Source organism: Neodiprion virginianus, chromosome 2, assembly GCF_021901495.1.
Source record: "Neodiprion virginianus isolate iyNeoVirg1 chromosome 2, iyNeoVirg1.1, whole genome shotgun sequence".
In the NCBI taxonomy this organism is placed as follows: domain Eukaryota; kingdom Metazoa; phylum Arthropoda; class Insecta; order Hymenoptera; family Diprionidae; genus Neodiprion; species Neodiprion virginianus.
The window spans coordinates 9,006,290-9,078,378 of record NC_060878.1 but is presented as its reverse complement, the minus strand read 5'-3'; the positions used below and the strand labels follow the sequence as shown (position 1 = coordinate 9,078,378).

The following is a 72,089-nucleotide window of genomic DNA, read 5'->3' as shown; positions in this document are numbered from 1 at the left end:
TGCGCTCACGCGCCCGCGTTCAACGTACATAGTGCAGTGAAACGGGAGAGCTTTAAAGCTCTGGTATCACCGATTTTCGCAGTCTGAACGACGCCGAGAGTCCGAAATGGCCATTCGGTTCTCCGCCCAGGCCGATCACCGAAATCGACGAAAAGGGACGCGCGGACGATTTGCACCAGATTCTGAGAACTGGCTCATGACCGTTCTCCAAAAAACCTTAATTTTAGTTCGTTTTTTCCTATTTTTTTTCATCTTAATTGCACCCAGCTATTCGTGCGGACAGAAATGACACGAGTATTTTTGGTACCGTGCCACTTTCAGCAACGGCAATAGCTTGAGCTGTGAGCTTCGAAACGATTAACCAAACGCTTCGAAAAATTACATCGTCAACGAATTTTTGGCGTCCGTTGTAACTGCTCAGTTTAGGAACTGACCGGCCTGAGTTAAACTCTTAAATTTGATCGAACGAAGAAGTCAATGCGGTGTTTGTTAACATAGGAAGAAATATGTGCTTCCATGTACGTTGTTTACATTTTTTATCCATCCGGTGTATTTTTTTAGATTGAAAATAGAAAGCACCCCTCAATAATCTTATGGGAATTCGGTTTCAGTGAAATCGTCTGGACTATTTATAATTTATATGTTGTATTTATGTTTACAACACCTCCGGAAATTTATTTCAAACACGGTGCCGTTTTTTATACTCTATAATCTGCATTTTCCCATCAGAAAACCAAAAACACCCATTTTCTCCAGGTATAAACGTCATCTGCAGGTAAGATCTTTGAGGTTAGAGAAGAGGATGAATCCATAGACTTACAATTAAAGTGACCATGTCCGGTTACATGGCTAAGTTAATTTTGTAACTTAAGCTAATCACTTATTAGAAATAATTCTTTTTTTCTTAGTGTTTGTTGCATAAAGGAATACTGTGTATAGGACGAACATTTTTCTAGAGCCCTAACTATTCATAGCGGAGGAAGACTTTTTACAGAATCCCACGATCTACACCATATAAAAAATCCAGACGACTTTACCGAAACCCAATTCTCGTAAGATTATTCCCGGGTTCTTCCCATTTCTCGCATGAATGATGTACAAGCTATGAATGGCCTTCATTCACCACGAATATGAGAGGTAACGATAGCGGTGTAAATCAGGTTCGTATCTCATGTGGTTTATTTTTGATACATTTAAACAAATCATACCCATTGCTTAACGACGAAATAAGTATATTCCAGATTTGTTCTTTAGCCTGAAGCATTGAATCGTTACCCCGAAAGCCAATCCGACATATCACGTGCATCAAAAGTGTTGCAATACATTGTTTGCAATTTATCTTACCTCGCGCCATCCCCGAACCCAATTTCATACATTTCTGGTATAAAGATTTCGCAATTCAGTTATGATAGACGTGGAAATGGGTACAACAGAGTCGAAGATTGCGACGCAGGCCTGCTTTCGCCGAGTACAAAGTGAATTTGCATTCGTCAACATGTAACTAACCCGTGGCATTACATTGGTGTATAATAATATATGTAGTGTATACGCGACTTGAACTAAGAGAGAGAGAGAGAGAGAGAGAAAGAGATGTCCTGCAACAAGGCGACGAGTCGATGCGAGGCGGTTATAAATATGTCCTCGTGACTGATGACACTGGAGCATCGTGATCGATGATTGACGAGGATAAGTCCGAGGACGTCCCACGGAGAGCGTCCTGGCCGGACATCGGGACTCAAAGAGTCGTGTGTAGTCGCGCTGCGGGACATGCTTGAGGTAACGAGGTCTCTGCACCGGTTCCCTCGCCCCCCTTTACCACCCCTAAGATCCTTCGAGCTGTCTCCTCTTTTTATGCTTATCCAATCACCCGCCTCTGTTCGCTAAATTTCTAGGACAAAGAAAAAGGAAGAACAAAAAAAAAAGAAAAAAAGAACATCCAACGTGTAGTAGAAATTACGAAAAGTAAAACAGAGAACAGACTTGAGATGTATGTATCATAACTCATAAGTCTAACCATCCACTTTGTTCAATTTTTCACTGTCTCATATTTCACTCTCGCCAAATTTTAGGTGGTAAAATTTTTTTAAACAGAACGCAAACCGCGAACATTATTAAGGTGAGAACTGTAACGATGTTTTTATTTTTATTTTTTTATTTTACTGATTTCAGTAACGGGGACTGTAAAAACGCCGCAATCTTGTGAATCCCATCTCTCCGCTACATCGTATCGTTAAGGGTTTTACAGGGTCTTATTTTGGCTTCGTTTTTTAATCAAGAATCACACGGGCCAGAAAACTTTTTGCGCAAGTTCCAAAACAGTGATTAAAAAAATAGTTGGAAGGGTAAAAAAAAAAAAGGGTAAGCTATTCACTTGCGGCGGGGTATTTAAATTCACGCGGGGTGTTTTTTCACACCCCGCTACCGTTCTACGGTTAATCCTTTCGAGTCATCGGTAAACAGTGTCAATTTGTACAATGAATTTTTGTAAAATATATTTCTTTCGAATCACGCAACGGTTTTGCTCGCTGTGTAATTTTTTCCACTCAACTCGACAATTGAGACATTGATTGAAAAAATAACTTTTCAGATATTCCTTTAAATTTGAACACCGTTTTTTTTTTTTTTTCTTCATTATCAAAGAACAAGAAAGACTAAGATATCTATCTCACTATTAAGAGTAGAAAGAAAAGAAAAACAATTGCCGAACCGGATGCTAAGACTGCTCAATCGTTAACCAAAAGCGTATCATCATCGCCTTATGAATCTTTTTTGAATAAAATAAGTAGCGACGACTAATTGGAATTTGGCGGCTGGAATACAAGAGGCTGTATAAGTGACGCGTGTACAGGCCTACAAGGGATAAGGTACCTACATACATAAGATACAGGGCGACTTCCGGCGGGACCGAGAGACACTCGGATTCGTCAACGTAACGATCTCGGTGACGCGCCGTTTCCTTTCCCGAAAGCAAGCTGAGAAAAGTACAAGACGCGGTTTTCGGTAATACCGACCAAGGCAGGGCGGCGGGGAGGGAAGGGAAGGGAAGGGAAGAAGCATCTTCGTCGGCGTCGGCGTCTGAACAGAGGGACCGAAGTACGTCCCGGTCGTTTGTCTGCCCGCGATCGTTACATCCCCTTGCGCCAAATAATCCCCCTGAAGGTTATATATTCTAACGAATCGCGGTTAATTATTTATAATTAATTACGTCCCTGGCTGCCGGGCGCGTTTTATCTTTTTCTTTTTGCAAGTTGTTTTTTGATTTTTTGGGTGAGTTGTTTTTTGTTTTTTTGTTTTTTTGTTTTTTCTCGTACCCCGCGGCGCATGATCGATTATCTAACATTCAGTTTCTCTGTAAATAAGCCACCGTTGCCGTGCAGTTATATCTACTTCTAGCAGTTGACAAAACGATACCGCGCAAGCTCGTCGGCTGATTGAACGTTCGCACGATCAAAAGAGCTCCGCCGATTTGTTTCCGCGAGTCCGAGGCGCGACGGGCGCGAGGAAAAACCGACGTCACTTCAAAGGCGGCCTGGGAGGAGGGCGCGAAAATACCATAAATCCACTTTGACGCTTCGCGCCTCGGCGCTGTTGTGACGTCTGGCCGTGGGGCCACTCGCCACCCCTCTCATAATAAACCTTATTTATTTATATCGCACCTCGTACGTACAAACTCACGAAATTCAACGCCCAACCTCTTTCCTCAAATTTACCGCTTCCCCTCCGCGCTTAAACGCCGCTAATAGATCGCCGTTTCTTTCGGGAAGTTTTCACGAGGCTTAAACCCTTCGATGGATGCTGGTGAGAAGATATTTCTGACGAGTGATTTTGACGCTCGGAAGTTATTGGTTGGGGTCAAAAGGGAGGATGATCAGTCGCAAGGAAAGGGTCGGAATAGCGAATTTTCAAAAACACGAGAATCCATTTCACACAATTTCGAAGTGAAGATTGTCCAAGTACGTATAGAAAGGTGAAACATGGAATTTTCAGAATTTGGAGCCGGTACTTTGACTTTTCTACATTCCGTCTTTGCTATGTTTTAACTTCCTAAATTTCAAAGATTGTAGCAATTTTACATTTTCGGTGCTGTGACCCTTCTTTATTTTAATATTTATACATTTTTATCCTAGCACAGAATAGGATATAAAGTAGAAATACGACTGAAATCTCTTACTGATAAATCGAACTTGAAACTTGTTGAAAAAAAAAAAAACACGGCTGGCGCAGGGTTAATGATTTCACCACACCGTTTCCTGGTCATCAATTATTCTTCATCAATTACCTACACTGAGAAAAATTTCAGTTGTTACAGTAACTAGAAAAATTGAGTAAAACAGGTTTCGTTAAAAAAAAACTATATTTTTCGATCGTGGTAAAAAATGAAAATGGTTAAAGACTGAGCGGTAAACGGAACTGAAAATTTCTCCAAGTGTACTGCATCCGGTCAAGTTTGTTAATCGAAAAGTTTCTACACCCCGGTCGATATTTAGCGAAAGCTTTTCTCAAAACCGACTGAACAACGTTGGCAAAGGTATTCGGTGAGTCTTCCGATTGGCCAACCGACATATTCCGGGTTTCGGGCCCCCCGTCGATTACACTCTCCGCTTTTTCCCGATGATCCAAAAGCGGGCGACTCCCCGCTGCCGTAATTAGCATTCGGCACGTTGGTTCGAATTCGGAGGAAGGGGGAAGCTTTTTACCCACGACGCCGATTGAGACGCGGCACGGCCGATTTTCTGGCGATTCGGGGTCACCGCGAGGGCCGATCTGGTATCCACGACACCGATCGCCCTGATTGACTTGTCATCCGACTTGCTTTTTGCCTCGCGAGGAGAAAAGCCGCAGCGCCGCGCCGATTCGCGGTGGTTAATTAAATGCACTTTTTCCCCCGACAGATGACCGGCCGCCGGAGTTCTCGTTCTACACGCCGATCGTCAGGATCGGTTAATAAATCAGCGATATAGGGAGAGAGAGTCCTGCGGCCAAGCCGCCTCGGCTTCCTGGAATCGAACCGATCATCGCCCTCTCGCTGATGTATAATTAGTGGACGCGTGTCGACGAATTACGGCGAAACTTGCTTCCCCTTCTTCGTTGCCGCGGAAATCATAAGCCGGCCATGATGTATGATTTTATCCATTTTATGGAACACGATGAGAGTGAGACAAAAAAAATAAAATAAATAAACAGCGAAAAACTTACGGATTGGCACGATTCTGTTGTTCAGATTTCTTGTCCGGAAATTAACGATTCGATCGAATAAGATCGAACTTTGGGTGAAGAAATTTTATCTACGATAAATTAAAAATTTAGTCACGTTGTCTGTACGTCATAATCGAAATGATTCAATAATTACGTTTCAACTGAATCGAAAATTGTTTTTCGTTATTACGAATAGACGTTGTTTCTTATCGGTTGAAAATCTATTTTTTGTTTTCGATAATTGTGACGAATCGATGATACTTTGGATGAATGCAGTTTCTAAATTTTCGGAATATAGAACGTATAGTTGAACTTTCGGTAAAAAAAAAATCTAGCAAAGTTGTAGGATCTTTGGTTGGAAAATCGTAAAATGTGAACAAATCTATGATTTCCCGAAGAGATACTTCTGTTAAAAAAAAATCCTATCGCTCTTTTTTGGGGGGGATTTATACGATACATATTACAGTAATTCAGTTTTTCTGATCTATCAGAGTGACTCGTTTGACCAAAAAAATTTGTTTATAATATTTCGATCATTGATTGAGTCAACTGAAGTATGAAACGAATTTCCGTCAAGATCAGTTCCAGTTGTAAACTTTCATTCGTGTCGTTGGTCTTTTTTGAATAGAGTTGAAAAAAGCGTGTTTTTCATAAAATGACAACGACAGAAGCGTGACTCCAAATTTCAACAATTTGTAAAAACTGAGACTTGAATTATTGGCTTCGTGTTAATACAGCTCGAAGCATTCGAAACTCGTGTTTCGTCTTCAAGATTTCGATAATCCCCGGTTCGCCTCGTGTCAACGGAGCGGGAGCGGAGAAATTGAATGAGTGTGTGAGCCTATTGAAAAAGGCTCGTGAGTTTGGCGCCCCGCATGGCAAGTTAGCCCCGTTCTCTCCCCTGAAGCGGTTGTCGCGCCGTTTGAAAATAGCTCCGAAAGCATGTCGCGTGCGGCTTTTGGAATTCCTGGCCTCTCGTTAATACCTAATCTATAAATAAAGTTTCTCGCTTCTACTTATTCCATACGACAGCGACACAGAGAACGACCAATCATAAGCCAGGCATTTCTGGCACGCGCTTTCCCGGCTCTCACACCGATCATCTTAAACTCGTTCTTGTTGCGAAGCCTATTAAAGTGGTTCGTTCGCCAATAATCGATACTTTTCATTCGTTTTATTACGAAATAATGGGGCACTGAGCATTTGTTGAATTATTACAGGCATTCGGGAGCTCCAAAGATTTGTTTGAAAATACAAAAATATATAATTTACGGGATTTATAATCAAAAGCGTTAATTTCAGATCGATGCTTTATTCAGAATCGCTTCGAAATCGTTGAAGAATTTAAAAATTATAAGTTCATTTTATTCAGAAGAATATTTTTTACGAAGTTATTAACTGAAACACAGGTATTTGTTTTTTCGTGGTTAATTCAACATTGCAAAGTTTAACAATCAACAACGCCAAGATTATGGAGAAAAAAAATCTGTCTCCGTTTCAACCGTGGATCGAAAACCATGTGTTGTGGATTTTTGAGCGGTCAGGAATCGGAGAATTTGCATCATAGTTTGTTGCAATATTTTACAAATTCGTCCTCTTTCAGTCGGCTTCGATCTGAAAAAAAGACAAATATAATATAAATTTCTGCACCTTGACATATTTACGACACACCGTCGAATGATTCAAAATTTACCACCGTCGTGATTCATCTCGATTTTTCGCGCACAGCGGCATATATTTTTCTCCACCGTGGCGAATTGTGTCACAAAGATTATCGTCACGGGGTAGCGACTTAATTAATACACGGCAGAATCTATTCTTAATCAACTTGACACACTGAGACGCTGGGTGTCGTAACAGTTTTGCCACAAGTATCAAAGTGCAGTTTTCCTGGCCGACAAAGTGTGAATTATGTATTCGTGGGTAGTTCTTGATTACAGAATGGTTTGATTCCAGCCACTAGAAGCAGCGAGGGGTTCGTTCGGTCAATTAAATAAGTCATATTGCGAGCGGGTATCATCGTTAGCCTTAACGAACCGAGGTGGCACTTGGCCGCGTCTGTCAGCATCCCTCAGCGCCGCGATGCCCGGCGGCACGACGACACAGAGACCCTCGAAAGTTCCTCCTTCTCCTCTTTTTTCCCTTCTTATTCTTCCTCTCTCTCTCTCTCTCTCTCTCTCTCATCTTTTTCTGCCCTCTAAAGCGTCGTATTTATAATCTCTCGTCGAGGAGAAGGCTCGAAAACGAGATCCAACCACCCTGCCGCAGCGAACGCGGCTCCGGCTTCTAAACTGTACGCGACGCTCTTGGCGTGAAAATGGTCGCCAATTAACCAGCTGTGAATTACGCGACGACCCGTCCTCGCTAATTTAGTGTAACTCCGGTGCATCCTACAACGCTCTCATCTCTTCGAGGCCTCTGCGTGCGTCGCGACGCCTGCGCCACGCGAAACGCGTTTCTGCACCACTGCAGAATCGGCTTCTTCTTCTTCTCCTTCTGCTTCTTCTTCCTCCTCTTCTTCTTCTTCTTCTTCTTCTTCTTCTTCCTCTTCTTCTTCGGCACGCATCGACCGGCCCATACTTCTGGTCGCAAGGACGTCACCAGCCGGACATCCGCCTCCTTTGAAGTCTTTGAGTCTGTTCCATCGCGCGCCGCTGTGTCGAATGAAATATTGCCCACGGATCGGACTTGCTCGGCGCAAACGCGTTTACTTTACTTTACTTAACTTTACTTTGGTACTCCAAGGTCGTATTTTCTCTTCGGTTCTCAGACCGTACTCTGATTCTTCTTCTATGGTACATTATACCCTCCGCACGGAAAAAATATATAATGTAGAATTTAGATCTGTGTAGTGAACATATGGACAGCACTTTTTTGGAGTCAAATCTACATCAATTGTGGTGGGTCTACCTGAGCATGTAAGCATGTAACTCTTGCTGGTGGTTTTCTGACTTTTATTATCGGATTTGTAAATCTTGCCTCAATTGCTGTAGATTTAATTCGAAAAAAGTGTTAGCCGTATATTCGCCACAGGAGATGTAAAATCTACAATATTTTTCTTTCCCTGCGTGCTTGTCCACCGTGAGCAATCCGTTACTTTTATCTTTCTTCGCTTATTTTTACGTATATAAATAAACTTTTCAATCATTTTATACCGAGATCGTATATCTCATGTTTCATTGTTTGAAATAACTGTGACGTTAAATTATAGCGGTTTGTAGATAATTAGATAATTATTAAACGATGCTGTGCTATAATGAACCATTTCCGTGTAAGATTTTTAACTCAGTTTATGAAAATATATTTTTCACAGGAGATACTAAAACATGAAGTGCAAATGTTTCATCGTGGTTTTGTGTCTTCAAAATAAATTTCGAAGAACCAAATTTTGCATTAAAAAAATATATTTTCATTGCAGCATTTAGACGATGAAATAGCTGACCTTTGTGCGCAGTGCACTAACTTCTTAAATTTCGTCAACATCAAAATCAATGAAGCTAAAAAATTTCAAATGTATGTATTAGAAGAACAAAACATAAAAAAAAAAAATATAGCGTTCCGCCAGAAGTTTTAAATAATTGAAAATTCGGAAGTTTATTTGTACGATGTTTTATTTTCTGTAAGTACTATTTTCACAAACTTATTTATTTGAAACACAGTTAAAATGGTGAAATCCGAACTCTCAAAACTTCGGGAAGTTGAAAAGGTTTCCGCGTATTGACGATGAATCGAACGTAATTTTAATTATACACGGGGAAAAATTCAATTACATACAGTCGAACCTTGTTTTCGACAAAGTACCCAGTTGTCCCGGGTCGAGTAAACTCGTCAACAGCAAGTGAGACGTGAGGATTGAACATTTTCATAAGACGCATCCCCCCGTCAGGATTGAGATACTCGAGTTTGGACTTGAGTCAAGTTTGGAAAGAATCAGGTCACCTCGGCCGAATCGCTGCTGCAGCGGACGTGCAGCGATCTATCATTCATACCTACAACCTTAAAACTCTTACAACTCGTCAAACTGTAAGCCTCGTTAATTTTTCATATCACGCCAACTGGTTTTCAAGAGTTCGAATACATTGGGCTTCATCCCTTGTTCCCTGCACCAACGATCCGAGTTATCCCGACGTCGTCGCGTTCATTATTCAACTCCGACAAAGCAGCGCGTGGTGCAAGATAAAACTTGGAAAAGCTGCCAGAAATCCGAAGTATAAGAGGGGGAATAAAAAAAACGAAGGGGAAATTATCGGGGTATTTAATTTCGGCAAAGGCGAGAATGAAAATATGAGATCTCGATTTTTCACCGAAATTAATATGCACCTTCTGGGTTACGAGCTCAATTAATTTTCTCGAGCTACAGGGTATAATGTAAACGAATAAGCGAATAAGGCCGAAACGGGATCTCCGGTATATTCGCGGATGGGTCCGACGAAAGTTGAATTTACGATGTTACGAACTTTGCTCTACGCGTCCGCAGGTGTTTCAACCTCTATACGCATGCATGTACACGCTATCCACACATATATCTCGACTGAAGTATGATTTTACTGCGGTGTTTAAATATGCCTACGTCGTAAAATTAACAGCATATCCATAAAGGAATCCGTTGTTACGTTAAAACTTGATAAAAGCCAATAAAGCACGGTGTTATGGCTGGTTTATGACTCCTTGGAAGTAGCCTGCAAGTGGCTGTGCGGCATAACTTTTCCTCGGACTTCAACCGCACAACGTTTCGCGATTTTTGGTCTGGAATTTGCACCCGGTTTAAAAAAAAAAAAGAAGCGATTCTAGATTCCAGAGTGGGATATTAAAGCACCGAAATCCAGTTGAGATAGTTTGAAATTCGAGACAATTTGGATCGAGATAAAAAGAAAAATAACCATTCAATTTTAAAACGAGCTGTTTTAGACTGGCCGTGATCTAGCCCTCGAACTTCCCGTTCTCACACTGCAGAACTGAAAAAGATTTCGAACTACCAATTCAGATTCGTGATTAACGGTTTTAAAGCCCTAGGGCACCATATTGCATGAAAATGTGACGATTTGTTTTATTTTGAACCACTGTAATGGATCCATCGTTACAAATTTTCAAAGTCTGAGCTAGGATTCGCTATCGATGACCCAAAAAACCTCCGCCTACCAATTTCTATTTTTTTCTCACCACCTATAAAACCTCACGGTACCAATTTTCATTCAAATCCATTAAATCATTCTCAAAAATGATCATTTTTATTTGAATTTTTGGAATTTGGTTACTTAAATAATTGAAAAAGTACCAAACTGATCGAAGCCAAAATCTAATCAATTCTAAGTTTGGAAAAGCAGCGTCGATTGAGACCAAAATCATTGAAATCCGGTAACTCGTTTTTCGAGATATCGCCGGACAAAAAAATTGATCACATACGTGAATACATACACACAACAAACAGACGTAGATCTAAAAATGATTGGCGGTGATTGTCTAAACTTCAAAACGTGTAGATTTAGTGAAAAGTCAATTTTTAATTTCCGACGTGATCACCATAACTTCCTTTTTCCTCTGAAAACAGAGAAACAGGAAGTTGAAAATATTTCTACGATCTTCGGCTCTAATGAGAAATTTTTTCTATGCAGCCTTCGTTGCTAACGTGTCCCGAACTTGTGTTCAAGGTACACTGCAACCTGTACCTTATATACAACCACGGCTGCATTTTATGCGCCCCGTGCCTGCAGCAGAGGAATCAATAAAACGGAAATAAAATGAAGCGACCCTAATGGGTTATGTTAATGCTCCGATGTCTCCTATACATTCCGACTGTCCTACCGATTCGAGTCGTTCCAACTAACCGGCTCTGCGATCGCGACCTGCCAGCATGGCTACAAGATCGACCGCGCTATACGGTCTTGGCTTCCGATAGCGATCTCCAATCTTTCGAGTTGATTCGATTCCACAGGCCGGATCGAGCCTACGGCGTTGATTATCGCGCCAAAGTTAAACGACGACGATTAACTCCGAGGGATCGGTAAATAACTCCCTTTCCGCCGATCGGAGGAATGAGAACTGTCGTTCTTTCGATTTATTTCTCGTTTCACTATTTTATCCGACTTCTTTTGAGCGATATAAAATGACGCTGATGAACGACGATTACTGCACTTAGATTCTTACTCATTTTTTCATACTGATATGAAAATGTTACTCTAATCCATGTTATAATATACGAAATAATTAACGCTCCAAATTTTGAATCTTTTCTTTTACAGCATGATGTTGAGCAAGATTTTTTACCTACCTCGTATGTAATGGTTTAGTAGATTTGAAAGTGTTTGATCAAAGGATACTCTGCGGAGATGAAGAGAATACTTGCCAATACCTTGTACGATCAATTGAAGTTACTTTACGAAGGTTTTAAATTACGAAAATCTGTTCCAATGATGAATAAGGAATTTATCTTTTCACGTCCAAAATTAAACTGCCGTAAGGTATTGTAAATCAAACTTGAATTTCGTAAAATTCAGCGAATTTCGGGGGCATCTTTTTTATACATTGGCGCATCGGAATAAACATGAATTTCTCAAATTTGATCGGTATTGGTATTTGATCAGGTATTCTAAATTTGCGAAGAATCATGTACACGGTGAGCTGAAAGTGGAGGACAAACTGAACACTTCGAAACTGAAATTTAAAACACGTGTATAAAAAACATACAAATATTGATTTAATATAACTGTATGATCTTAATAAAAATGTGAATAAACAAATATGAGAAATAAATCTATTCGATAAAATGTAATGCAAAAATTTTACACAAGAACACGAGAAACGGTTCTTGAGCGTTGATTTCTGATTTTTCAAACATATTTTTATTTTATTTTTTTTTTTGTTTTTTCCAGTTCGTTTTTCTGAAAACACGAAAACGGACCACCCTACTCACCACGGACGGCATCGCGGTTATTCGCTGCAGCGGAGAACAAACTCTAAGGAACAAAAGTCGCGGAGTCGGCCGCAGACTGCGGGAGCAGCTAGTTTCGCATTTCGTCGAAAGTTTATATCATGCGGCAATATTCAGGAACGAGGATCGGTTGATTCATGAAGACGTAGCGGACCCCCAGCCTCCGACGGAGCCGAGCGGCGGCCCCACGCCCCCGGTGGTCCGCGGGCTGATTTCTTGTTAAGTTAAATCCTCGCTGCTGAGGCCGATCCGTCGTCCTCCTCCTCGACTCCTCGACTCCTCGACTCCTCGACGACGACGTCGCTCGGCGTTCTCCGTCCCTCCGCTCTGCGGATCGCATTCCCCGAGCTACGTCGACGCATTCGGAGGCTGACGGGGCCCGGGGTGGACTCCGTACGCCGAGGATTGTCGATTTAAATGTTTACTAATAACCAGGCTTGTACGGCAACCACCCAGAAGCACTCGCTTTGCATTTTTATAAGTACATCTTCCCGGCCTCATCTCGGTTCCCAGAATCCTTCATATTCATCCCGCGATCTCGATGCCGATGCTTCGCTGCCTCGCCTATTCAGCCCCGTGCCGGATAGGCGACCCCCCATGGATGTTCTTCGATTGGATGCGATTGGACGCTTTGTCGTCTCGGGACGGGGTTCAGGTTCAGGTTCCGAATTTGAAAAGTTCCGGAAATGCCTGATTCGGAATTAGTTGGTGGCGAAAACGGATGCAATCAAACTTTTGAGAAACGACAAGTTTCGAATGGTCGGAAACCAGACGGTTCAAAGTTTTGAAATGCAAGATTCCGAACATTCGAGTTTCGCTAGAATGACATTCCGAAAATTAAAATATACTCACTCAGCGTAGTTTATTCAACGAGTAAATGTGAAATATCAGAAACACCGTAAATCAGAATGACCGGTATTCTGAACATAAAAATATCAAAAATCGAAAGCAAAGAAAGATCAAAGTGGTGAAATTTCACCACGCCAGAACTTTCGCACAACTGAAAATCTTCGATCATTGGCAATTTTAATTTTTCAGATCTTTAGATTTTCGCAATTTTGATGTAACATTGATGTATCGTCAAAGCTTGATATCTTTACTTTAAGTTTCGCCACCAAACATTCGGAATCTGGCACTTTCGGAACTTCGAATTTCACACGTTACACTTAGCGAAATAAGTTATCGTATTTTTCTACCCGAAAATTAATTGATAACGAATTCGTGACGAAAATGTAACCAAGTGATTCTGCGAATTGTGAAAAATATTTATGAATCTTTCACTTGAAGCGAATATTGTAATCGAGTGCTAACTCAACTGTCGTTGGAAATCGTACGTGCTTCGTAAATAATTCGACAGAATTATGCACCTCTGACCCAAAATAAAATCAATTCTCATCAAACAAAGTCCATTCCATTGACTTGTACATTGATCTGGCATAAAAAAACAAGCGAAAAAATCACCGGACGACGAACGAAATTCGGAGTGATTTCGGCGATCAGAGTAGCCGTAGAGATCGTTTTAGTTTCACATTTCGTTTAAATAGTATCAATAAATCAGCGAAAATTTCCCGTTGCTCAATCGTGAGCATCCTTACTTCAAACGTTCGTCCATGAATCGTCGCGAATAAACGTCATTCTACATCTGAAAGAGAATATTTACAAGTAATAGTAATAGGATGTGAAAAAGATCTTGGGATTTGTTGTATTATATTTAATCGTGCAGGCACGTATAGACGTAAGCAGTTTTATTTTTCGATAATGATTCGTTTATTGCGAAAAGACACAGGCTCACGCATTCAGGCGGCAATGTGACGCTGAACGCGAGTATGTAATTAACCTCAAATTTTTGACACGAATGACTAAAGGGGCGGGTGTATAAATGGCGTTTGATCAATTCTTGACGTGATGACGTATGTAAGTATAATGCAGTATATGTGTATATATATATATATGTATATATATATATATATATATAACGACGACGCGACATGATATGTGGTTGTTCTCTTCCTTCTTTCTTCCTCTTCAGTAAGACTCGTAGTCTAATCGGCTCTTATAATACGTATGTATTTTAATATATTATTATATTATATATATATCGTCGTCTGCGGATCGGGGTTTGTTCTTGTCCTATTTCTTTTTTTCTTTTTTGTAAAGTGCGTTCTCGCCAATGCTGCATGCGATGGTGTTATACACAGTATTATTATTTTTACAGTTTTACAATATTCGTCATACGAGTCTGTCTTCTTCCTCACCGACGAGGTTTATTCTTGTTTTTTTTTTTTTTTTTTGGTTTTTTTTTATTCTTCTGTTATAGTATATAGGTGCATTCTTATATACTATAAAGCTTTTAAAGGCTACGTTTCCGCGCTTCTCAACACTCTCCGACAACTCATCAATGTTTATATAATATAACGATGATTTACACTGGAATTAATAATAATTGCCGATGACTATGGGAATGAACAGTGATGAAAGAGACTATAAACAAAAAAAAAAGGGAACAAATTGACGAAAAAAAAAAAAAAAAACAATCATAATTAATACACGTCTTTGCTTCTTAAACAACGCAACAAAAAATAAACGAAATAACGATGAACAGTACGGTTTATTGTATCCAAAGGCAGATCCCGAACGAGGATGCGAAGCAAGTCTTTCCAAACCGAAAAACAAATCTTTTCGTTAGTATTCATGTAAATAATTCATAAAAATAAAATGCGACTCATTTTACCTCCGATGTCTAATTTTTCTTTCGCGCGCCATCGCGATTAAAACTATGTAATGTACGGTTCGATTTCATTGCTGATTTTCAGACTGATTGTTCGTCGTTGTAGATAAATTTCTTACCTCGCACCTGTCCTCACGTATCGCAATCTGCCGCAGTGACTTTTATAATTAACTCATATGCGGGCATGTTTGGGTATGTACTATATATGTACCTCCTCGTCATGACCGATGCAATCAGTTACATATATATATATACATATACATATATATATATATATATATATATAGATAGATAGATAGGTACATAAATATTACAAACATTGCGATAACAATAATAATAATAATAACTAATCATTATGATGCACGAATTATGAATCAAATGTTGTTTTAATAATAATAGTGATAATAATATTAATAATAATAATTGTCATGACAGTAATAATAATAATAATAATAGTAATAATAATGATGATAATGTTAGGGGTAATAACAATATTGTTCCTATTCTACATACAATACATATACACTGCTGGATTCTCGACCAGTACTTGCTACTATTTACAAACGCATAAATAATAATATTCATTATGTATAATATTTATATTTATATATGTATATTTATATTTAATATATATATATATATATTTGTTGTTCAGTGTGAATTTCATTTCGATATTGATAATCGTTATACATATTAATTATATATAACCGCAGCTATAAGTAGTCAGGTATATATTAGGTATATATACGCTAAAATTGTCGTACATTCTTTTTCTTTTCTTTTTTTTTTTTTTTATGCTCGTCCATACCGTTACTTATTATTGTTGTTATTTTAATTATTCTCCTCCCTTTTACATTTCCATGTTTATTATAAATTTATTCTCAAGTAGCTGAGATAGATGAACTGACCAGATTAACTGATCGTTTAGGGAAATAGGGGGCGGAGGAAGGAAGGATGAGTACACATTGCGTATTTTGGATGGGGGGTGAAAAATTCTCTCGACGGTCAGTCTCTCTCTGTACACTAATTACAATATTTTGGAGTCTGTTATTGTCAGCCACACACTCTGCAGTCGTAATTGTTAATAATTATTTTTTCTTCCTTTCTTTTTATACGAAAAAGAAGGTAAAAAAGAAGAAAAAAATAAACAAACGAACAACAACAGAAAAAAAAAAAAGAAACGATCGGTATCATTCGTCGGGACCTCACCGAAAGTTCCTCGCGATCCCGGAAGGTGAATTCCCCTCCAAAAACAAAAAGCTCCTCTCAACGATCGCCGAGACGAGATCTCAACGGGTCTTCGGATCAAACCCTGCCCGGTGACTTGAGTTCCGTCGGGGGGATGCTGTTCCCGGGATGAGGGGACTGGTCGGAGCCTCCGGATGAGGCGGTGGAGGACGAGGACGGCGATACGCCGGATGTCGTCGTAAGGAGAATGCCGGGACCACCGGGGCCCGGGCCCCCGTTCATGGGGAAGGACTTCACGGCCCCGGAGGTCGAGGAAGACGAAGTTAGGACACTGGGGGCGCTGACCGCCGGCATGACTCCTCCGAGTCCACCGAGCCTCGAGTAAGTCTCGAGTAACGACATGTCCCCCGATCCAAGGTGCGAGGCGCCGTAAAAGTTCCTGTAGAAGTCCGGATGAGGACGAACGAACTGCGAGCCAGGGTGCATCGGGTGCAACGGATGGTGTGCCGGCATTCTACTCGCCAATGGGCTCACCAGCTTTCCACCCCCACCGTAAGGCGAACCCAGGCCCGGCAACCCCTGCGGCGGGCTCTGCTGGTCCCCGTCTTTACTCGCCATGTCCGCTAGCGACCAGATTCGAGGTTTCGCTGGGCCCCCGGGGCCTTGGGACGAGGCGCTGGTACTTGCGGGGAGGTGGTGACCACTCGGCGAGGTGCTTTCCGGGGAGGGGTGCTGCAGCAAACGACCATGCGCAGACGAGAGGTACGCAGGGTGCTGCAGCTGGAGGGGGTGCCGCGGTTCTCGCTGGTCGTAAAGGCATTCGGGACTGTCCGGACCGCTGTCCGCTCGCGATTCGCTCCATTCGCTCTCCGCTCGTCCACCCTGCAAACCTCCCGACACCCCGCTGCTGCCGTGTAACATGTCCAAACGATGCGCCGGTCGCTCACCGTCCTCGCTTGAACCTGTTCCCGAATCCTTCGAGTCTATGGACAGATAAGAAAGAACCTCTGGGTGATGCTTGTGTCTCGTGACGTAGGAGGGTGAAAGTTTTTACCCCTGAACACTGCGACATCCGGACCTCAAAGTGAGTAAAATTTCAATGTGATCCTGATGGGTTCGCAGGAATCAAACGTCAACTTTGATATCGAAACGCTACTTGTCATTTACTCCTTCCACTACTGTGGTACCTGTGCTTTACTATTTGTGAGTTGTGCAATAAACTTTTCAAGGTCCTTAACGTTGTACCCTTAACTTCCGCGTCAAGTATCATGCTTCGCGAAGACATGACGCTCGTCTTTACTCACACTAACAAAGAGGTTAACTTTGCCACAACGGTACTTTCATTGATACATTTTCCTAAACTCTCTGACCTCGTAGAAAGAATGTCCTGTATCATTCACAGCTTGCATGATTGACTGCAGGAAAATCCGGAATACACCTTCTCTCTCACGTTCGTGGAAAATTAAAGCTGCTATGAGATTGAATGTAACTGAAATCAGCCATGAGAGTAACTGCTTTAATAGAATTCGTTGGAAGAACTAAACCGTGAACGTTACACTAATTTCCGTTCGAACAATACTCGCGATTGATTCACCGGTCGTTCACCTCCGCTATTTAGCGAAAAGAAAAGACACGTTAAGAGTCTGTGCCTTCGAATTCTCGTATTTTCCATGCGCAGTGTATAACTCACCTAGTCGGTCCTTCTCGTCAACGCTTTTCCTGCCGCTGTCATCGTCCTCGTTATTGTTATCCTCGTCCTCTACCCTATTCCTGGGTTCCCAGGTCATTTTATTCTCCTTCTTGAGCCGCCTCCGAGCGTTGGCGAACCACGTCGATACCTGGGTGAGGGTCATCTTGGTGATAATGGCCAGCATGATCTTCTCGCCTTTGGTTGGGTAAGGGTTTTTCTTGTGCTCGTTCAGCCACGCCTTGAGGGTACTCGTCGTTTCGCGTGTCGCGTTCTTCCGCCTCGCACCGTTTAGGTCCATGCCATAGCTGAAACAGACCAAAGAGAACGTGAAAATAAGCGAAAAGAGAAGGGGAAAAAAAACGTGTACGGAATCTCAAGCTGCCTTGAGCTTTTCGGCTTCCACTGCGAACGCAGCGAGGAGAAAAACGGGGAAGGAAAAGTTATCCAATCACAGGGCTCGTAACGACCAGACAGTCGGGCAAAACTCTCGCAGTTCTCTGCAGGACAGAAATGCAGCGACCGCGCAAAGCGAATCAAGGATCACACCGCCGAGTTAAAAAGGACGAATCGGACGCTCGTCGTATTCCTGCTCCCGGCTTTCCTTCGGTCCCCGACGCCGCCCGGGAGCTCTCGCCTCCGGAGGCAGATCTCTATCTAACGGTTTAAGCTCCTTCCGCCCTGCGACCCTCGCAGCACCGGAGAGACCCTCTAGGATCCCATTACTAAAAGACTAACCCTTATCAAAGATTAAACTTTGGTATAACTGCTGAATCGACGGGATTGAAATTAAATTTCCTCCCTCCGGACCCGCTTGTGGAGGGAAAAACCACTCTCTCTGTCTCCTTCTATCTCTCCTTCTCTCTCTCTCTTTCTCTTTCTTTCTTTCTCTTTTTCTCGCCCTTATTTTCTTCTATTTCTCCCTTATTTTTCCCCCCAACTTTTTTGTTGTTCTCTGCTGGCCAGTTTCTTATTTCCTACTTCGAACCAGAAATTGGAGATACCCAGAATCTGACCTCAGAAAACCGGAAACAAGGAATGATTTTTGTACAGTTAATCATTCTACATCCGAGATCGTATTCAAATTATTGAAGTTCCAATCAATAATACTGTTTTCACAATTACATAGTCCTCAATTATCAATGAGGTTGAAACAGTATAATGGCTGTATGTGATACAGTAGAAGAATTGAAATATCGAATTTCAACAAATAACAAAATCTAATTTGTTGAATTTTAAAACACAGAATATTGCAGTATAAAAGAATCAAGATGTACGCTATTAAGAATAAAATTTTTTTTTTAATGTACTAAATAGTCGTAATAAATTTTTTTAAAGTAGAACAAAATATAACCTTTCATACTTTTATATTCTAGATTTTCTAATTACTGACTTTCTACATTTCAGAGTTCAAGTCCGAACGTTCGATGCAGAGACCATAATATCGTTCACGAATGATTCGATAAAATGTTCTCCGTCAGTCTTAGGCGAACTTTGATATACCTAACTTCAGTATGCCTACGCTTGTAACGAGTCTCATTTTCCATCTTTCGAACTGAAAAATACAGAAAGAGTATGTGTATGTGTATCGTCGCACGGTTCTTTTCCAAAATCGTCAAATACACCGTCACTGCTACAGCCTAAACCATGCAGAGATCGGTTGTCAACAAAAATCGATTCTTCAAACGCATAAGATGTCTAAAGCTGAGCACACTTGGATGTTGGCTTTTATTTCCTCCTTACCGTGGCGCAGCGTCGTCTCCATAGCTACAAATTTGAGCATGCAGGCGTCATTCGGCTGTGTTACATACGTAGATCGTAGGTGGCGAGTGTAGTGACGGAAGGGGGAGGTGGGGGTGGACAGCCCCGGGGGACGCGACGCCAGACGGGAGATGGGAAATTAATAAAACTGTCACTTATCTGCCCTACCGGTGCACGGGGGATCACAGCCGTTGAAACGGAGGCGCTAAACATTTCAATTTGGCGTCGGAGTCGCGAACGGCTTGCATGTGAGTATATCCTCTGTAGGATAGAGTCGCACGTCACTATCCGCCCTATCCAGAACGAGGCGTACGAAATGACGGAGGGATGAGTAGCGAAGGGGTGAGCGAAGGAGGGGGGAGGGCTTAACCCGGTATCCGTTTGCCCGGGGGCAAATGGCCTTCTGCAGTTATTTTAAAATTCAACGTAGCGTTGGAAGGGGATCGGATTAAAAAATCAGAGTGGAAGCTTGTTCCTCGTGATAACGGCCAGCCGCTCGACGCGACGCTCAGACTCCCCGACCCCGATCCTGGATTCCTTTTCACCGGAGCCGAAATTCCCTCCTCGGCAACGGATGCACATCGACACCCAGAACCCCCTTTTCTCTCATGCGCGAACTGATCGCGCCAAATGGTTGTTTCCATGGCAATTGGCGATCGCCGAGCCTCCTATCGCTACAGGATAACTAACGTATCACTGCCACCGTCGTCATCAACGGAATCGTAAACCCGTTACGCAGCGGTTCACCGAGCTCATCCTGCACCACAGTGCGATGCACTCCGTCCATTTCTGCAGTTGTTATCAGGATTGGAACGAACTCGAATCACCGTGAAGTTCGTTCAATGGAATATATCGCTATTATTCTTTCAGGCCATCTGGATTCCTGAATCAGACAACAACCACTCGGCCCCTCCGATCCTACGTGGTTACACCAGTAGCCAGGAGACGGGTAGCAGCCTGATTCTCGGAGAATTTTCTTCCTTTCAGGCACAAGTTGTAGAAGTAGGAGAAGAAAAAACGAAACTATTCCTAAGCGGGGGATTGAATTTCTCGGCAAAAAATGAACCGGTTCGAGAATACGCAGCCTTGAGGTTTCGAGGGTACGCAACGACGTCCAGCCCCCCTAGCTTGACCGGATTTTTCGCCCCTGGTGGCACCGAGCAGACACTCCACGCGATTAAGACCCGCATCCAGTGACCATGGCGAAAATGTCCGCTGGACAGGTGAGAGACTCCGCCTCTCTTACACTTCGCTACACACGGTAACACCCGCTTACACCTCGTTACAGCCAGTTACAATGCGGGACATGATGGGGGGTGATATCTGAGTCGCCCCAGCTACGACCAACCCTCGAGTCACGCACTCCGCCACCTTTTATCGGAACAGCACGAAGGGTGCCACCCTGACTACCTAACGTGCAGCCATTCGATGTACGGTTGGCGCCATCTTTCTAGCGGTTTTCACCCGTAAGAGGACGCCCTAATGCTCGCAATCAGTAGCGGAACGCCTTTTGGCTCTCGGTGTGTTGGCTAAGAGGTAAAGGCTAGTTTGTTACATGATTCCATTGTATTAGAACTTGTATTCAGAGAATTTGTTCGCAGGTTGTACGTATTACGTGACATCAAACATGATTCAGAGATTGCGTCGATGCATCGGGTGGGAAACGTCGATTGCATCACAGTGCAACGGTTTTCTGAAGCGGATAGTGATTGTTGAGTTTTACGGTACTATCGTGTCGTGGTCTTGTTCACGTGTCAATAATTATGTTAGCGTAAGATAGAGCTCGATTGACATAAGGAATGTAAGCTTGTATTAAGGAAAACTTATAGGAGTGCTGTAATAGTGATAAAATATATATTGCAATACTTGTCGTTGTGACAAGTCACCTTGACGTATGAAGAGAAACTTATATGAGTGCTGTATGGAAATAAAATATACAGAATGATTATCTAGCGACGGAATGATCCGTCGGCTGCTATGGTTTCATGGTGTTCAGTGGTCCTGGATATGCTTTGAATTTTTCTTGTGTCCTGGAAATTAATCTGTTTTAGTATATCCTTGAATAATCTGAAAATGTTCTGGAAATCTCCTTTAATTTGTAACGGGTTTTTTACTGGACACCATGGGTTGGTCATGCGCTGCAATTTGAGAGCACTTGTTTGCCACGGCGACCAACCGTCGAAAACGTAACCTACTGTCGAAATTTTTGAGGTTACATACATCGTGGCGACCTGTCATCTGAATTTACGACTGTTGGTCGCTCTGACAAGCAACTGCTCTGCGATTTTAGCGCGTATGCATTAAACTGTAGCAGATGACGTACGATATGGTCACTCTGTATATTACGATGCTTATTACTGTGACTAGTTACCTACATGTGTTGAATAAGCTACACTGTTACGGAGACATGATAATTTAGGTACTGATGTATGTTTAGATTCGAAAATTCAAATACAGCTTGTTGTACCGATCCAGGATTTTTATTTTCTATCATATTCATAACCCAGAACGAAAATCAAGTTTAAGAATGACTGTCAGAGTATACGGATATAAACCAATTCTCACATTATCCATAATCATCGAAATTTTTAACAAAAATCTGAAGGGATTAGCCTTGATTTGTTTCGTGATTTACAGAACAAAAAATTTTTCATCTAAAAATCGATTCGTGTGACCTTTTCCAAGGTAATTGTACCATCAGGAACGCAAAATGAACGTCGAAGAGAGGTAAAAACCGGCAGCAGAGAAGTCAGAAGAAATCTTTCGTTTCTTGAGCTGAAAGCTTACTATCTCTTAATTTATTCATACGACTCTTCCTGGACTACTTGGACCTACAGGATTCAAAAATAGGGATTTGAATTGTCGTGGGACGAGAAGTTGGGAAAAGACGAATAAATCATGCGTAAAATCAATTGTTTATTCTTTTTAATCAAGGTTACATAAAATAGTGACAATACAATATGACATGATGTATCGTATCTGCTGATGTGCTTTGCTCTGTTGCGCAAGCCATAACTTAAATTACGCTTACTAACTACGACGGAAAAAAATGATCATCTGATACAATATTCTCCACATTCTGCTTATGATGATATTATATATTGCACTCCTTTGTCCTGTTACAATATTCAAAATGAATAAATGAGTTTAGTCGTACTTTCGCATTCATTTTATTTTTCACTTTGTACGCTATTTGTGAACTTGTTGAATTACTGAACACTGACATCATAGCACTTGGACTGAATTTCAGGCACGTTAAATATACAGCTGAACAAGGTGATTTTTTCCCTTACCTTTTGAGAGATCCTGGGCAAATTTTGTATAATTCGATCGTGGCTTCGGAACCACTATTTAACAGTGACGGCGTTCGTTTTTTGTGGGTTTTAAGGTCGGAAATTTTATCGTTCGAAATTTTTCACAATTGCCATAATTTGGAACAAAAATCCGAAGGGTCAGTCTTACTTTTTTTGCGTCAAAAATTCTGTTGTGTCTGAATCAATTAACATAACCCTTCGGGACTACTTGAAGCCCCAGAAAAAACGCATAAAACGAACCAGAAAAACGATGGGACATACAGCGAAGAAGTTACGAATGGAATCTTTCGTTTTTCGCCTGTAACTTTTGATGCGTTGATCGCAGCGTATTGGGACTGCGCCCAATCGATTTCTCTCGCAAAATTACGTCGGAATGGTGCATGAAAGAATTTATTCCAGCACTTTTCAAAATCTCGAAAATTTTCGCCAAAAATGCAAAGGGGTTAGCCTTGCTTTTTTTTTGGCCGAAAAATTTTTGGTCCCCGATTTGATTTGAATGACCGTTTTCTGATCAATTGGACCCCCAGGAACTCAGAAAACGCAGCGAAAACAGCGTGGGATCAACAGGAGAGAAGTTACGAAGGAAAAAGCACCTGCTGAAAAATGTCGAAAACACAGGTTGTCGTTTTTTGGCTGTAACTTTTGATGCGTTGATCGCAGCGTATTGGGACTGCGCCCAATCGATTTCTCTCGCAAAATTACGTCGGAATGGTGCATGAAAGAATTTATTCCAGCACTTTTCAAAATCTCGAAAATTTTCGCCAAAAATGCAAAGGGGTTAGCCTTGCTTTTTTTTTGGCCGAAAAATTTTTGGTCCCCGATTTGATTTAAATGACCCTTTCCTGATCAATCGGACCCCCAGGAACTCAGAAAACGCAGCGAAAACAGCGTGGGATCAACAGGAGAGAAGTTACGAAGGAAAAAGCACCTGCTGAAAAATGTCGAAAACACAGGTTGTCGTTTTTTGGCTGTAACTTTTGATGCGTTGATCGCAGCGTATTGGGACTGCGCCCAATCGATTTCTCTCGCAAAATTACGTCGGAATGGTGCATGAAAGAATTTATTCCAGCACTTTTCAAAATCTCGAAAATTTTCGCCAAAAATGCAAAGGGGTTAGCCTTGCTTTTTTTTTGGCCGAAAAATTTTTGGTCCCCGATTTGATTTAAATGACTCTTTTCTGACTAATTGGACCCCCAGGAACTCAGAAAACGCAGCGAAAACAGCGTGGGATCAACAGGAGAGAAGTTACGAAGGAAAAAGCACCTGCTGAAAAATGTCGAAAACACAGGTTGTCGTTTTTTGGCTGTAACTTTTGATGCGTTGATCGCAGCGTATTGGGACTGCGCCCAATCGATTTCTCTCGCAAAATTACGTCGGAATGGTGCATGAAAGAATTTATTCCAGCACTTTTCAAAATCTCGAAAATTTTCGCCAAAAATGCAAAGGGGTTAGCCTTGCTTTTTTTTTAGCCGAAAAATTTTTGGTCACAGATTTGATTTGAATGACCGTTTTCTGATCAATTGGACCCCCAGGAACTCAGAAAACGCAGCGAAAACAGCGTGGGATCAACAGGAGAGAAGTTACGAAGGAAAAAGCACCTGCTGAAAAATGTCGAAAACACAGGTTGTCGTTTTTTCGCTGTAACTTTTGATGCGTTGATCGCAGCGTATTGGGACTGCGCCCAATCGATTTCTCTCGCAAAATTACGTCGGAATGGTGCATGAAAGAATTTATTCCAGCACTTTTCAAAATCTCGAAAATTTTCGCCAAAAATGCAAAGGGGTTAGCCTTGCTTTTTTTTTGGCCGAAAAATTTTTGGTCACAGATTTGATTTGAATGACCGTTTTCTGATCAATTGGACCCCCAGGAACTCAGAAAACGCAGCGAAAACAGCGTGGGATCAACAGGAGAGAAGTTACGAAGGAAAAAGCACCTGCTGAAAAATGTCGAAAACACAGGTTGTCGTTTTTTCGCTGTAACTTTTGATGCGTTGATCGCAGCGTATTGGGACTGCGCCCAATCGATTTCTCTCGCAAAATTACGTCGGAATGGTGCATGAAAGAATTTATTCCAGCACTTTTCAAAATCTCGAAAATTTTCGCCAAAAATGCAAAGGGGTTAGCCTTGCTTTTTTTTTGGCCGAAAAATTTTTGGTCCCCGATTTGATTTAAATGACCCTTTTCTGACTAATTGGACCCCCAGGAACTCAGAAAACGCAGCGAAAACAGCGTGGGATCAACAGGAGAGAAGTTACGAAGGAAAAAGCACCTGCTGAAAAATGTCGAAAACACAGGTTGTCGTTTTTTGGCTGTAACTTTTGATGCGTTGATCGCAGCGTATTGGGACTGCGCCCAATCGATTTCTCTCGCAAAATTACGTCGGAATGGTGCATGAAAGAATTTATTCCAGCACTTTTCAAAATCTCGAAAATTTTCGCCAAAAATGCAAAGGGGTTAGCCTTGCTTTTTTTTTAGCCGAAAAATTTTTGGTCACAGATTTGATTTGAATGACCGTTTTCTGATCAATTGGACCCCCAGGAACTCAGAAAACGCAGCGAAAACAGCGTGGGATCAACAGGAGAGAAGTTACGAAGGAAAAAGCACCTGCTGAAAAATGTCGAAAACACAGGTTGTCGTTTTTTGGCTGTAACTTTTGATGCGTTGATCGCAGCGTATTGGGACTGCGCCCAATCGATTTCTCTCGCAAAATTACGTCGGAATGGTGCATGAAAGAATTTATTCCAGCACTTTTTAAAATCTCGAAAATTTTCGTCAAAAATGCAAAGGGGTTAGCCTTGCTTTTTTTTTGGCTGAAAAATTTTTGGTCCCCGATTTGATTTAAATGACCCTTTTCTGACTAATTGGACCCCCAGGAACTCAGGAAACGCAGCGAAAACAGCGTGGGATCAACAGGAGAGAAGTTACGAAGGAAAAAGCACCTGCAGAAAAATGTCGAAAACACAGGTTGTTGTTTTTTGGCTGTAACTTTTGATGCGTTGATCGCAGCGTATTGGGACTGCGCCCAATCGATTTCTCTCGCAAAATTACGTCGGAACGGTGCATGAAAGAATTTATTCCAGCACTTTTCAAAATCTCGAAAATTTCCGACAAAAATGCAAAGGGGTTAGTTTTACGTTTCTTTTTGCGCAAAAAATTCCAAGTCGGGGAATCGTCTTGTATGATTTCACCAGGATCATCGGTCCTTCCAAAGCTTAAGAATGATAATAAAACCAGCAAAAGACCGGCCGCATCGAAGTTTCAGAGAAAATCTTCCGTCCTAGATCAACAAACCTACCACTTCTCATAGTCAAGTTATCAGATTAACTTTTACTAGACGAATTGAACCTGATGGCTCCTTGAAAAAGCTTCGAAATCTTCTAGTGAACAACAGCTGAGAAATTACGAAAAAATATGGGAAACTTTAATCATTCATCAATTTTTATTTAGGATACATAAAGCAGTAAGAATACAATATTACATAATATATCTTATTTTCTAGACGTGCTTTGTGCTCGTACACAACCTGTTACTGAAGCTGTATCTACGAAGTATGAAAATGATCATCTCGTATAATATCTTCGATATTTTGCTTAAGATAATGTATATTGCACTTTTACATCCTCTTACAATAGTTTTAAGCGTCAAACAACATACCTACAATCATACTTGTGCATGTCTTTCAGTCTCTCACTCTTTTACCATTAGGTAACCAGCTACATTAAAACCACACACTGACACTTGACCACTTGTATTAGAGATAAGGCACACTGAATAAACTGTCCTAACTTGGTAGCTATAAATTTGTGGTTCTTCTTTCCCACCTTTTCGGAGACCCTGTGCAAGTCTTGTACATTTTAGCTGCTAATTTTGATCGCTAGTTCAATGGAGTCAACCTAGCTTTTTTCGCAGTTTTTGGACCCAGAAATTTTCCGTCTGAAATCAATTCGAGGAACTCTTATTAGACTGATCGGACACTCAAATGTGTGAAGAAGACATTAAATCAGCGTTCAACCGACAGCTAAAAAAATACTAAAAAATGTTTTCAGTTTTTGACTGTAACACTTGATTCATAGCTCGCAACGTATTCGGGCTGTGCGCAATCGATTTCTGCAACAAACACGTACCTTCCATGTTAACAGCTCATAAAAATTTCCGTACAAAAACCATTTAAAATTATTATCTACGACTAAATATTCCTGTATATGATAAAACCCAGTTCACGATCAGCGTGAAACGACGAAGTCAGGTAAAAAAAAAAAAACAAAATGTACGCTCAACATTTTCAAGCATAGCTTCGGAGAGAAAAGCAACAAGCACATCGCATTCCACTGTATCCAGTCGCATCGGTTGATACTTTCGTACAATTTAAGTTAGCGGTGATGCCGACACGAAGCGCATCTTTCCCGTTAGTCTGCAAATGCGGCGGCATAGGGTACCGAACTTCGTTGAGGGGGATGCGACCCCGAAATTAACGTGCGTGCATGCGTGAGTGAGTGAGTGAGTCGTAGAGAAGGTGAAGGACGGAGGTGTATTTGTGGCTAATGACGATACGGCGTCGTCTCGGTCGGGATACATGCATGGGCCGGATCCCCGGGACTCTGACGTCTCCCACGGATGATCTACGGCCGTTTAATGACCCGGTTACAGCAGGGGATGCTTTTTGTACCGGTCCTGGGGAGGCCGCAAGGGTTAACCTCCACGCCCGGTAATGCAGCGGGCGAGCAGTCTAGTCAGTCACTCAGTCACTCGGTCGTTCGAAAAGTCTGTGACACATTTCCGAGGGCGTGGCCGTGGATCCGGGGACATCATCAGGACGCGATGTCAGACCTGCGGATGACAAGCTTCTGACAGCGGGCAGTCCGTAGACAAAACCTCCGAGACTAGACGCAGCGAATGCTTCGCTCTCCGATTTCCATTCGGTTAAAACGAGCCACCCAAAAGTTTCACTCCGTAAGTTCCGATCATCAAGTTTGTCATTAATCTGAACGAAGACAGTCGTCGCTTCGCAAACCTCGTTTCCGACGAGCTCGAAGTTAGTTCAACTATGCATGTACGGAAAAAATCGTTACTCGAACTTGGACGAGTAAATAATAACAAAGAAAACGTGTTCATATTTTGTAAAGTCAAGTCATTGAAACTTGTTCGAAAATTGTGGAATAACGATTCATTTCATTGCATGATGCTTCGTTACGTTAACGTTACTAACTTCAGCCTTCTCATTTCCGTAGCTGTCCAAATCTGGGATGCTTGGATTCCAACACGCCTCGAGTACCTCCGGATCCCATTAGTTCCGAAGGTCATTCCAACCGGTGCCAACGAACGCTGGATCTTAACGTGCATTGAATCAGCATCACCGAGATGGGATGATCGTCAGGGGATATGCGTAGGGTCAATGAAGAGATCGGCAACGATCACCTACCGCTGTAGTGTCAATCTGCAATTTGATTGACAAAGTTCGAAACAAGTCTGTGCCAAAGAGTTCTCCAAACAATCGGCGTCAGTGAACCATTCACGCACGCGCCACTGCGAATGGGCCTCAACGAAACGACATTCGACAGGCTTAAAAAGTCCAAGATAGGAACAACAATTCCCAACGTATCTTATAATATCATTGTAAACTCGAGTTGGGTAAACATCAGGTTCGCTGCAACGAAGCCCTGCCCATATAGTTAATCAGGCATGTAATCACGCCTACACATACGTAACATGTATAATATAAGCTGCGGAAGGCATGACGTCGATGCAATAGCTAAGGAGCACGGGTGTCCGAGCTAAAGGCTCACGATTATTACGCGTTGCACATATCGTAAGAGGGACGAACGGCAATTGCCCAAGGTGTGTACGCATATCATACGACATAACGCTCGCGGTATGTACCGCACAGGTACAAAGCGTGTATTGCACGTGTAAAAGGAGCTGTCGTGTCGTCGGTTATTGTCTACCCTATATGTCCCCGGAAGTAGGGCCAATCCGCCGGAAAGACGAGACCGTTAACCCGCGCGATCCCGACCTCGCGACCGCGCATGCCGACGTGACTGCTTCCATTTGTCAGTGTGTGTGTGTGTGTGTGTGTGTGTGTGTGTGTGTGTAAAATATACGCGTACACGTTATCCACTCATTTTGCTTTTCCGTCATTGCCTCTTTGCGCGTCTGTATGTTAATCCACCCCCCTCGCCTCTCTTTCTCTCTCACCCGTCTCGCCGTTACCGGACGTCGGCTATGATACAAGCATTAATATGTGTGCGAATGTGTTTATCGGTGTCCAATTTCTTGTACATCATTTCGCACCGCGAAGTGTCTAAGCGGCGTTGGATTTATTTTACACTCAGCAAAATTTGACCATTTAGTAAACGATGATAGGTGTCCGTACACCGCGGATTGCATACAGCGGATTGTACGCGGAGTCATGAAATTTTTCACCTTTCGTTCAATGAATTCCGATTCATTCAAGAATATTATGTGTTACAATACGATGTAGACTATGACCGGCGCTAATCCACTGCGATTCACCTTTTCAATGTGTAACAGGCTCGTGTTGCTAGCCTCGATAATATCGCGAGACAGCTTAGCGATGCGATTTGTACAGCGTGCGGTAGGTACGATTATAACGAAATTAATACGCTCCGGGTCGAACGATTTTATTGAAACATTCGAGCACAGGAACTGGCTACTCGTAATTAATTCCTTTACCCCAATGTCGCTTCATTTTCACATGTTCAACGAATACAATTGAGTCAAACCTTTCGTAATAGCCAGATAAAAGTCGAATTATTTCTATCTACGTTAAGAAGATAATGTTTAAATTGGTAATTGAATAATGAAAATTATTACCTATTATCGTGACGTGATTACGCACTATCTTAGAATGACAATACTTCAAACTCTGCAGTATTTCAGAGGTAATAATGATATCGCGAAGTTAGCTTGAGTACAATTCAATAAAAACGTTACGAGAATGACGTTTCAAATGCCAGCTACAAAATTTTAAATCCAAAAAAAGACATTTTACGAACACTCGAAGAAAATTTGACTCAAATTCAATAAGATTTCTCACAATCCGAAATAATATTTTATTTCTCTACAGTTAAATAACTTCATATTCAAATTAAAATAGCATCTTTTTTATCCTTATTTATTTATCAGGAATTAATTAATTCTAGATTTCAGCAGTACCTGCTAATCATTAACTATAAGTATTTCAATAATATATTTGTTCCAGAGGACAAATCCATTGGGTCGAATCTGAAAACATATTCTTCAATCAATTAAATTCTTCTCTTTTTATTTGCTCGAAGAAAGCTGTTTCCTTGCATTCCGTGAAATCAGTCAAAACTTTGAATTCTTTGCCAGTATTTTTGCCTGTTAGACAGAAGAAAATGTATTTGAGAAAAAAAAATGTATTTCGCTAAAATAAATAACATTTTTTCTCCTGTATGTATGTAGAATAATAATATAATAGACTTTTAAAATTAGTAATGAAAAAGCATAGTAACGGATACTAGACTTTCCGGTAACAGCTAGAAAGCTAATTTTCATCGTCTACCTAGAACTATATTTTTCGACTGTGGTAAAAAATGAAAATAGTCAAGGACCGAGCGGTAACCGTAACTAAAAATTTCTCTCAGTGAGTTATTTCTTCAAATTTCACGATTTTCTTCAATCGAATTGTTTCCAAAAATAATAATTTATCAAAAGTAGCAAAAAATAGCAAAAAAATAATTTTGAAAATTTCTCTAAACATACAAAAAAAATAAATAAATATAAAATATATGGCAAGAAAACTTTACCGCTACGACTCGAAGGGTTAACACAGCGTATCGTCGAATGAAATCGGACCGTCGCACAGTCAGGAATCGGAGGTATTATAACATTGTCGCATTAGTCACCTAGTACCGATTTCAACAAAGGCACGCGTTCGCGGTAGGAGACCTCGTCACTTTGACGTGATACGAATGCCGAAGGTTCGAATCCCTGCTAACGCGTGTCTTCATCGGCGGTAGATTTCGAGGAGGAACGGCTCGTTTCGGACGTCGAGTTCCGGTGTCGGTGCCGTTTCCGAACCGGTGCATGCGCGGAGCAGGTATAACCGGCATGAGGAATAGCCGTGCCGACTAGTTCGACTCGATGATAAGCACCTCCGGACCGCTGTACTACGCGATCGCTTCCTTGCATACGAATCAGTCGTGCCGATCGGCGGAGGAACCCCAGGCAGTTATCCATGCCTACGGAACAACCGGAAGTGCGTCATGTCTCGAACGATTCCTCGAGGCAACCGAACCCAGCCGACGCCACGAAGATACCGGCGACGAATTTCCGACTGCTGCGTTTCCTCCTGATCATCGAATTACGGATTTTCTTACACCTTGGACGGCATTTGCTACCAGAAATTCTCTCTTGACTATCTATATCGTAATTATAATTATTATTATTCTTATTTTTCACGGTTTTACAGCGCGATAGTTACGGTATAATTTTTCATTGACGCAGATAACGTGTCGAAGAATATTAACAATTTTTTTTTTCTCTTAATTTCTAATTTCGTCGAGGTAGGTTAATTTTTTGCAAATAACAAGTTTGTTAAAGGACGATTCGGTCGAGCGTTCGCCGACCATCTTCGAGCTGAAGAAATTCTCTTTAAAATTTTTAAATTGAAATTGTAGAGAGCTAAAAGAATTGACGTTTAACTTGCAAGTATGCGTACACCACAAATTTTATATTGGTTTAGACGTGTTGTAGGATTAAAAATTTGCGATGTACACACACTCCAAGTTTAACGTCAATTACTTAGCTTTCGATAATTTCAAGCTAAACATTTCAAAGTTATAAGAATAATGTAATTTTTCTAGTCTGAAGGTGACCGGCGGGTGTCCGACCGAAACGTCGTTTAATGAAATTATTATTTAAAAATTGGAAATTATTACAATAACATGGTCACGAACTTATCAACACGAAAAATCTCGACGTTTTAGGTCAGCAAAGATTTATTTTTCAGGTTACTCAAAGGTTCAGGAAAATTGGGACGGTTCAAATTCAATAGAATGTTAAATAAATCATCATCAATCAACGCAGGGATGATCCTTATTCGTACGATCATTTTTCGCACGTGTTTCCGCTTTTTCAACACATTCATCACCATGGCCGAAAATCTTTCGACTTGTACACTGTCACAAAGTTGGAAAAATAAAAGAACGGAGCGGATTCCACGTGGAGTCTCTCAACCGTCGTAATCAGTTCCGCTATACGCATGGGCCTGCATCAGGGATGAATAAATAGTGAAAATAGAGTTTGAACAGAAGCCACCGTAAAAAAATATATAATATACACACACATATATACATATACGCACGGTAAAAGTATATTCTGAGGTCAGTCAAGGGTCGATTATCTACTAATTTATTGAAATGTTGACGTTCCCGGTTATACCGCTTATCTTGTACGTAATACGCGTGAATTCATTTTCTTTCGTGTCGTGTACGTATGTATAAGTATCCGTGCGTACGTATACAATACATATAGCGTTATATATTTTTTTAGTCTCTCACGCGAGTTGTACGGCTTGGTAAGTATACATATAGCATGAGCAAAAAGCAGCGTGTACAATACGTGAATGTGAAGGTTTCACGTTCGTCTGCGTGTCGCGCGTACATATACATGCTTTATGGGGCGAGCTGTTGGCGATAACCGAAAGGGATAAAAAAAAAAACAAAAAACAAAAACAAAAAAGTAAAAAGGAGAGTAAAAGAGAGAGAGAGAGAGAGGGTAAAAAATGGTGTATCGGTGTGTATCACATATGTAAAATAGGCGCCGGGATCCTAACGATCAAATGTATATGCGTATACATATTATGCATAGACACAAGTAACGAGGGAATGAATTATGGCGAGTTAATTATTTCAATACGATTCGAGATAACGTCGTCGAGTCTCAGATAATAACCGAGTCTAGAAACGTACATGTATATACCTAATAAAGAATTAGGTGTTTCCACGCTTCCTCAATTCTCCTTGTATTATACAGTCGTTCTGCAACATTCCGCGTGTAATTTTCCGACACGGGCTCATCGAGGCGTCTCATCGGCCTTATTCTAATATCCCTGAGGCTCGCTGCGGCTTTCTAGGAATCTCGAAAGGCTTCGGATAGCGACTCGACGCCTCGACGCCGTCCTCAGCTCGTTGACAAACAACGAAATAATTTAAAACCCGAAGTGACGGCGCCTCATACGTAAATAGAATCGGGTTATAGAGAAGCGGAGGGAAAACCGACCGGGAAACTCGGAGAACTCATTTAGCCCGTTGTCTCTCCTCGAGTGCCCGCCGGCTACTTTTCCTTTTTCCGATTCAAGATCGCTCGAATAATCCTTCCTTTCTTCCGTTATCCACGAACAAGTACCGCCGCTATTTTAAACGACGATTAATCTTACAAGGAAATCAAAAACGCTGCTGTCATTTTTTGCAATGCAATTCTGTTATAGCATCGCGTAATGAAGCACGTCGGTCTGACCCAGGATCGAAGTCGCAGGGGTTAAGAAGCCAATCAAGAATCGCATGTAATCACGCGAATCGAGAAGTGCGGTGTCACGGATCGCGCACACCTTAACCTACAAAACTCGTCGTACCTACATCCAATATGGTGGACGAATATTTCAAATTTCATCAAATTCGGTAAAAACAAAAAATATAATAAAACCCTATACAAGGATTTTCGGGGTTACTAATTGGATTTGCCTTACTGAATTTTCAAAATCTCATTTTTAATTCGTAATCAGCGAGCCCAAAAACCCCTGGACAGAGTTTTTTGTCCACATTCGATCGAATTTGAAATTTTCGTTCGCCGTATTGGATCCGACATCTTGAATTTTTTAATGCAAAATGACATACATGTACGTACTGTCACATTTTGACATTTGAATATGCTAATCGCAGGGATCACATGCTGCAAAAGAATGAAATATCATCGAGGAAAATCGATTCAAACTTGTCGTTGGAGACATTTTTGTGACGAATTTTCAGGGAGAGTAATGAAACTGCAGCTTTCGATTCGCGACGATATTCCAACTTGTGTTGAGCTTTGGAATACAAGACTTATGTACCTGCTGACAAATTTTTAGTCAAAATGGCGGATGTACGACTTGACGTTTGATTAACGTTCAAGTCGATTAGTTACTGGAGCTGTAACTTGGTTCGAACAAGCGTAGGTATAACTCGGTGACGGGAAGTTGGTTGAGATATTTAGGTTCACCGACTGAACGTTTGATGAATTACTTAGCACCTTAAATTTACCGTACACATTGAGTGAAGATGAAAACATTAATTATTTCTGTCTAGTTATTTCCGAAGTGATTCTTAATTTGGTCATCAGTTTTACATATTATCGCAGGTATTAAACTGTCCATTTGCAATTTGCAAAATAAATTTTGTGATTATTGAGAAGAAATTAGGTCCAAAAGTTCAATTCGAGCATCGACCGAAATCATCTTCAAGGAAATTCGGTCAACATGTCTCATCGATTCTTCGTGCAAACGATAATATCTAAAGTACGTATCTATATGCAAACGATCGAATAGAGTGTATGGAATCAAAGGTCGATATCAGGATGTTGTTTTGAGAATCCGACGCAATGAAGATAAGAAGGATGAATATATCGAATCGATGAAATTAAAATTATCTTTGAAACGACTAAAAGTTTCACGCAAATCGCAACGAGCTCTTTATATTCAAATTGAGCGTAGCTAATGAAGCGTGCAATTAGTCCAAAAACTTGAATACGAATTTAAATCAGCGGGTAAAAGCATACGCACGATTATTCTTCCAATATTACCAATCGTTTTTCCGATAAGTAATCAATAGCCTTCCGAATACGCTTTCAGTAACCACAGCTATTCTATAATCAGTAAAAATGATAAGTTAAAAAGACCGTTTGCCAAAGCAAAAATATTTTCCTCATTTTACATAACATGTAATTCAACGATGTATTCAGCCCGTTCTCGTATATCCAGATCGCTAGTTCCTTCTACAGACAGTATAAAATGGTAGCCGCGATGCCCTTAAACACCTGGTTTTTCCCCGCGATAAAATTGTGCTTTCTGCCTCGAGGCGGTCACTCGGCGTCCGGGGCGACAAATTTAATAGGCAAACTCTGGAAACAGGCAGGTATTTTTCAGGGCGATATTGAGGAAACGGGCTGGTTCAGAGATGGAGATAGCCGAGCAGTCAGCAACGACGAACGAGCGGACCCTCGGACTTTGAGGCGAAGCGAGAAAGGAGAGGATAATGGGGAACGGCAGAGGAGAAGGGAGAGGATCCGACTTCCCGAGTATCGGGACGATCTCCGGGTCGAGTTTTTATGGTTTCCTTTCTCCTCGAGTCGGCCCCATCGGGGCATTACCGCGTCCCGATCCGAAACCAAATCCAAACTCCAGAAGGTGATTCTCCCGGCGTTGTACCGATCTGCTCTATTTAACCATCCTAGTCCGGCCGCTTCCAACCGGCGATCAATCGATCCGTCAAACCGAGGAGTGCTCGCTGCACGAATTTACGCATGCACTGCAGGAAACGATAATCCTGTTTCACCCCTTCAGGTGCCTTCCGGTTCGCGCTTCGACTCCGCATCGGTGCAGACCAAAGTCGCATTGGGATACAATGGGAAGGGTTACCGCCTGCCTGCTTGCTCGGGGTGACGCGACGTCTGCAGGACGTTACACAAAGTGGATCAGGCTATTGTCGATTTGCGAAACTCGATGCTCGTACACTCCCTGACGAATTATTAACGCGTCAATGCTCCTCGTTGAGTGCAACTCCTTGTTTGCTTGTTTTCCTTCTTTCGTGTCCCAAAATATATATACCAGGGTGGTCCCTGTTTAGGGTGTTGACGAATTTTCTTCTGGCTGTACCGCAAATCAAAAACAATAGCTTACTTTTCGGATTTTTATATCAACTCCAACCCCTCCAGCCAACAGGTTGAATTTCCTCATTTTAACCCTTCGAGTCACACATTATTATTATGCCCGCGTTAAGGTTTATAACAAGATAGTATTCTATAGTTTTTGGAGTCGCTGAATATCAGAATCTGAAAATTCAAGATGGTGGATCCAATATGGCCGACGAAAATTTCAAATATAATCAAGTCCGGTCGAAAAACTCTATGCAAGGATTTTTAGGGTTCCGGAAAATATTCATCAACACCCTAAATAAAGACAACTCTAATACATATATATGCACTCGTTTATCAAGAAATATCAGGAATGAAAGTCTGGCCTATAATTTTACTTGCCAATAAAGTACGGCAAGTAACGAGCGGCTGCCTATATATTCCTTTTCAACTCTTGTGTTAATAAATTCACGTTCGTTTCTCACGTCTTTCAGTATAGAAGTTCGAAATTGTTCTTAGAAACTTATCCCATTTCTCAATGACATATATAGACAATTGCGAAATACTCTGCGGTACGGAAAACATACGAAATTATTCGTTGCGTTAGAACAAAGATAGAGGTTGAAAAATTGTTTCGACTACTCAAGAGAGTGGAGGTAGAAATTTTTTTTTGTTTGTGTACGTATCTTTATACGAGATGAAAAGAATCATGTGCCTGGTAATCGAAAAAATATATTACTTTATAAAAAATTGGAACAGATCAAATTGAATTTGTACGAGGTTGGGTAAAAACAATTGATTCGTGATACGGCTTTTCGCTTTACGACCAACTTTTCCGGAACTTATCTATACGCCGTAAAGCAAGGTATGGGTTTAATACGAGTCGGACAAAGATCGTGATCATTACAGCTGCTTCGTTTGGGCGAGGTTAGAAATACCGGGGAGGATAAAAGGCGAGGAGAAGATTATGAGAAAAGTGAAAAACTCACCCGTTGAACGGGTAACCGAAGGCCGCGTCGTAGGGATGATAGACCGAAGGATAGGTCCATGCTGCAGCCGCTCCAGCTCCGAGGTTTTCTTTCAACTCAAGACCAGCGGCCTGAAAGCAGGAAGCATAGAAACGCTGGAAAAATTCGTGAGGATATTTCGCTGAAAAATCAAACGGCCATGGAAACGCTGAGAAGTAAAATGGGGGCGGGTAAGAAATCAGAAAAACCGAAAATCAGAATGGCCAGAATTCCGAATTTAATAAACTCGAATAACAAATATGAGAGAATAGATGCTGTCAGAAATTTTAAGTCCCTAACGGTGCCCGATAAAAAGCTGCAGTTTACCTAAAATGTATTTGGTAGAGCTTTTATTATTATCCGAACCCACATACTTCAGAAAACGTTAATCCAAGAATTCAGAAATGCAGAATTTAATAACGTATAGAGTCAATATTCTAGCTAATTAATTTGTATAAAGTTTCATATCCTCAAATGTCCAAATATTATAAAAATAAAAGTTAGAACTTCATCGTTTAGAAACGGCGGCAAACAGATATCCAAAATGTAGAAGGATCATTATTCAGAATCGTACAATTCAGAAGGATCGGTATTCCGAAAGTAACCGTATAGACGGCTTAACACCAGAATTTCACATTCCGAGTTTATCCAACTAATCTATTTTGACTTGTAAAATGTTTTATATACAGAATCGAACAAATTCTTTACTCAATACCTAATAAAGAAGAAAGAACGCAACGCGAATGGACAACTTTGAGTTGTTAAAGCTGTTGGGTTATGCCTTTAGAGTGTGGCCAACGATGTGCCCGACTCGTCTCATATATTACGATTCTTCGTTCCGACGATTCTGATATACCGCAATTCTATATTCCGAGCCTTCTGTGAGATTACTACTCGGAGTTCTAACCGTCCCGATTCTTGATCCTTCGCATTTATGAATTCGAATAGATGAAAATTCTCCTTTATGATCCATCCGAAGATTACTCATTTGTGTTTGCGAGCAATCGTATCTGCCTCATTCCGCTAACGGCCTTTCGGAATTTTCACCAGTTGCGTATTCTAAATTCTATAACTTGAAATTTCGATGCTTTTACATTCTATTCCCATTATTTCTGGCTTAATGAAGATTCATCACTTTGTTCATTCGCGATTGTGAGTTTTCGATATATTCATCTTCGGAATTCTGACCATTCCGATTTTAGGTTGTTCTGATTTTTTACCGCACCCAAACGGGGGTCTCGTTTCCGCGTCTGCGGAAACCCCTGAGGTTTGTCTTACGCGTGTTGGTGCGTATACAGAAATGGTAATTACCGTTGTACGAGCGCCGTGTGCGGTGCATGTTTGCTTGTTTAACCCTTGAACCCATCGCGCCTGGATTTATAGGCAGCCGTCGCCTTCGTCGCGCCCGGCGGAATATCTTAGTTACACCGCACGATTATACGGGGCGTTCTACACATAATGCGGGAAAAATTATCTCCGAGAAAGTATTTATGTCATGTTTCTATCAGCACGCGCCCGTTCAATGTTATCAATCCTATCGCCTTGCGCCTTCTTCGATTTATAATACCTATGTACCAGTGTAATATCTCGACTAGACTCTGTCCCAGCTATGTATTTGCCCAAAAACTAATTCCAAAAAATCTCGATTTATTCAAACATTTACTTATTTTTTCGACGATATATTTTTGTGGCGAGGCGGAATTCATTGTTCGAGTTAGATCAAATTTAGATTCAATTTCAAGATCAATGCAGTTTCAAGTTAGGCTTGAAATGAGATTGAATTTAGTTCGATATAAAACTGTCGTATTCAATCTTTACCCCAAACGATAAAAGGTGAACGAATTTTTAAGACTGAGATTTTTTTTTCACTCGTATATTCGATATCTATTTCGAATTATCGCAGAGTTTCGCAAACAGAGTATTATATTTTACAATTAGTGTAATTTTTTACGTACTAATTCGACTGGGATTTCATTAAGAGAGGTGTTTTAAAATTATTTGAGATGAGCTCATCGGTAGACGTTATTACGTGTGCTGAGAGAATTGATAGACTTATAACAAGTGTAGATTGATTTGAGCGAGTGACGAGGGTATTTTATGCAATATAATATAAGATTATTTAAAGAAAACACCGAAGCTACGATATACTTTATCTCTGTCAGATGTTAACGCGACGATGTGTATTATTTTTACCATTCATTTCCCATCTCCAGCTTACGCCTTTCAATAATCTAATAACAAACGTTTCGTTGTTAATTGCTTTAATGGCCGTATCAAGCCAAGGTCCAAATGTTACAAGCGATGGATATATATATATATATATATATATATATATAAATTGTGAATCACTTGCAGCCGATATAACTTTTGCACATAAAACAAGGCGATATAGTGTAATAATAGTATATTTACTATAAAAATAAGCGCCGATTAACGAGTGTCATCGGTTACAGTAATTCTCCTCGACAATCTTTATTCACCGACAGTTTATACGTATTATGTGATGCTGGTAACAAGATAACGGCCACCGTGAAGATCAGCGACGAACGAGTACGCGAATTGCGATTAGAACTGTGAAAGATGGGCCCCGTTCCTGTGGTTCTGCATTATACAGCCGAGGTTATCGGACCACACAACGCGTCTTGACACATGGCAAAACATTGGGTGCCCTGATACATTCAATTCCCGAATCCTTGTTGTTGAGCAAAAATTAATCCTAATCGAAAAAAAAAAAAAAAAAATGACGAGCAAATAAGAATAATGCAAAGAAAATCAATTACGATAGAATTTTTACATGTAGTTGGTGAAAGAGATCAATGTGACTCTAGCTTTTGGAAATTCAATTTAGTTGAGGAGTAATCAAAGGAAGAAGAAAAAAAAAAGCACCGTGTAAATTAAATCGATCTTGTATTACTCGCGCTGTATCAAATTGTTCAATTGACGATATCAAAATATTCCTACCACCAGGTACTTTTGTACACAACTTCCTTTGCTCGCATGAACGCTTCTGAAAAGTCAATTTTCCGGCACAGTAAACTGCAGCCGAACCAATTCCCGAAAAATTGAAATCGAGCCAACGATTGAATCGAAACTGTTTTGCCGAAAAACAGTACTTTGTTCAATTTTATATACGTATTTTTTCTGATGACCGATGAGATAAAACGAGTTTCATGAATAGTTGAAACCCTTCCTCGCATTGACAATTTTTTCCCTATGCTTCGTGAAAAATTGATTATTGATGAATTTGACGATACCGTTAATTTGAACTATGCTTGCGGTGTCATGTTTTTTCTATTACAATGAACATTTCGCGTATGACAGACAAAGGAAAAAACAAATTTATAATGACTTTCCCTTAAACTTGTACACAGGAAAAAAAAATGACTATAGTTTCGCATCAACTGTGATAACTACTATCCGAAGATAATTTTTGAGTCAAATCTATAAAAGGAATTTAACTAGAATGTAGAAATCAGTAATCAAACTTCGAGCAATGTATTTGCAGGTATTACCGCATAATTGCTGCCATTTCTACCGCAACGTACTGTTTGCACAAAGGTCACAAGTTCAAAAAAAAAAAAAACGAAAGTTATTTCTCTTGACCTGTGATTAATTATTATTTTTGAATAAAAATGATCTAAATGCGAAATTGAAGTTTGTTTAATTGATTCACCATGTTTGAGCAAATAGGTAAGAAACCGTTCTTAACATCCGTAATATTGTTCTCGTTTCTGCAAAAGCAAACTCTGTCCGATGAAACTGTACGTGAAATAAAAAATAAATAAAAATATTGAAAATTTGAAATCTGGAACCGAGACTCAAAATTCGAGTTGACCGGTGATCTTTCACGAATCGGGGAACAAAGTAGCAGACTTTTACTCACCGTGGGGGTGTAGAACGGCGCCTGGTCAGCACCGAGTCCGGGGAAGTACGCCGCCATACCTTCGGAGGCGGCTGCGGCGGCGGCTGCGGCATAGGGGGCGCTGTACATGGAAAGGGCGGCGGTCGGAAGGGCGCCGAGTCGCTGGTAACCGCCGAGGAGGTCGTACTGGCAGGAACAAACGGTCTGCCCGGTCAAGGGGTCGGTGAATATCGGCCTTCCGGTATCGCAGCATCTTCCGCCGGCGGAAGGTGGCGCGTGAGACGGACTGACGGAGGCGGTCGGACTCCCGGGTGGACGGACCACCGCACTCGTCACCGCCATCCTGGTTTGCAACGAGGAATTACCTACCGCACTCCCCAACGAAGATACGCTGCCCCCGCTCAGGACCGGCGCGGATGCCGGCGACGGGGAAGTCGAGGATAGCGAGGGTGTGGCTGTCACAGGGCACTGAAACGGAAAAACACAAACTGCCGTCAACGCGGAATCGACAAATCTCGATTAAAAAAACATTGGAAAATGTCCATTTCATCACCACACAACCTAAGTTTATCATTTTAATGGAGGAAATACTGTTAATTCTTGGGATTTTTTTGAAATTGATTAAACAGAAATCAGTAATATATACGTGTTCTGCTAAAAATACGGTTAACGGTCAGCTGTCAGCCAAATGACGGTGCAAAGTGACGGTCACAATATATTTTGTGACGTCATAAGCACCACGGTGCTCCTGGACTTTCAACGTTTAACTCAATGACAGACTTATCGTGCACGCCAAGTGATTTTGTTGGTCGGATCTAACGAAATAGGACAATAAAATCACTCGGTGTCACGTTGTGCCAAACAATTGACGTAAGAGGAAATCGGACATCGTGAACTGGCATGTTTACGGAAAGCTAACTGATGGAATAAGGTTTTCCTGGATTACGCGTGTGCTTTTGTACGTCTCTGATTCCCTGTCGGAAATGAAATAAATTTTGAAATTTTAGAAGCGATGAATACACCAATCGTCCATGTTTGATGTGAGGTGATTTTATTTATTCATCATTATTCGTAATAAACGTTATCGGCGATCTCCGTCAGCAATGACTGATGTGAATTAGGATCGGACACTCTTATTCAAGCTGCGATTTAAAAAATTTCAGTCAGATTCGTATTCCCGTTTTTGCACACTTTAACGAAGAAATTTCCCCGCTTGTGACGTCACGAAATATACATATAGACAATCAAAAGTTATCGATTTAACATTCCGCTGATGAAATAACGCTTCGGATGAAATTTAGTTTTATTTTTAAACAAAATTTACACTTATTACAGCATGGACCCAACAAATACGCGTCTCGAAATTTAAAATTCTCAGACGACTAATTTGAAATTGAAATTCACGAATAAGATGTGGTAAAAGCAAATATCAAGTTGAATTTTTAAATTTCATAGTGTAGTTATTCCGTGACTTTGTTCGGCATTGTTTGAATTGTTTCAGTAATTTGTATAATATAAGCGAAGCGAGGAATATATTTATAATTTGCAAACACAAGCATTCTTTGAAGTAATTGTATACTTCAATATTTCGTTATGTTATAAATGTTAATAATTTCAACCCGACGACTGTTTCAAGTTTTTCAGAATTCCGGGCTTCGTGACAAAATTACTCTGAAATTGAGGAAAGAAGTTCAATCGAGCTTTCCGCAAGGCTTCGTAAAAATTTTATTTAGTGAGTACATAACCTGTAAGAGCTAGCAAACGTTATAAATGCGAGATCAAAAGACATTGAGAAATAAATTTGTGCGTACGTGATAATCCTTCTTCATTGCAGTTTCTCTACGGTATAAAACCGGTGAAGTTTTTACCTCTTTGATTCAGCAAAAACAACTTTCGGCCGAAAATTTATTACGAAAGTATCTCGAGCTGCCAGGAAACATTAACGGAAAGGATCGAGGAAGTGACTCGGATAATCTATGTCGACCGGATGATCACCGAGACCGGTGAAGAACCGTTCATTGATCGCTGACTGCGAATCCGAATTCATGGCAGATAATAATCCGCCACGGCATTGCTTGGGAATAGTGAAATTAAAATCAAACTGTTACATCCGGGCCTGAGATCGAATTAGAGAGGGTAATAATTAACGGTTAAGGATCCATTTAAGACGGGGATATAATTGGCTATAATTTAGCATCTTGTCGAAAGTGGCGTAATGCCGTGTCGAGAGCTGATATAATATTATAAATACGTGTGTATATTCGTGCAACTGACGCGCCTTGAGATGTGCCGGCTTGTTATACCGCTGAGATACTAATTTAATCCGATGCTCGGTCAGTCACGATTCGAAGACAGGAAGAAGCCTGGCACTCGGTCGTAATCGACAACATATTATTTATCTACACTCGGTTTGTTGAATTTTCTCGATACCAAATTTGCGTTTTGCATTCAAAAAGCGCTGTGGACAGAATCCAACGATAAAAGTTTACACGTGAAAATTTGACGATGAGTTCTTTAGTTGAAAATATCTGAAAGCTTTCGCCGCTTATTTTTTCTGCACGTACTGAGAACGTGTTTCTTTAGAATACGTATGTGTTGAAGTTATTATTTCCTTTGGTGCGTAACAAGGAGGATAAGAAATAACGTTCGATTCCAAGAAAAGTCTTGACACTCTTTTAAACCAAGTCTAATATTAGTGAACTCATATCGGAACTCGTCGTTAAGTCACCGAACGTGTTTTTTCGTTGTTCATCAAAGGTTTTCAAAACGATTGCTCATTCTTTTTGTAAACTAATCCAAACTCCGAAAATTCATCACGGTATTACGAAACGTATAAATTTGTGAGTCAGGAAAACTGAAACCAGATAATGGGGAATGGAAGAAATGTCTGAGAGTCGTAGAAATTCGATAGACAAAAATTATCGAGATAAGAAACGGAACTAATCGCAAGTTTCAATCATGAATACGAATGAATTTTTAGAAGTTTCTGCAAGATTTGTCAAACGGATGGATCGCCTCCAGTTTAGGCTATTACTCTACAATTCTACAGTTCGAAAAAGAACTTTAACGAAAGAACGAATGCCGTTTGCCTTACGAGTTACGCGTTGGTCCCAAAATCCCGCGGGAGCATCTTTTCGTCTCGGCTTGTAGATCTATGCAGTAAAACGTGAAGAGTGATCGGACGGATAATGGGGCTTCATGGGAGTGAAGTTCGAGCGTTGCGTCCAAGAAAGAAGGCTGCGGTGTGCAGGACGCGCGAACGAAATGCAGCTGCTTTTGTAAAAGCTGCACGCTGCAGGCCCACAGTGGTTCCGGAGCGTCGAGGTGACAGGCCCTGGCAACTGTCAGGAAGAACCAAAGTCGGACCCCCTCCCTCCCCAATGGGGTGAACGAGCGTCGGTAAACCTAACCCAACACATAACCTTAAACCCAGGCAAATATAATACCTGGTCTCATTAATTCCATATCAAACACTAGGGATAAATAGATTAGCAGCTTGAGTGCCTTTCGCCTACGGCCTAAACAAACCCCGATCAACCCCGCGGAACGCCCTCTTCCATGGGACACCGGGAAGACAATCCATCCATCCACATCCATCTATCCATCCATCCATCCATCCATCCACATTTGCTCGTTTGTGTTTCCCCCGAACGTATTGTCCGCTGCTTGTGCACACACAGGACCAGATTCTCGTCCCTCGTTCATAGTGTGTTCGCGTTATAGTTCCGCCGCGTTAATGCGTGTCACTAGCTGTTGGTTCTTGCTTACTGCAAAATTCGAGGACCAACTGTCGGACGAACCGAGCCCCTCGTGTTAGCTTCGAAATTCAGAGACCCCTGACAAAGAAGCAAGCACATCATGTCCTCGATTCCATGAGACATCCACCTTCTAACAACCCTGCAATGGCGGTGATAACACAGTTTCAAAGTGTTTTTTTGATTTATTGCTGATACTGTTTTTTTTTTTTCTCAATTCCCAGTTACTCATTTACACCGTTTAATGAGTTCAGTAATTCAGATTGCGTAGCTCTTTAATTACAGCCGGCACAGGTTCCAGTCTCATAACCAGAACTTTATTGACATGCTCATGGTGGTGATAAAAAGATTGAACTTTGGTGTGGCCATTGACTCGCAGGAAATCGAGTAGCTATTTAGTGATTTCCAATCGTGTTGAGACGGCTGTTGACAATCGACGGACACAACGTCGCATTAGCTTGTGAATTACTTGTACGCAGGAAGTTGATTGAATTGAATGGAAATGATTAGCATTGCTGGGTGAAGACTGTAGTCGCTTGGAGTGAAAAAACGACGCTAATAATTCACGAGACTAACGATAAGTTATAGAATCTAGATGAACAGTCATCGGGCACAGCACTTGTAACCGAAGATGATCGTATCGGCTCTTCGAAATTCAACATCCTCAGAATGTCTTCGAGTAAAAAAAAAAACCAGGGGTCTGCGTTGAATCAACGCCGGGACAATTAGCGTCTAAAATCGTGCGGCGTGCCTAAAAGCATTTATCTACATCTCAACTTGTCATTATACAGACCTCAATATTTTCGTATCGATACGGACGTATAAAAATCGTCCGTAAATACTGTACATAGATTACACATCAATTCTCCCCGCGACTCTACAAGAGATGGATACGTTCGATTACCGCAGCATGATCCGAGGCGTTTTTTTCTTGTTCCGTCCATCGTCGCTCCGTTTTCGTATTTCTTTTTCCTCGGTCCATTTCGAAGAAGCTTTTTATTGTCCGACAGCGATCATCACCTCGACGATGTAAATTGGTTTCGGTTAAGAAATAGAATTCATTAAATTGATCGCTGCTTTCAGTGACAGAAATGTAATCGCGGTTAAAAAATGACGATCGAGTTCATAATCATCGCTAATACTCCAGTCAGCATTGCGAAAACAGCGAATAGGTATCAGGCGTCGCTTTATACGTACCTACACATGTTGTATCCATAAAAACTAAAATAAAATTAATAGGCTTAACGGGTTTCGCTTTATCGCGAGTTTTGTAATGTATGCGCATACCGTATAATGTCACAGGTATACATATATAATCAGGCGTCCATACACGTACACGTACAAGAATAGTAGAGAGACGCATAAGAGATCTCCCGTGATTCTCTGCAGCAGCTACGCGGTGACTCGAGTTAGTCGGTCGGATTATAAGCTCGTCCGTCTCGCACGTATAACGCGCGGAATATCATTCTATCCCCACTCTCTGTGGGATATCTGTAACTGTGTGGCGATTACTACACACAATCGTCGTGCGTTAACCCGGGCCTTGTACGTGCACGCGTGCACGCTGCAGCGTGAAGGCGAGAGACGGGAGCTTTAGCGGCGGGCCGCGAGGTAGCGCTGCCGGAGATAAGGCCCAACGCGGCTACGTCACGCAGCGCGCCGAGTTACACCTATGCGATCGCATTAGCCACCAGCTAAGTAAGAAAAGCAATAATTATTGTAATGAGCGTGTATACGGCGCGAGTCGTAGCGCGGCGACGTATAATCGACGCTAATATTAGCCGCCATTTTTTACATCAGCTACATCTTTTCTTCTTCTTCTTTTAAATCATTTATTTATTTATTTATTTATTTATTTTTTTGTTTTCAATCATCTCATTCTTGCACAGGCTGCTACTAATTGCTCCTTGCCTCGGCTGTGTATAATCTGATCAGACCGCGTACATTTACGTGACTTTGCTCGCAACGCAACGAATTTCTTCTTCTTCTTCTTCTTCTTCATTTTCTGTAGATGTAGAGGTACCGTGTACGTATAATGAACTTGGAAATGTCACTGGTGCAGCTGCTGTCATCGCCTGCAGCTACTTATATTGGAATAATGTGAAACGAGCAGCGGACTCGACATATTACAACGACATATGTGTGTCTGTGTGTATATATATGTATGTATGTAGAAACTGCGTGATGCGCTCACCTTTAGCGTGTTACCTATGCCCATACCTATTTCAGTTATTTCCGAGGACCGATATCAACCGGTGATCTTTAGCAAATGAGCCTCGCCTCGTCCTGGTCACTCTGAGGAGTGCTTCTTTCAACGGCTGATATACAGGGTGATTTAGCTACAACGGAAACATTTTTCGTGTCTGAGAATTCCATACTGGGAATCTGAGTAAGTTAGAGTTATCTTTGGATAATTAATCGAAGCTTTTTTTTTCTTTTTGTCGAATATACACGATAAACGGAGAGTTGAAACGTCAAAGTTGTTTTTAGAAGGTGGTTTAATTAAGTATTAAAAAAAAATTATGATCACTCTTAGCGCAGGTTATTTTGTTCAATCGTTTGTTAATTTAGTTCAATTCAGTCTTTGCGAACGATATTTAATTAATATTAGATCTTATGGAGCCGTAAAAACCTTTCCGTTTAGTACGAATCACCCGGTAGATGAATCAGCTAAAACCTCGACTAAAACAGACAACCGAAATTTATACCCACCATTGCCGATGCCCACCGCAGTTTGACCTAACCTGATCTAACCTGACCCAAACTATCACATGGATCTAAGAACCTTCAACGCCGATTTAAGGATTTAGAGCAAGCTGTTAAAAGCCAGATCGTTGAAAACTTGTGTCTCTAGAAAAACAGCTGCTGGGAAGTTCACGAAGCCGGCCACTGCAGAGAAACTTATTTCCACAGCTTTACGTTTATTTGACTTGCATTTTTTGTCACCCATTTCCGTCTCTGAATATTGTTGCATAATATTTTCCAATACCGGCACGCAGGTGTAATAAATATCATTTGCATAATGTGTTATAATATTCCTTCATTAACACCTACCGAAAAGTAATGTACAGAGTTCGACAAAGATTTTATTTCTCACGATGTTTTGTTCTAGGTTAAAACAGACAGCGATCAGATTTTAGCGAAGAACCGAAAACGCAGAGGGGCAAAAAATATTGGTTCGAGAATGAGATCGAGGTATAAAAATCCCACGATAGTCGATCAATCATGTCTTCCAGTTGCATTTATATACCGCGTACAGCATGCATGACATTTCGAAAATCCGAGCATTTCCGTTGTCGAATAAACGAAGAACCGGTAAAGCGTTGAATAATTCCACCCCGAAGGCTGAGAAGGAACGTTTCTTTTTTTTCTCTTCTCCAACATCCCGAGTATACACATGTAGACAAACTAAATTCTGTACCGAAACGGGTGTCACACACGGGGCATTATAACCAGCGTTACGCTAACATCAACATCGATTAATAATCCCGCGAAATGGGCCCTGGGCCCCGTTCGCGCAGGGTCATCTGTGCACACAGACGGAAGAATAAGCGGTGTTTGCCCTCGAGGCATTTGTCACGCGTGTCCCGGGCCCGGAACCAAGTGGGGCCCGATCGATCCTTCTTCGGGAATTATGCACACGCACGAAGCGCGCGCAGAGTGTGAGTGAGGCCCCGATGCGGTGGGCCTCATCACCCCACCACCATCACCACCAATAATACACCAGGGTGAGCCACCCGGTTACCGTACCGACCGAGTCAATATTTACTCGAGGCTAGATTGATGGACCCCCTAGATTCGTTGTGCTTTTCGCCGAGCTTCGGCTCCCTGACTCTTTCTCTATCTTTCTCTCTCTACTCTCTCTCTCTCTCTCTCTCTCTTTCTCTTTCTCTTTTGGGACCTCAGAGGAAGCGACGCCACTCACCGATTTCCCGTAAAAACTTCTGAATAGAAAACGAGTTTCGAAGTATACGGAGAGCCGCTTACGGTAAGCTGGATCATCAATTTTAGGAGATATTTTAAGGTTTTTGTTTGACCAACTAATCGCGTAAGTGCCACCGCGGCTTCGAGTTTTTTATTCTCTGCTCATTGCTGCGCGTTTTCAACTACTTCTGGTCATAATTATTCATTATCATTCAGGAAATAACTTATGAGATCCATTTCATCACGAAGTTGAAGTTAATAACGTTATCGCGCGTGACAGAAGCATTGAACTGAAAAATGAACTATTTTGGAAACTATAAAATGACGGAGAAAGTTTGCGTTACAAAATATGAGCACGTCAATTTCATATAATTTCAAACAATAAATCAACGATTTTTCCTGAAATAGCATCGTTACATTAACCTTACGAACTTCAACCTCATATTCTAACACGATGTGTAAAATTTACCGGGTTTCTTCTATTTTATACGTGTACAGTTTAAGTTTGACGACTTTGATAAGGTTAAAAAAAAGTTTATTTTACTTTTCCCGTAAAGTAAATTCTCATCGACGTAACAAACACACCTATATTACAAGTATATAATGCACATAAAACTACGATTTCGCATTTACCGGCAAAATAACGACAAGTTATATAAAATAATTTTCATTCTCTTTGCGTTGACTTTCCTGTAAAAATTAAGCTTTCAACGCACGCGAGCAGAGAATAAGAAGGTGAACAATCCTTGTACAATGAGGATAATTACAACGGCTTGAATGACGGTAGAACGCAAAGTGCAGCAGCTCTGAAACATTTGATACGACTATTTCCGAGTATAATTTATACGGGAGTAGTATTCATCAGCGAAGAATAAGAGAGAAGAACAAGGTGGAGCGACTGCAGGTTTTTATCAGCAGTTAGTACAAAGTCATATCCGGTATGGATTGAAATCCGAGAGCAACGCGTAGGTACCTACGCCTATCTTCATTGTTGCATCGTTCAATGTGTCGCATGTCCAATGACTGTGCGCAGTGTGCGCAACGTTTTAGCATTTGGCGCACGGGTATAAAGACGTGTTTACGCTCAACGGCTACCGGACCCCGACACGTTGGTACGTCTGCATTTATATCAATGCGTAGCACGTAGCTGCCCGCTTCTTTTTCCTTCTCACGTTACGTTTTAGCGTCACTTGCGAATTTTTAGACAGAATTCGCCGAATTCGTCCGAGCTTAGAGTTTAGCTGTCTGACGCAATTTCGCTGCCGAGAGTTCCGATTTCACACTTCTGTCGTCCGCCATTTTGGATCGACCATTTGGTGAGATCCACTTTTTAGTGGATATATTCTCGTGCGGTATGTTTAAGAGGTTAACTCGCCCGTCTGACCCAAACAAAATGTCCGAGGAATTCATATCACAACGAATAATATTTATTAATTAGTAAATGGCTCTTGCATTTCTTCATTACGTGGCTATTTAGAGAGGATGTCTCGTACACAAATGTGTCTAACTTGTCCGCCGGACCTTGGCCTAACTATTTTTTCATTCAGATCACGACACTTGGCTCAGGTTCTTCTATTCTACCGTGCGCTCCTGGCGGTTGAAATTTGGATATAAAAAGAATGATCGAATTCGTCGAAACGAGTCGATCCAAGCATTGAACCAAAGATATTGGAAAGGCTTAGCTGATTGTCAGTTCACCGCGGACTAATAGCCAGGCCCTTGACTCAAAAGCGATTCCTCGTTTTTTGCCGGTTCAAGAGCCAGCCGGCGGACTTGTCCAAGATAGTGGAACGAAGACAAAGGAGAAAAAAGAGGGATAAAAAATGTAAAAAAAAAAGGAAGAAAATATGCGCGCACATGTGTGTATAACATACGTCTCAAGAAGGTTCGACCACTCGCACGTCGAGAGCTGGGATTCTCCTCTGATACGCACCACGCTGACCGCGCAGCGCTTGGCTCTTGGCTTTCGACCCGCAAGCAGTCGCTGAGCAGCACGGAACGGGGGCCCGAAGGGAGCTTGCAGGATGAAATTGGAGTGCCGGAAGTCCTCCGTACGGCTCGGAGTCGCGCAACCGTCAACAAACAGGCAAGAAATCTCGGTACTGCGGCCCCGGACCGCCTGCAGCGCGTGCAGAAGACGATGATACATTTATAACATTGTTACATTTCGCACATGTGGCTTATACACTAACTCCGTTTTCCCCTGAAGGCGGGAACGCCGCGTGCAGGATTAAGAATAACGCTAGTCTACTCTGATTTTGGGACCGGTAATTGTTTACGTGATTATCGTAGGTTTAGCGATACTAGACAGGAGGAAGGAAGGAAAATTAATATTATTTGTCGAAAAATTAAGAGAGTGAAGTTCGTAACGTTGAATTAACGATTCGATTTTAGGAAAAATCATTGTTTTGAAAGTGTAGGATCGTCTCGAATTGAGTAATCTATTCAAATTTTGGAAATTAAACTCCTTTAAAGTCGTTCTAAACGTTTGAAACAATGATTATAGTTTCAATATTTCGTTACAGTATCGTTACTAACTTCAATCCGATGAAGAAGTTTGCTTTTGCGGCCAGGAGATGCTATTTCAAATTTTAAGAGAAAAAAAATTTATGATTTTTATCAGCTGAATAATTAAAACCATTGATTTTTTTAAATTTTGAAATATAATATATACAATTGCAATTCAGGTTAATGACAAGAATATGCAAAATATTTGTTCCGGTTTTTTTATCAGCTAAACGAATAAAATCATAAATTATCTTGAATTCAGAAGCAGCATTCTCCTGGCTGGAAAATCAAACTTCTTCGACAAATAATAATTTTCCTCTATTTAGTATTGCTGCACCTATAATAATGGCATATACAAAATTCCAGGGAAATCCCAGTTGTCCTATCAGAACTATAAAATCCTTATTATTTCTCTCAAAATTACGAAAGCAAACTTTGACGGGGGTGTACATATTTTTCCATTATTTTGATGCATGACAAATATACAAACAACAAACCGCGAGGGAGTAAAAATGCAGAAGAATGACGATATCGAATGTTCAAAAACGAAAATGTATTTCACAATCAGTTATACAAGATTTCAAAACGTGAAAAGTAAAGCATAGAAGACCAAGATATAAGAATCGTCAGTCTTGACGACGAAGTTGAAATTCTAGAAACCAGATTTTACAGCGCTGCTGAAAATTCCCAACTTACCTATAATTGTTATGAATGAACCGTTTCTATTTTCTATTTTTTTTATATTTTTATCGCTACTTTTTTTTTATCGTGATGTTACTGCGGTATGTTTTTCAACAGAGTATTTGACATGCCATGTTTCAGTAAAAACAGAAGTGTTAATTCGATAACATGACTGATACGTTAGCTTTTCATTGATTCGATAAATTATACAAATCCTTTCTCCGATGGTACAAAAACCCATGGCAATTCGGTACAGGAATAAAAAGAACTTTGGAATACATTCCACGCTAAAATTCCCGTCAAAATTTCCGTAAATTTTGCACCATAAAAAAGACAGTGAATAAAATTTTTCAATCTAAATCGATTATGGATGTTCCGTACAATTCAAATAGAGAAGCTATAGTTAGTGTAGCAGGCTTGAGAATATACAAAATGGAAGTTAGTAATGTTATCGTAACGAAAGGTTGAGAAAAATATCACTATTTTCCTATTTTTACAATGATTTTGAAGAAACTAATTGTAAGACAGCGAAAAATTAGTAAATTTCATTCTATTACGATATACTGAATTTAAAAAAGTTCCAAAATTGCGAAATAACGCTTTTTCCTCATCTTAAATCGTTACGATAACGTTACCAACTCGAACACGATGAGAATACCATGTTCGAACTTCCATTACACAAGTGCGCTGTGAATCGGCAATCCGGGGTCAATTTTCGCGCCAAATTCGACGACCCTTTTGGGTCAGAAGGCGCGTCACGTCGGTCACGTATAAAGCGCAGCGCGTTTCACGCAGGCACGCACGTATTTTCGCGCCAGCGGATCTGACTCAGCGCAGCCGACTCAGCGACCGCCTTCGCGGATTTCTTCGCACTCCCTCCGCGATAACGTAACGCTGTGCGAATAGTGCGAATGTGTGCGTGTAACGTCTCACTGCATGCGTAGCCTGCGCAATTGCAAATTGCTAAATACTATCAGCGGCTCGTTGGTAGTTGAGCGTGTAAGTTGTTGCAGGAACCCACACAATGACACCAAACCACTTTAGACGACTAGGTTCGCGCATTCCGCAACCCACGGACTGCGATATGCCATTCATAATTCCGAATGAATTGATCGCGGCGTGTATTGACAGGGTGGCGCTAAATCTCCGTCACGAAATTCCGTACCTGAGAGAAATTTTTAGTTCCGGTTACCGCTCGGTCCTTAACTATTTTCAATTTTTACCACAGTCGAAAAATATAGTTTTAGGTAAAACATGAGAGTTAGTTTTCTAGCTGTTACCGGAAAGTCTAGTATCCCTTACTATTCTTTCTCATTACGATCACTGTTACTATACTTTCTTGTAACTGTTGCAAAAATTTAATGAACTGATTTTGCATTGCAATTACCAAAAACGGATCGACAATAGCGCAAAATGGTTAGACGTACCTCGTTTTTCGTCATTCCAACAATATTCAAACATTGTTTTTTAACGATACCTGTTTTAGTGAATTTTTACAGTTACTGTAAGAGATGAAATTTTGCTCAGTGCTCAATTTTACCGGCTTTCCAGTGAAAAATCTTATAATTTTCACTAACCAATTCGAATAAATTGGTTATAACAAATCGAATAAAATATACGTATTTTCCATATAATTTTTTGTTTTTTACGATCCAGCCGATCCGCATACTAGTTTGTAAGGTAATATTTAGTAATATTCAAAGTTTGAAGAGAAACTTCCAGCGGTGGTAAAAAAAATTGTATTCGATCTAATTTATCTAAAGCTTAAAGTAAAATTTGGGACGTATTTGTATGAAAAAAAAGTATAGCAAACGATTCCCTGAATTACTGCAAAAACCCCTGACACTTTCCCGACTATTCCAGGATGTTAGAATTCCATGACTAGCGGCCACCCTGTAATAAAACACGAGAAATTTACATCACGTGTTTTAACCTCTCGATCCTTGTACGGGTTTATTATAAATCAAAATCTACGGTTTTACCCTCTTGCCAAATTTTTCGTTATTTAACAATTTCTACAAATCAACGAATACAAAATTTCGTCACGCGAGCTATTGGAATACCAAGTAGGGACCTAAAACTGATTTCCTGAATTTTTTGAAAATTTACGAAAAGCCCCAAGTGGAGGAAAAAGAGACCAGGGAAAATTCGCCCACGTTGACCGGAAACGTCGATAAAAAAACCACATGGCCGACGGAGGGTTGAATAATTGCTTATATGTATATGTTCATTTTCAAACGTAAAAGAAACTCCTCAACCAATCGAGTCGCATGTAAGAAACAGAATTAATAAAAAAGAAAAAAAAAAGAAATGTAAAACGACTAAAATTACCGGACCGTCTGTTATTTTTGCGATAAATTTTAAAGCGTGAAAAATTCCGGGATATTTCTTATGCGAGTACAAGTTTTCTCGTGACAGAAAAAAAAAACGTCCTGTTAACATCTAATACCTGTCATGAAAAAACAAGAAGTAGATATCTAATATGTGTTATCAATTTTTTTTTCTTTTTCTTTAAAATTTTTTTATCTTGTGTTTTAGATCGAAACTGCTCTATATTGAGAAGGCTTGTTTTGAAACGTTTTACAACAAGCGAAATTTTATCAGGGATATAACACTCGACGTTATAATCGAGAATATACATTTCTGCACCCCGTTATTAATTGAAATTGAATTTTAACACGAAGAGTATATCAGTGACAATAATAAAAAAATAACAAGGCGACGTATCGTTGAGGAAAGAAATGACATAATTGAAGAGTTATGATTAAAATTCGATTCTCGGCTTTTAATTGGACCGTTATAAAGCGAAGCGATTAAACCGCTTGCGGCAGTCTCGTAGAGCGGCGTGTAAACTCGGGGACGCAAACTCTCCCCGAATTGGTGCTATTTCGAAACACTTGCAATAACGTATAATATCATGCTCGGGGACGATACGAGCGTTACAGAAATTCCCGGGCAACAAGCATGTGTAACACCGATGTGCAGGGTAGGAACTAAGCGCACACAAAATTGTCTCCCGTACCGTCTGCGGTAATGGAAAATGCGTGTTAGAACGCTGCTCGTACGTACTTGAGTGTCGTACGCGGGTTAACTTTCAATTACACACAAGGAAATTGTTGATCGACCGACTCTGATCGGCCGTAGTCGCCGTCGTTCTGGCAAATAAATAAAATTTCGAGGGGGGGAAAAATGGAAAAAATTGGGCGAAAAAAAAAATTATGAGAAACGTACGTACGAGCTATACAACGCTTTTTCAACGCGAGTGTCGATTATTGTAAGACACGTTTCTTCGATTCTCATTTACATTCGTTGACCGTTCGAAACGGCTTTCTGTACAAATACAGAGTTTCGTGAACGATTATCGGAATCGAAAAAAAGTAAAATACACGAAACGCCAGTTTCTTATTATTTCCAATTTTATCCAATATCTTTTAACGCAAAGTCAAGAATCCATACGTCCGGTTTATAATTGCCAAGTGGATGACGAGCGATGCTTTTTATAACTCCTTAATTCGGTAGAGTTACATATATCGTCGTGGGTGTTTCCAAATTCGAGCCAGCAAAATAGTTGAGGATTAATTTCAACAGCGGGTGTTGAAAAATCTGTTTTTACATTCTTTTTCAAATACTGTTTGTACCATTTCAAATACGATATTGGAAATTGAAGGAATGCTTTTCTGCTAATAAGAAGTATAAAGGTATAAAAAGCATTTATATACCACGTTCATATGTTTTTACAATTTATACGTATATAAACAAATGTGACCGTGTGTATACAGCAATAAAAGAATATTTACTACTTAATATCGATGTAAGAGTGTACCAATAATTAACTTATTTCACTTTTATATTGTTTTTATTGAAAAATTTTGAAATTAAGAAACGCATGAATTTACTACACACTTATACTTTGGTAATGTTACAAACGAAATTCTCGACTTTATTGGACTTTACGTACAATAAATTTATGTCGCATATTTTTCAGTAATTGCACATAAATTTTTTTGGCATATAACTGCGTCATATTTCTTTTCATCCAGAGTCTAAATACCGATGCCTAATCTATTTACGTAATTAACCTACATGCCGAGTAATCGAATCGCAGTTGATTTTCGAAAGTGGACTTTAACCTAGAATTGTCAACCTCTTGCACGAAAAAGAGACTTTTTACAACTGAGACTGAAGTTGTTTCGTTGTAACTACCCGGTAATGCGTGTCTGTTGTATAAATTTGAACAAATTTTATCCGAGGTTGAAGTTCGCAACGTTTACGTAACGAAACATTGAAAAAGGTCACCATTTTGCAACTTTCGAATTAATTTAACCGTATACAGAATATAAAGTATCCTCCGTTTCAATTGCACTGTAATATAAAGAATTCACCGCAAATTCCACACGATTTTTTTTTTTTTTTTTTTTTTAAACGAATGCGTGATTCTATTATTTGAAAATGAATCGACCAGTGCGGAGCAGAAGCGTTGCAGATTACACGAACAACGTAATTGTAGGCATCGACGCCGTTTATCGTCGATTAAGATACGCTGTTACGACCCTGAAATTTTCATCGCATGCACAGGCTTCAATTATTCATCTTCGAATGCAACTTTCGACATCAACAACCCAGCTGTTCGTTGGCTCTGGTTCCTTACTCACCGCTGCTGCAGCCTCTCGGCTCAACATCACGCACGCACGTGTGATGCGTTGGCGCAATCTCTGTATATCATCTCGAGCCGGACTGATGACAGATAAACTGTAATCTCCACGTCCAATTTGAAACGCGTGTATAACCCATAACTATAACTCACTCGCTCCTTCCCTCACTGAGAAAAATTTCATTTGTTATGCACAGGTATCGTTAAAAAAAACTGTTTGAATATCGTTGGGATTACGAAACACGAGGTACGCCTAATCATTTTGCGCTATTGTCGATTCTTTTTTGGTCATTGCAACGCAGAATCAGTTTCTGAGGTTTGCTCTACTTTTTTAACTAAACAAGGCTTTAACGTCAATTTATCGTCGCACAAGCATTGAATATTCGCAACAGTTACAAGAAAATATAGCAACAGTTATCGTAATGAGAAAGAATAGCAACGGATAGTAGACTTTCCGGTAACAGCTAGAAAACTAACTTTCATTTTGTACCTGGAACTATATTTTTCGATTCCGGTAAAAAATGAAAATAGTTCAAGACTGAGCGGTAAGAGGAACTAAAAATTTCTCAGTGTTCGCTTTCCATCCCTCCTGAAGCTCTGGGATAGGGAATGACTCGATTTGCCAAGTTTTTGATTAGACAGAAATTTCCGACAAGCATCGGTCCTTTTCTCTTTTCCCGATCTCCGAATTCATCGGTGACGCGAATCCGGCGTCGCTCAATCATTATTTCCGTGAGATAAAGTCGGTGAGACGAATTCAAGGAACTGTATGTAGAACAGCGATTTGGAGGAACACTGACGAATTGACTGTAAGAACACTTGGAGAGCCGTATAGGTCAGAACTAAAAGTGGGAATAGATTTTTCGACCGCCGCAAGCATGATGCATATCAATTATAAATGTCGCAATTGGAAACCGATGACCTGATCCCTAGACTTTGTCGTGAAGAACTACGGCGGCGTTACGAGGTTGGAATTTTTTTTCCTCCTCGTTATAACACTCCAGAATACGAGACACCACCGAGTCTCTCGATGATAAAAGCGTGAATTTATGATACACATTTAATGACTAGATATCGTCGCGTCCAGGGAAAGTATGTTGGGCATGTTGCATAAACAACAAGCTTTCTATAGATACGACGAGAAAGTCTACAGGCTATCATATTTATAAGATAACAAGGAAAAATTTTCAATACTGTTACACCCTAAACTTCCCACATTGGAATGATTCGCAGGTGCACAATAAAGTCCGACAGAAGTCCGTTTGTTTCAAACTGTAGCAGAATGTACGAGACTAGAGTACAAGATAGTTGTCTAGTATTCACAAAATGAGGATGAAGGTAGCAACGTTACTTCAACGACGCATGTTTAGGAAAAATCGTCACTCGCACCCTTAGCAATGTCCAAAATTTAGTGACATACTCTTATGTTGAAAAACCAACTCCTTGAAAGTGATTTGAAAATTGAGAAATAATCAGTTTTTCCTCGTATTTGGTTACGTTAACGTTACTAACTTCAGCCTCATGCGCCAATCGAGTGGCTGAAAGATCGCATGAGCGTGCTTAAGATGCGCTTCGACGCATTGCGTGCACGTGCGACACTGAATTCCTACAATTTAGGCCTACCATTAAGCAAATTCGATGAAAGTGTTTCCCTCGATCGTAGCTTTTCGCAGAAATGCACTTCGGGCGAATCTCGATGTAATAGCGACGACCAGAGCTTTCTTTATCTTCCATGTAACCCCCGGTAATTCCAACGTAAGTTTCCGGTTTTATAATCGTCATTCGCCGAATTCAGGTTAACAGAAAATGAACCCAAAACTGTGTACCGGATAAGCAAATCACGAATACGAACTTCACTTAGCTTTCGATTCTTTTACCCTCAACTCCGATGTAAAATAAATTTGTCCTAATCATACCAAGTACACCGAAGTTGCTAATTCTTATTCGCAACTATTGACAGTAAAATTGATTCGTTTTTTTTTTTCTTAGAAAAAAGATCATTAATAATCCGTTAAATAATACTAAATGTGGAAATTCCTCGAAAATTATGCCGGATAAACGAAACTCGCTAAAAGTCAACCCTCGAGTGACAGGTCGAATAACGATCGTTGTTCATCGAATTTCCGGCTTGTTTCGCGCCTCCTGCACTCCGCAGCATGCATTCTGCATCCCGCTCGCACCTGCACCATAATATTTTGTGTGGGTGTGATCACGTGGCGTTGGAGATTGTCTGGCAGCGAAGCCCTGGAGAAGAAGGACGATTTCTAGGATCGGTACGTTCGTAAGGAATTGAAAGTGGACCGGATCAAGATTTGTCCGACGAAACTTTATCCGATTTCTCATAAATTTTCGCAAGCTTCGAGCTTCACGACTCGAGGGAACGATCGTCCCGACTACGATTGAACCGTTGTAAATTGGTCCGATCATTCGGGGGTCCGAAGGTGAGTCACGTGCGTGCGCATTGGCCGGGGGTGGTATACATACATACCTATGCATGGTGAAACTACGCGTGCTCGCGGTGCATAACCAAGTCACTCTGACTCACCTGCAAATTGGGTGATCCTCTGAAGGAGAACTGTGACATGTTGTGTCGGCCGACTATGGGCCGTAAGTAGTGAAACTCCGCTAGGCTAGCGTCATTCTTTTTTCACTTCGCGGTCGTCATTGCACAGTCCACTGATTACAGATATATGAGTATTAATCACACTTCACACACTGCGGTAACCAACCCCCCGTTTTTCCACCTTGTATACGTAATAATAAGAACGTTGCACCTTTGTTTTCTGTATACGTATATATATGTATAAATATATGTATAGGTATGTACGTGTAAGTACGTAGACTCTTTGACGAATTGACGAAAATGCACAAGGTTGCGACGCACCTCTCGGATTGATCCGAAAAACGGACACTGTCAATACGTCATCGTGTATCTGTGGTCGGCCAAGTTTCGCCGCTCGTACAATTTGTCAACATTCACATCCGAACCGTGATCGGCGACGATAAAATTCTCAAAAACTGTGTCATCGTGTCAAACATTGAAGTTCACTGTACAAACTGCACTGCGTCGATCACTGTACGAACTCGGATAAAAGCATCCGTCCCTTCGCTAGGCGTTGCGTGTAACAAACGCACGGTGGCACTTGATTAGAAAAACGAAAACCAAAAAACAGTGAAAAAAAATAAACAAAGAAACAAGGAGAAACCGATCTTTTTATCTCCACCCTGATCGACGACCGCTCGCAGCAGTGGAAACGGCACTGACGTGCAGACCAGCTGTTGGGGCCGGGCGGCTGGCTGCTGCTCCAAGCGTGGTTCGTTGCCGGGGATAAACTGGCCGGAGGCGATGATTCGTGGAGCGCGTAAGTCGGGTGGCACTTTTAACGCGAGTCCCGAGTCGAATTGGTGTTGAGCAGGGCGGCGGGCACCGATGTGCTTGCACCGGTGGCTGAGGTGCGAGCCGCGATGGATGGCTGGGTGGCTAGCGCTCTCCTCTCTCTCTCTCTTTCTCTCTCCCTCTCCCTCTCTCTCTCTCGCTCTCTTTCTCTCCGTCGCAGAGAGCCTAGCGGTGGCACGGCTGCTGAGCGTCCCGTGCGTCCCGTGCGTCCCGTGCTACCGCCACGCGTGTCGCCGGACTCGGGACAAGATAGGCAGGTAGTGCGGTGTAGCGTAACTCCGGAGCACCGGGTGACGTTCGACGTAAGGTTACGGCGAGGCGGTGGAACCTGCAGGAGCGAGCGGCGAGCGAGCTTCTTGCCCACCTTTCAGCTCTCTCCTCTCTCTCCTCTTTCTCGTTCTCGTTCTCGTTCTCGTTCTCGTCCCCACAGTGCGCGGCGGTGGTGTCACGGTGGTAGTGGCCAGGTCGCGCTGTCGGAGGGCAGTTGTCGCCGTGGTTCTTTTCTTCCTCAAAAGGGGGCGATTTTTCCCCACCCCCGACGAAGCGAGCGAGAGAATCCGATAAAGCGAGAGCGCGAAACGGCCGCTCGGCCTTTCCCTCCTCCTCGTCCGGTAGGAGGGGCCTCAGCGTTTCGCCCCCGGTGGTGGGGGGTCGGTGCCACCTCCGCCGTCCCGAGCGATATATCCCGTCCCTCGACGCGGCGTGCAGGAGTAGATGGGTCGTCGGGTGGCGAGCAGGTAGCCTCGAGCCGACGGTGCGACTCCGACTCGTCAGCCTCCGGCGGTTAGCGCTGGCTAACGTGCGACGGTGAAATATGAACGAGGGTCGCCGAGCCACCCCACCCGCCCCACCCCACCCGATCCTCCTCTTCTTATCGTCGGACGAACCTCGCGCGGTCTCGGGAACTGACGCGAAGCTCAGCGAGCGAGCGGCAGCTTCGACGGCGAGGTGCTGTTGTTGTTGCTGCTGCTGCTGCTGCCGGTGATGCAGCTGGTGCCGCGCTGAGTCGAGCCGATCTTCTTCCCTCTTCGTTCAGTTTCGTTTTGAGCGAGGCGGCGGTGGGGATGCAGTTGTCGGTTCGGGACGCGCGACGAATGGTGGGGGAAAAACTACACGACAATTTTAGTTCGACGTATAGCCGAGCCGAGTTTCAACCTCGGCGGCGCTGCTTCCTTGCCGCCTCTGACTTCTTGCCGGTAGTTTGTACACCGTCGGTGTCCCCCCGCTTCATCCTCCTCCACCACCACCCGCCCCCGCCCCTACCTCCACCTACTTCTCGCCGACAAACGCGACACCTCCCACCTACGACGAACCTCTCGCCTCTCGGACACGACCGCACACTCCGACAAATCCTTTCCCCTCTCGCCCCCGCCGCGTTTCTCGATCCCCCGCGCCTCCGACACTTGACTACCCACGACCCACTCACCCCACCCTCCCACCTTCGAGCAAAACGTATGATTGCCGCCGACGGTGCGTGTGCTCTCGCAGCTCCTGCAGTGACGACGAAAATGACGACGAGGCGCACGAACCACTAACTTATTTTAGCTGCGTTCGCGGTGGCTTATCGCAAATTTTCTCTATGTTATTCCTCTGTTTTCGCTGAGGGAAGAAATTAATTCCTTTCCACAATGTTTGAACCTACTAGTTATAAGTTCGTCGGTGATTCCCGAAGTTAAAGACCGGTGAAACCAAATGTGCGTTTGTCAAAAATAAATCCTTGTAGACGCTCGCGTGTACCGGAAGCGGCGTGCTTAGATGTGCAGTACGTACGAAGCGATCCCGGGATGGGTGCGAATGCGACAAAGACTTCGGAGTCACTAAATAACACGCGGGGTCGCAGTTAGGCGGCAAGCGGTGGGCGAGCCCTGGTGGTGCGGGTCCGCGGGTGTCGGGAGAGGCGGCGATTCGAGAACGTTTGTACAGAGAGAGAAACGCGGATCCAGTGGCAAAAGCGACGGAGACACCGACGGCGGGTAGGTAGGAAGGTGAGAGGTATAAGGTAGGTACGGTAGCGCAGCAGTCGACACTTTCAACAACGCCGTGAAAAAGTGTTGCGCAGTTCTTTCGCTATCGTGCCCAGGTTCGCGTTCGCTTGTCCGACGAGCGATCAACGTTTCCGCGGGGGCGGTAAGGGGAATTTGCCCGACGGTGGGGTTGAAAAACAGTCGGGCTGCGAAACGTAAGCGCTATTTTTCTCCTTCCGATGGGTCGCGGAGCTGGTCTGGGGGTGGAGGGAGAGAAGCGGCGGGAAGATCTCTCGCCTGCACCCCCTGATGTGTGATATCCTCTCCCCCCCGCCCCTCACTCCCTTTCCTTAGCGATTTATCGTTGTTATTATTATTTCCTTTTCTTCCACCTAGCAGCGGCGCGTATGGGTGAAGGGAGAAAGGGGAACGGGGGGGGAGGGGAGAGAGGGGATGACAAACGAACCGACGAACTCGGGACCGAACGGATAAATAATCGGGGTTCCCTTTTCTCCTCCCTTCCCCCCCTTCCTCGAACCGTGATTCTTTCGCCGTCCCCCCTCCTCTCCGTTCGTAGGTTCGGTTTTCAGCGTTTTTTCCCCTCCGTGGGCGCGGACAAAGTTTGCCTCGCCCCGCCCCCTCGCGCCCCTCCCCCCGCACCCTTGACGATGAGGAGTAACTCTCCCTCCTCCGAGCCGCCGTTCGGTCGCGCGATTCCCTTTCGAGGGACGTGCTTACACTCCCGCGTATATACGCTGCCGGATGGCGAGACACGAATACACACGGATGGATCCTTGCTAGGAGGCGAGGAACTCGAGACGGAACTCACCGAGATGTGAAACATCGGTGTCCCGTTTGTTAACACCAACCCGTTACATACACACGCTTATACCCCGCTCGTGTTAAACTCCAACCTCGGTACCAACTCGACGCTCGTGTTACGACGGTGTATCGTATCCACCAAGCCTCGTTCGCGTATGCTACGTGTAGCTACACGGGGCCCCCGCTATGTACCATGTGTATAACTCCCGACGGTGCGATGATAGCTACACCGTATCGCTATACGTCTATACCCGAGTATCATACGTATGGCGGTGAGTACTTGTGGCTTGCCGAAAACCATAGACGAGGTACATGCCGATATACCGAATCTGCATAACGATCAGTTGCAATTTCTCACACGTTTGTACAGCGATATGACATACTCTGTGTACTGTACCTGCAATTCGACCAAAATAACGACTGTACACGTTTATTTACAAGGTACGCTTTTCTAGCAATTATTGTACAGAATATCGGTGTACGTACTGAGAAAAAATTCTACCACCACCCCCGGCGACCACGAAGCTCTGCAAAGTATATACCTACCAACCATTAAAAAAATATTCCCGATATTCCGAATCTCTTATAGCTCGAAGTACGACGCATCGTCATCTGAGAAACAATGACTAATCGTATAGATGTGACGAGAATCAACCAGCCGGGCGAGTAAGTCACTCCCATGGCCACAGCACGCGCTGGAATAAAGAGTCTCGCAGGTGGCAGCACGGGTCGACATAGTTGATCGTTAAAACCTCGTTGGCACCGTCGCGTCGACGGGTGGGGATGGGCGGTGGGTTGGCACCAGTGGTGGGGGCACGTTGGTTTGGTGGGGGTGTCGTTGGACCTTCGACGACCGAGGGGGGTCAGGGGAAGCGGAGTCTCATTGTCAGGTTGTGTGCGCCACTGCTCCTCTGACTTTGAATACACATGCGTGTGACGGCGATTCGACAGGTCAGCCGGAGTGAGACGTTTTTAATAATTCGGAGGAGCGACCGAGAAGAGGTGCTTTCGTTACTGGTCACGAAGAGGTTCGAGGTGCTTTCGACAGAGTGCGCTACCGACCGTCACCGTCAGCACGATTGCGCACCATTTTTTAAACATTTTTTTGTTTTATGCAAATGCCTTCCCAATTCCGAGTCTTCTTGGGTCCACTTGGGAGGATTCGTTCGATTGAACACCGCTCAACGGAGTTTGCCGAATACCAGTGAGAAAGTAGGTTCATGGTAGAGACTGTGTGGATATCTGGTATTATTTTTGGGAAGAATCGTTTGATGAAAGCTGTTGAAAAGATTGTGTGAGAAACCAGAGTTTATTTGAACTTCCGTCACTTTCAGCCGCGCTTCGCGCCACACTGAGTCTGCGCCTGCGACTGCGCTTTTGCTTCTTTTCAACCCTCTCACACATTCGCCAACTCGCGCACCTTACACGTCGGAAGTAGGTATTACTAAACGCACACGTACAGCCGAGAGTAGGGCAAGTTCGACTGCCAACTAGTGCAGGCATCTGCACTTCAACAAGGTTCATGATCACGGTTTATCGCTCGTGTTTTCACGTACGTTACGTCGAACGTCGCGATTTCTTGATTATTCTTCATGTTGAAGTCATTCTTCCGCACGGCTGGTGGTACAAAATCTGTTATCGTTCTAGCTGAAAATACGAAGTCACCTCGATTACTGAAAAACTTCAGTGTTTTTCATCGTTGTACCAAATGAGTAAAACCCGTAATTGGTAACTGGTATGAGTAGATAAGCCCAATAATAACAATCTAGACTTTTATTATACTGCCGTTACTGAATAAGACAGTAACTATTTTAATCCCTGTAAACAATTATTCACGATTTTCCTCAACTTTCTTTCCGCTTGAAAAAGCTCATTCCGTAAGAAAGCATCTTTCGACTCCTTCAAAGCGAAGGTACATGCACCGATATCAGCTAGCTTCGATACTCATCTTCGACGCATTGTTCTTCCCCTGAGTGCCCGCAGTCATGACGTTAGCGATATAACCGGGGCGGCTCATAAATCAACTCTCCCATGTTAGAAACGAAGTGGGCCAAGAAAGGGGTTGGTTTATACGGAGTGAAGTGGACGGAGGAGGTGCGTGTAAGGCACGAAGTTAAGGCGTAAGGTAAAGGGGTAAACTTGAGTGATTAATCTCGGCGGATTGATAGGGGATGGGGAAGTCGCGGCTCCACCCGGCTGGTTATATGCTTCCATAAATTACACCCAGGTATATATTAAGACCCTCGGGGTAATTAATATAATTAATACACCCCGCATGTAACTCGGCACCACCGAGCGTGTATCAAGTTGTTGTCGCCACGTTTACACCGCCGGATTTTCGCCGCTGGTATGTCTACGTATCCCTAATTTACCCGCCTGGCGTACACCAATCACGGTACCTCGGCTGATATGACAAGAGTTGGAAATACAGCGAGCGCCGACGGATCGTCAGGGAAGAATCATTGGCGAACTATTTATTTTCTCCCGATTTCCCGTCGCGATGTAGCTACGCGTTAGGAGAGTGAAAAGGTGTGCTTGCTCACCAATCCAAACTATCCGTAGCTACGCCTCTGTCCAAATTAAATATGTACTCAGATCGGTTCGATACGCATGCCGAACCTGTCCTATTATCTTCAAAGCGCCAAGCCGCGGTTCGATAAGAGGTTCGAACAGAACAGCTCAATCAGGTTGTTACTATCGTCGTCTATTATTACGAGATATGTTGGGAGAGCGAGTCGCTCGTGTCGATTTGACACTGATTGTTGCTCAACGATCCGGCCCCTGATTACTCGCCAATTTAATAACGCACAGACTTTTCCAAGATGCTGATCTGGACTGCATCAACTACGCATATTGAAAACGAATCTCATCCGTTATTATACTTCTCAGATTTATCGTATCTATTCACCTCCCCTTCCACAGCTGCTCTTTCACCTTCGAGTCAGCGCTCGATACACAAATCACTCGATACATTGGCGTCCTTGGTGCGTCGATAAGACTCATTGAAATCTAAAGATACCATCGAGTCGCGCCGATGGTCACACCACCACTTGACTCAACCGTTGCTACTTTTTTTTTTCTTTTTTTTGTCTCTTATCATTCCTGAAATAGAAGTATAGTAAACCAGTTTAGATTTTCGCGTATTATTTTGTAACCTTGGTGTTGAATGGATGAAAAGATTTTTTGTACCTACCCGATAGGGCAATCGGCTAATTTCCAAAGTTCATCTATCTATATTTAGGAGGGTGCAAAAACACTCTGCTGATGGACACACTATCGATAACTATTCACACTGAGAACCATGAAGCGCGTCCTTGATGATTTGACGGATAAACGGGCATCATGAGGGATAAGGTACCTTGTGTTAGTAAGACAAGTAAACGACGAGTTGTGACGAACAGCCGAAACATCTCGGTAACAAATATCTTGAAGCAACGGAACGCGGCAACATGAAAGATCGAATTCAGCGTCTCGTGGTCGTCGAAAGGAAGTGTTCGATCCGGTGCTGGCGGTATATCGCACTAGAAAAAGGCGATCGAGCCCCGCTTCGGCGTTCATTAATTAACCGAAGCGTGAGATTTCCATCCCTTCACTCCGGCCGGCTCCCCGAGAATCTCGCCCCTTCTTCCCCGCTCCGTTTGATCTGAAGAGACGCCGACGCCGACTGACGAGATGCGAGTTGACGAGGCCGCGTCCCTGCGCCGAACCGACGACGCCGACTGGATGCGCCATTCGCCCTAAAACTCAATAACGCGTCCAAGAGTCTTTCGCTGCCCGATCGATTCATAGATCGAGAACGTTGGTTACGCGCGGCGATTTTGCTCAAAGCCAAAATCGATAAAGGGGTAATCCGAGCGATCCAGCCTCGCGACTAGCGCCGCCATCTTGACCTCGCTTCGCATGTTCCCCGGATATCTATATTTATGTACAGGACCCAGAGCTGCACGTTCGTATTTGATGATCGCCTTATCGCGCCGACTGATATAATATACTTACACCTCAAAACCCGGGCGAAGCTTTTTTTATTGCTTATACCACTGAACGCGTAGATGCTTACATTCACCAATGTAGGTACACGTCGAGTCGTCTCGGTGGCGAGATCGGCGGTGTCCTCTGTCTAAGATCTGTGAATACGTTTGGACCCAATGGTTTCCATCGCAGGTTATCGCTTCCAACGAATAAATACCCCCCTCCCTTCCGTCTTGCCGAGAAAACGAATCACCCGCTGTTTCATTCTCGGACTAAATCACTGCTCATCACCGCAGATTCGATCCTTTCATCGTGCCAATTCACTGCACCCCTTGGTAAGTATTCCCGATATCTGACATAGGTTCTGGAAGTGACTTTACTCGGGGTGAAAGGGCTCGCGGTAACCGAGTTACCCCGCGCAGAGGGTAGAGCGTACGTATTTATACCAGAACAGTGCAGGCATCGATCACAGACGGAGAACGAATTACCCTGGTCCGCTGGTTTTAGAAACTTTTCGTGGTAGTATGAGCCGGTTACGTGCAAAGGTACAATTAACATTAACGCAAGGTAGGCGCGCGGTATCACTAACGTACGTCCACCATGCCCCTGGGAACGGAGCGGCTGATAGCGATAATTACTCGGACTGCAAGGACGGAACGTACGCGAGTTCTGAAAAGGAAAAGGAATTGAAAAATTTTATACGTTACTTGAAACACTGTCAATAGTCAAATAGTCAACAAAAGTTAACAGAGCACCCAGAAGCTTGGTCTACGAAATTTTTCCCCAAACGATCTGTCCGTTATCAATCGGTTGTATACATAAACCAGATTGTACTCCCAACTACAACGTGTATCGCACGACATTTGTTCCGATCTTTAGATTGATTTCCACGAAACTTATCCGTACGTGCGTGCGCGATATGTACGTATATAATTGATTCAACGTCGCAAGGTTGAAACGGATCTACCGACCATTATCACTTCATTTGGAATTGAACCACAATCTCGTCCCATTTTTGATATCTTTAAATAGGATTCATGTGAAATTGCAAAGAAGAGCACTTGTTCGTGCTCAAACTGCGGCATATTGAGATGGAGGCGAATCATCAAATATAAGGGTTGAAGATCACGTCTTTGGAAACCTTTCCAAAGGTCATTCTCCTCCAGATGTGGAAATTTGTGGATATAACTGATCGTGCGACAATGGTTGGATACTCTGATGGCGTCGTCACAGACTACAGAGTCGTATTATGGACGGCAATAGATTCCCAAAAAACCAAGTTTCGAGCTCTCTGTGGGGACATAATTTACAGAAATTATACCATCATATTAAGTACCATTTCCTCAGTTTGGTAGTAATAAAATGGTAACCTAGTTTTCTTCAATGGTTCCACCCTTACTCCGAATGGATTAGTAATCGTTGTCAGCGTTGGTGCAGGATCCATCACGCAATCCTACAGTTACAAAAAATGCCTACGTGCCACCATTCCCTGATTCTATTCTATAATCGGTTTGTATTTTATAAGCCGCTAGATACATAATTTGGCACTAGGGTATGAATCAGGACCGAACTGTCTTCACTGATATCGCTAATTATAGTAAACAATAAAAATATTTTTCACAGACTGTCTAACGACCTGCAACAAACATTCTGTAAAATGTCATCGACATAAAATAACTCGAAACTATATAATCCCATCCAACATTTGTCAATCTGGAATCATCATACCTACTTTCCAACTACCCCCATCTTCCATAAATATCTTGTTTCATCAATCGGCGTACTCACGACTACAGAATAGCGTGTGTACCGAGCAATCGTTAGCGGTTTCACTGTCTGTCACATCGGTAAATCCGTATAACGCGACCCCTAAAGCAGCAAGAATCCTCCATCACAGTCCGCAGTTCCACTCTGCGGTGAGTATAAGCGAAGCACCACACGTAGAGGGTACCGTGACTTAGGCGCGAGCAAGAAGAAGAAGAAGAAGAAGAAGAAGAAGAAGAAGAATAAGGAGGAGGAGGATGAGGAGGAGTGGCGTGGTCCCCGTTGACGAGGATGGCCGCGGCGTGATTACGCCGTACGCGTCACCTACCCTCGCCACCCTCGCCTTGGCCGATCGGACGCGTTCCAGTCTTCGGCCTTTTTCTCACCTGGCCCGAGTACCGGGGGGCCAATCGGGCCGTTCGAGATCCGAGCCACGGCCAATCCCCGCTGATGAATCCCTGGGTCCAGTCCAGAGCACAACCTCCTTTCTCTCGGGAGCCTCATTAGATGGCGAGCCCTCCTCCCCTGGCCTCATTCGGCGCTCTAGAGTCCTCCTCCCTCGATCTTATTACCTTCTTCTTATACCGTGCGGTACGCAGTGTCGCCTGGTGCATGGTCTACGGAGAACCGCAAGGTCCGCCTCTTTCCGATACCTAGTCATGTTTCATTATTTCCCTGGAATCATTAAACGCCTCGAGCCACCTCCCACCTCCACCCCCAGCTGCACCAACACTTCTCGAAACAAAGTATCTGCTTCCTCGCCTGAGCTTTCCGTGGCCAACCGATGTACACCGGTATTTGTGAGTTCCCGCCTTCCCCCCCTGCCGATGGATCCTCCGTCTCCCTCCGAGAGCCTCGCTCGCTCCTTTTAATTCAACTCTCGACGGCAGTCCTGTGCTGCCCCCCTGAAGCCAGCGGATCAAACCGTAAACCGCAACAATTTTCATGCCGCGTTCAAATGCCGAGCATCTTTTATCCGACGTCGAATCTTTTTCATCTGCAATAATATAATTACGACTTAGGGTTGGTTACGGCGGGTTGGGTACGAAAGCTCGTCAAGAGGGTTGCAGGTCAGAATACCGTCCAACTATCTAAAGTTTTGTCTTCTTCGCCTCGAATTTCAACTTCGATAAACACCCGCCGAAAGCTCAAACCCTCGATCTTGTATACGAGAAAAGCTCCGGCTCGTGTCTGGCATATTTTACCGACTGTCACGCGTGTAAGAAAATTAATATACACACAACTCCGTGATTTGTCAGTGAATATCATACATACATATATATATACATATACACGCAACAATCGGGATTGACACGAGGGAGGATATTGTCAGGCGCTAAGTGCGACGGGCTGCTCCTTGCGAGGCAGGATCTCCAATTACTCGTTATTGTCCGACGGCGCGGGCGGATCCGCTGGCGCTTCTCTCCACGTGTCTGGCTATATACGCAGGCACAACTACTTCGCGCTAATTGGAAGATTGTCAGCTCTGGGGCACACCAAGCCTGTCACCGTAAGTGAATTCCCTCGGGACAATCCAACCTGTGGCTCTCGTCTCTCTCGCTCACCACCCCCCTCCCCCTCCCTTCAACCCAGTCGCACCTCGATGCATTTATTCAGAGGATATGCATATTCGACAGTGTCGCTATTATAATTGTAATAAAACGATGTGAAACTCTCAAAGTTCCAACTGCATCTTATCCCTTCTTATCGAGTTCCATCCGCACTCGAAAATCGTAAGTCTATCTCGCTCGGAGATCTTGTCGCTTGTAGCCCGGGCACCTGTTTATCACCGACAAAGAAAATACGCGAAGGGTAAAAAAAAAAACAAACAAACAGAAAAACTAATCCATTAACGAACAATCGTTGTCGTTATTACCGTGACACGATGAGAATCAGATAAAATAATTACGTGCTGAATCTCACGGTAAGATGTAGAAAATTCGGTAGATTAGAACTTTAAAGTGAAAAATGAACAAAAAAAAAAAAAAAAAAAACACAAACGTCGATGGTACAATGTATGCGATACGTAATACCGAGGGCTGTTTCGAAACTTGGATTTCACGATAGATTTTCGTCAAGGATTCAGCCCGATTGCACATCGCGAGTCAAATTTACTGATTTATACAGGATAACGATTTATCGCAAGTCTGAGATTAAAATCGAGGCTTTACCAAACGATGCATGACCGTCGGGCGAACGGAGCGTCGCATAGTTATAACTCAAAACTCGCGGACCGTAAATATATATATACCGGTGTAATAATAATCCGGAATAATCGCGGTACCGTATGATAATTAGCGTCCAAGTGTTTATTTTCGAATAAACGACTACACGAGTTTTGTACCGAAAAGAAATATGGCATCGCGTCCAGCGTCGCCAACTCGTACTTTATGCCTTACGCGCCTCCGCAGCTCCGTATAGTAATTAAGAATTATTGGACGGAACGCGTCGCGACGCCGAGAGACCTGAACGGTGTACATCACGCGAATTTACCCACACATAACTGACTTTACTGCTTGGAATCGGACACGGACACCGTAGTGATTCGGTTTTAATATTATTCCGATGCAGATTGCGTCGCACTGGCCGAGAAACGCGTAACTCGAGTACCGGCTATCCTGCAGACATTTCGATGTATCGCTCGACGCGTTTTCACTGATAATTTTGAGCCACTCGCCTCCCTGAAACGGAGCGAAAAGTAGTCTATATTACTGAAAAAAATTATTTACCCAAGTTATGATTATACTTATAGGTACAATTGCTGGGTGATATACGCGAGATTAGGCAAAAATTTACTAAACCTTGTGCACGGAATCCAAACTAGAATAATATGAATTATAAACATAGACTTTACGCTGAGAAATAATAATACATTAGATATAACGCAGTTATTTATACTGGAATCTACATCGTATCACTATGAAACCCGAAAAAATTCTAATTTTAAAAAACGAGCGTGAAACTGGATAAAAGGGTATACGATCACCTAGAATAAGTAAAACTATAGCTATTAAAGTATTCAATAGCCTGGTTAACGAACTTAAAACTTTGATTGTTGGTAAAGACATTATTAAAATAAAAAAGATTTACCAAAGGTATAACATTTTATTTATTAGCTTCAGCAATAAATTTAATAAATGTTGTACTCGTGAAATTTTATCTGGTGTTGAATAGTGTTAAGTAGTATGATAAGCGTGTTATTAGTTTTTAAATTCAATGTAAGATATCATGGCAGTTTATGTACAGTTTATAGATAATAATGTTACCTTTATAGGATTTGACCTGTTGTAGTTTCAAAATTTTTAAATTACTGGTATCAATAAATTGGAAAAAAAAACAAATATGTTAATACCAGTCTAACCTTGGATAAAACTTTATGTCGATTTACGTAAGAAAACAAATTATCGTTACTAGTCTACGAATACACAATTATACTATTGTAAATCATTGTAAGTTGCTTTCAAGAGTTTGAAATCCCCGATTAGTACCACTAGATTCTCTCTTTTTCCTCATACGTGATAACCGAACTTAAAACCTTAAGTTATCGACAGTTCACAGACAGCAAGGGAGGAGATATTGCCAGTGAAATGATTACGAATACTGTAAAATGATTTTAACTTCTATTTTAGAATAAACTGCAGAAAAACTAATTAATAAACTATATCAGCGAAGGAATATATTATTGAGAAAACGATTTCCTTAGATCCAACAGTTCTCTTTTCTAGTGTTTAGCCATATGTTGAGTAGATGACTAGCTAACGAGATTAAATCTTCAAACTTTCGTCTCGCAGTTTTTGTCGAATGTCATATTTCCAGGTAAATCCGTGAACTCAGTTTTGAAATTGGCTCTGTCTTGACCTAATGGTTTTAGAATAACTTCAATCATGATATTCTTCCGTAATATAATTCGATGAGATGCCGCGAAGAATGTCTAATTTGTGCAACAAACTTGCGACTTTTGCAGACTTTGCCATCTCAAAATACATGCAACAGCGTTTGCTGGGCTGGGCTGGGCGAGTTAAACTCGTTGAAAACTAAATTAAGTATACTTAGACATGTAACACAGGAGCAAGACTGGTTTCCACCAGACGTATGGAATCCAGAATCTAGATATTAC

At 42.2% G+C, this 72,089-nt stretch overlaps 1 protein-coding gene and 1 long non-coding RNA gene across 2 annotated transcripts; one reads left to right on the top strand and one right to left on the bottom strand.

Annotated features, from left to right (window-relative positions):
- Nucleotides 1-14,338: 14,338 nt before the first annotated feature.
- LOC124297459 (iroquois-class homeodomain protein IRX-6) lies at nt 14,339-60,262 on the bottom strand. The gene is made up of 5 exons (XM_046748529.1): nt 58,602-60,262; nt 40,559-41,005; nt 36,658-36,767; nt 17,731-18,035; nt 14,339-17,023 (listed from the first exon to the last, which is right to left on the bottom strand). The coding sequence occupies exons 1-5, from the start codon at nt 58,638-58,640 to the stop codon at nt 16,158-16,160; spliced, it is 1,767 nt and encodes a 588-aa protein (XP_046604485.1). The 5' UTR covers nt 58,641-60,262; the 3' UTR covers nt 14,339-16,157.
- LOC124297464 (uncharacterized) lies at nt 20,587-21,394 on the top strand. The gene is made up of 3 exons (XR_006906617.1): nt 20,587-20,711; nt 20,777-21,024; nt 21,090-21,394. It is a non-coding gene; the product is annotated as an uncharacterized LOC124297464 (long non-coding RNA).
- Nucleotides 60,263-72,089: the final 11,827 nt, after the last annotated feature.

Excerpts from the sequence above, each read along its gene's own strand:
- LOC124297459 (XM_046748529.1), bottom strand. The coding sequence starts at position 58,640 with ATGTCACAGTTCTCCTTCAGAGGATCACCCAATTTGCAG. Across the intron at positions 18,036-36,657 it reads TTCGGTTACCCGTTCAACGG|CTATGGCATGGACCTAAACG; the intron begins GTGAGTTTTTCA and ends GGTCTGTTTCAG. Across the intron at positions 17,024-17,730 it reads TGACGAGAAGGACCGACTAG|ACTCGAAGGATTCGGGAACA; the intron begins GTGAGTTATACA and ends ATCTGTCCATAG.